Here is a 72,089-nt window from a genome sequence, read left to right as displayed (position 1 = left end):
CTCTACGGCCCGTTGCGCAAGTCCCGGAGCTTTCACCGCTTCCGCAGGTGTTGAGGCGTCTTCCACTTTGTCATGGGATTCGTTTCTAGCAACTGTGGCCTGTCTCCATCACAACCAGGTTCATGTGTCAGGATCGCAGTCACTTCGGGCTCTTACGACTGAACCTCAAAACCGCAAGAACGTGTTCTATGCCCTGAGAGAAACCCCAGAGAAAAGACACATTCTGATCAATTGACGTGAAATGTATTAGGTCACAAACCCACATGCAAGTGATGGAAGCTAGTAACACGGAGAACAGAAATTTCAGCGACAAGAGCAGCTGCCTCAAGTCGCTTCACAGAATGCAAACTGAGATCGTCTCTCGCAACAAGAGATCAAGCGAGGAGTTGCTCCATCGAAGTTCACGCCCACATTCGTTTAAAATTCAAATTCGGTTGCCACGGAGAAGACCCACCTGAGAATTTTGAACAGGTTTAAAGGTGTCTTCCTTCATGGAGTTAGCCCCGCTCGATGCCATTTCTGTTTGAAACTTCGACCTCGCCACACGTCCTAATCTCTCCGGTTCACAAAACCAAACGACTCACTCTCTGCCCGGCTTTCCTTCCTCTTCTTCCAACCCTCCTTCTCAAAATCAGTGCTGATCTTCTCCTTCAACTCATCAGTTTACACAAATTCGATATGCCGATCAACCAAGTTAAAACTACTCGATGCTGGGTGCAAAAATTCTTCCACTCCTTCACGACGGGGTGTGCTGATCCAACACTCCCTACAAGCGAAACGGTATATGACGCAGGCCACATGGCACGATCTGCAAGGGGCTCCAAGCTTCCAAGCGTTGTGCCAGGGGTGTCACACCTGGCGACCGGGTTTGGTCTTTGAAGTGAGGCGTGGGTGTCGACGCCACAACTACTGCAATGTAATGTGCTGTCGTGGATCCCAAAGGCCAAATTGGCTGCTCGCCACACAAAACACCGCATCAACAATTCGCATCCACACCCAGTCTTCTGTCTGTTATAGAGTTCTTTACATAAAATTATATCGGATAGCGTGATGTTTGTACTACTTTATTGAATGCAACAGACACATGTAAATGTGTTAGCTTTGCATACAGGCTCTTTAAACAATATAAGCCTTGTAGGTTGTACCTGGAAGAGTTTGTTGCAACAACAAGAGTTATCCAATTAGAAGGATTTGTTAAATCATGGCATTGTAGACAATCTAGAAAACTCTAAAGCATGTTTTCTAATTAATTTCTGAAACACATCGGATGATTTCAATGATTTTAAATAATGTAGAAATATGATTATATATATATATATATATATATATATATACATATACATACTTAAGAATACATAATAAAAAATAATATAAATCAAATAATGAGTAAACATTTATTGCTTGCTATGTACAAGCTGGTATATTTTGCAAAAGAGGATAAAAAATTAAAAAATAAAAAGAGTATCAATATAACTATTGATAGAAAAAAGTATGACATTAAAAGAACTTTGATATTAATCATTTGATTTTTTTTATAAAAATAAATTTATAGATATTATAAAAAATAAATAAAACTCCTTCAAGCATTCCTTAATTTTTTTAGCAAATAAAAGTTGAATACAACTTTTAATTTTCACCATTAATCTTTGGAATTAAGTTCAAATAAATGTCTAAATATAAGTCCAAACTACCAATATCAATTCTTACAACATGATGTTTTGTACACATTTTAAAACATTCAAAAAAATGATTGTAACATAATTTTTGGAAGATGAGACAAATCATGCATTACAAATAAATAAGTAAATAAATGCTAAAAATTAGAACATGCATTACAAAATTGATAGAACTTAAGAGTTTCACAATGATGAAACAACATAATAATTCACGATGAAATAAAACCAATCGTAATTTTTATTTGCAATCTAATCATTGTCGATAAGAACAAAACTAATCGTGTTTTGTTTTTGTAAAATAAACTCTTAATATATTAGATTTTCCTCTCATCTTAGCTACTAGATCTAAGTTTCTATGTAAATGTTTTTTCTAATTGAATCTGTTCAGTGTGAATACCCTACTGTGTGTACCTTCAAAAATAACAAAAATAAAAACAAATTAAAAAAAATTCAGGGGACAGAGTTTAGACGAAACTAAGATACCACAAGATTGTCGTGTATGTGATGGCCAGCTATCCGGCGGCATTAGATGCAAGCCTCAATTCGAGTCGGAGCTATTCACGGTGCTTATTCATGTCACGTTGACCCACAAGATTGCAACGATCCAAAGGACACTTTCAACACCACATGAGAGATTGTGTTTGTACAGACTCTTGCAAACTAGCAGCAGGAATCCGAGAAGAGAGAGATCCGGGTTAACCCTTGGGTCTTCCTTGTGCACATGAATGAATGTGTCCGCCTGTTGCATTCCAAAGTTTGCCGAATAGCTCAAGTTGCCGGGACCGGACACAACATGCACAGCAAACTCATCTGCTCCAACCACCGATCGTTTCATCGACAGTTTACCTGATATTAAACTGCGGCTACTTTAAACAACAGCTCAGTCCATATACCAACATGTCCACAGGAACAGCACGAAGTATAAAATGAGAGAGGATTCTGAAACCGTAAGATCTAACCCAGTTCCAAAAAAGTTACAAAACTCACAGCAGATGACCCGAAGGACGAGTTGTGTAGATGTACTTTGGAATGCTCCTCGGATGCCGTGTTAGGAAAAAGCAAGCCCCTCGGAAGCAAATGCATCATGCCTTGGATTCGCCAATCTACAGAACAAATCATTTGGGTGTGATTCCAATTTAATCTAGTCATCACCGCGCTGCGGCACCTTCTTGCTCACTGTGCCATTCCTACGATGAGTCAGAAAAGTGTCGTAATGAAGTGCTCTGACACCCACGCAGCTTGCCATGGCTCTCACCAGGAATATCTGGGTTTCATGCATTCCAATGCCGATGTCCTTTTGCGGCTTCGTTGGGAATGTAGGGGATATTCAAAGGATCTTCTTCCCGGACAGTTGATGGGATCTATATTAAGCTTCAGGCAACCACCGCGACAAAGCAGTGGACCACTAGATAATCGTATTAGTCAGAGCATCTTTTCTCCGATTAAGCTCAAAATTCATTGTTGTTGGCAGGAAAGGACCAGCACAGTAAACAGTCTCTTCGATTAGCTCATTCACCGTCATTTCCTTCAATTTTGGTTTGGTCAAGCCAGTTGGAACAACCATGACTGTACTGTATCGGTTACACTTATCTAGTCACGAATTGAAATACTATGAAAATACCATTACGTGGGAGGAGTTGGATTTTCGGAGGATGGGCGTCAGGAGAAGTCGGAGGCTGAAAGAGAATCTTGTCATCACAGAACCTTCTTCATGTTCTGGAAATATCATTGGATGGTGTCAGAGTAGAGCAACCAAGGAAATGTGTTGTCAACACTAAACGCACTCAAAGAAATTTAAAAAAAGAGTTAAAAGAAAGACGGAAAAGCATACCAACTGGAACAACATTACTTGCGGTATTAGTAACCATCTGTTTCAGTTTCATGCTGAGAAAAACTCGAACAACTCAATACTCAAAATAATACTTTCTTGTTTTAATTTATTTTGTTTTGTTGATCCTCTGCGAAAGTGGATTCCCGACCTTACACTGATCACAAAGTTTGATAGGGTGCATTACATGCGTTAAAAGTTAGATGAACAGTTAGAACGTCAAACAAGTCATACAACTATATATTTACTGCAAATCTTGACATAACGGGTCGTGTAATTTAAGCTTACTTCAAATTGTAGTTGGTTATTTTTGTTTTTTTATTTTCTGTTGTACCTGTTCCACTTCTTAGACACTATTTTTTTATGATCTTCATCAACGAATCATGCTCCCATTTCTATCCAAACCTAGAGCTCAACACATCATGGCCGAGGTTCAGTTAAGCTAACAATATTCACGAAAACCTAAGCAGAAAAAATAGAAAAAAAGGTACAACAGTGCTCCAATGCCTCCCAGGAGCATTCAATCGACACCATGGGATTCGAGTTGCATTGTTTTTTGAGGCTTTATCTGCGATGAACAAGTAGCCAAGGGGCAAATACGAAAAGTAGGAGACGGATTTGGGAGGGTGTATGACCCGGGTCTCAGGTTCAGCGAACTCTCCGCACGAACCCAGGCCGACGCCGCGGCACGCTCAGCACACGAAGCCGTGCAGGGATCGAGGAGCGTCTCCTCCAAGGCGAGCGCACTCTCCACACAGTTTCGTCACATTCGTACATGCATGTATCTCCAACGACACCACGATAGCCCTCCATATATGCTTCCTCATCCGCCTCCCAGTTCGCCTATCTTGTTTTCCCAATAGAAATTTAGCAAGCGACGATCGCGTTGGAGGCTTCGGAGTGAGGTGGGCTTCGATAGGGCTTTGTTTTCTGGATATCTGGATGGTCTCGTTTGTCGTATAGATGGGATGCAATCCTGGAGCGGGTTTCGTTATTCTATTGGTTTGCTAGGTCTTTGTTTTTTCTGTTTCGGGTATTAATGAAGTGTTTGGGAGCTCGATGTTCGGAAACTTGAAGCTTCCCGTGGATTGTCGGCAAGTTTTATGTGTGCATGCTTCGACATTGCTCTACGTCGATCTTGCTGACTAGTTAGTGTTAGTATATTCCTTTCCTCTATCTACCCGCTCGCGTTGTTAGAGAGTTGGTTGAATTGTCTACAACAGGCGAGTCAGTCCACTATCTTTCGTCATCCGAGGGGCGTACTTTGAGTACTCATTAGTTCTGAAATCGCAGATCTTATTTTCATCCCCGTTTTGTTTAGCAGTCGATTCGGCGCCTCTTTATTACTTCGTAGAGCGCAGGATTTTTTTCTTGTGACAACGGCCAATGAAATAAAGAAATCCAACCTTGACTTTGCAGCGAAAATAACAAGATCAAGCTGTGTTGTGTTGCGCAGATTTGGGAGGAACGTCTTCAGAAGCTATTAATCATGGGTGAGTTTATTAGTATTGTACACTTGCAAGACCAAGATTTTCCATTTCTTTAGGAATGACCTAGCTATATGACTTCCCCACAGAGCTCTCTTGTAGCCTGTTTGTGCCGCTTTTTTTCTGTCATTTGAGATCCATTTGTCACGAAACAAATCAGTTGCGTCTATGAACTGTGGCATACGTTTACTGAAAGAGTGGTTTTGTGGGCTCCCAACAGTGGGATCAGCGAAGATCAAGATTGGAATTAATGGTACGTCTGGACATTTTCTCAAACTTCAGTGCAGTACCTTCATCTTCGAAGACCTGAAGCATGGGTTGAACAGCGTCTTGATAGATAAGAGATGTGTTTTCTTTCAGGATTTGGTCGTATTGGCCGATTGGTGGCTCGAGTTGCCCTTGAGCGCGATGACATTGAGTTGGTAGCCATAAACGACCCATTCATTACCCCCGAATACATGGTAATCTACCTTCTGATGTCAAATCCACAAAGATTGACTATGTATACCGACACTTCAATTTTGTCGATGTTGATTCATGGTTTCCAGTTCAGCATCTGTCATGTCACAGAGCATCATTTGTAGTCTGATGTTTTATTCTGCTTACATTCTTGGGCATGTGTGTTACGCTGTATACTGACTCCGAATTCCATGATGAATTGCTTGTATCAGGCATACATGTTCAAATATGACAGCACACACGGACAGTGGAAGAAGTCTGAAGTGACTCTTCACTCTGAAGGTCACTTGACGTTTGGCGGTAATCCAGTAGCTGTCTACGCTTGCAGGTAGGATGGATTATCAAATTCTTTTTTTCCACCCGTTTATTTCTGAGCAACAGTATGTTGTCATTTAAACGATTGCAAGGAATTGCCTGCTTAATATGCTACTCTCTCTTTATTATACGGCTAGGGACCCTTCTGAAATCCCGTGGGGTAAGCATGGAGCTGAGTTTGTTGTGGAGTCTACTGGTGTCTTCACTGACAAGGAGAAGGCTGCTGCCCATTTCAAGGTAAAATGTGACGATGCTCTTCTGCAAGCAATCCGTTTTTTCTTTCGAAGTAAATGATTCACCCTATTTTTGGCATCTCACAGGATTGTTCTTTTTTTTAACACTGAGTGTGTCTTGACATCAGTTTTCAGAATTGACAAATCAGCTGGTTCTGTAGATCAAGATAATGATGGAGCAAAAATTCTCGTAGGGTATCAGACATTGCAATGGTAGGGAAGATGATTCTTCTATATTTAAGTCTCTTCGAAACAGAGAACTATGAGAACGCTGTATTCATAGTGATGGTTTGTTTAGGGTGGAGCCAAGAAGGTTGTGATTTCTGCTCCCAGCAAGGATGCTCCCATGTTCGTTATGGGCGTCAATGAGGAAAAGTATGCCAATGAGGACATTGTCTCTAACGCTAGCTGCACTACCAATTGTCTTGCGCCACTTGCAAAGGTACTGGCTATCATTTTCTTACTTATCTGCGTGTACTGCATTTTGACTGTTGGTATCTTTCGGGCAAGTTTTTGAGTGTTTCGCTTCGGTTGAGGTGGTTGCACTTTACCCTCTGTTTAAATAGTTCTGATACCTGGCCCTTTCATCTTGTTACCTAGATGAATATTAATATTGACCTCGTCAGATTTATGTTGTTTACTGTCTAGTTCGTTTTTGAAACCAGGTAATCAATGATAAGTTCGGAATTCTGGAAGGTCTTATGACCACGGTGCACGCTACCACAGGTAATTTATCGAATTCCTAATATGATGTATTTATTTTGGAAAGTTGTAGTGTTTTTTTTTAGATTCATATGTTTCTTACTGTTAGATTGTTGAATCAGCCTCTGAAAGACATTATGTAGATTCAGAATTTCAGTGCATATCTCTTTGTCTATTTTTCACTTGCAGCCACACAGAAGACTGTCGATGGTCCTTCAAACAAGGATTGGCGAGGTGGACGCAGTGCTGCAGCCAACATCATCCCTAGTGCTACTGGAGCTGCCAAGGCAGTGGGCAAGGTGTTGCCAGAGCTGAATGGAAAGCTCACAGGAATGGCCTTCCGTGTCCCTACTACAGATGTTTCTGTGGTGGATCTCACAGTTAGGCTTGAGAAGCCTGCCTCCTACGCTACTATCAAGGCAGCCGTCAAGTGAGTATATGTTCACGTTCGGATCTGTGACATGGTTTTGCTAGCGTTTCACTAAGTTTAGTGTACATTTGACGCAAGAACATCATGATACACTGGTGTCTACAGTGCAGTTTCGAATATGGTTCTCAATCTTAAACCTGGTGTTGATTTCTAGCGTATGAACGATTTTCCCTTAATCATTTGGACCTCCTACATCAGGGAAGCATCCGAAGGATCGATGAAAGGTATTTTGGGCTACACCGAAGACGATGTGGTTTCTACCGACTTTATTACCGACAGTAGGTCAAGCGTCTTCGATGCCAAGGCTGGAATTGCCCTAAGTGATACCTTTGTGAAGCTTGTCGCTTGGTACGACAACGAGTGGGGTTACAGGTAAAGTAATCTTCATTCTTCCATGTTTCGATTCTAATGATCTCAATTCGTTTTCTGTTTTCGACCTAATATTTCCGAAAGTGGTACATTTGAGAAAGGACGTATGTATACGTTGCTGCTGTATCACATAGATTTGATTCAATTGAGTGTTTCGTTCCGTTTTGTATTTCATCTTCTAATGCTTCCTGATTCTACTTTCATGATGCAGCAACCGTGTGGTGGACCTGATTTTGCACATGGCCAAACAAGGAAATACTCAGTAGTTCAATCATCAAGCGTTTGTAAGCATTGCATTTCTAGTTTTACGCTTTTAGACTGCCTTGGGATTAGTCCCAGCAGTACAAGCGGTATAGACACTCATTTCCTGTGCAGGACACTTTTGAAAATCGGTTGTAAAATTTCCGTTCCACCTTGAGAATAATTGCATAAGTCAGGCTTACGTTATCAACATTGTTTAGTTGCTATCCTGGAACATGTTTTTGAACGTCCAGAGAGATTTCATGTTTGTCAGTTTTACCTGTGAATCGTGTGACTTTATGACCGAGACGCATAATCGTTGTGACTGATGCTAATTTTCAACTTATAGTTTCACCTCGAGATTATTTTGTCGCACTTAAGTGGTCAAGTATTCCTCTTTTAGTGTGGATGCAGCAATGACATGCATTGTGGGTTGAGAAAATGGTTCAATTTTCTCACATTCAAGATATGCACCATGAAAACGACTTGGTTCAGAAATTATCTTTAGATTACTTTTGCATCTTACTGTTCATGAAAAATTTCTTTTACTAAGAAGAAACAACCTATAAAATTATTAAAAGTAGTAGCAAAAGAATAGGCTAAAATTTCTTAGTGCAGTAAAATAAACAGTTTAGATAATAATAATATTAATAATAATAGACAAATAATTCTAATAATTACTATATCAATCTCCATATTTCTTTTTTTTCAAAGTTAATTTGTAATATTGATTCTTAGTTTATTAATTTTATATTTTTTAATAAAATTAAGATATAATCTTATATAAAATAGACACTACTATAAATTAACATTATTTACTAAAAAGTTATGTATTTAAAGTACATTTTATTTACACGGTCAATATTAAAAATGTTATTTTGATATTCTTTAGAATAGAAATTAAAAAATATTTTAAATAGATACTCTTAGAATAATCAAAATGATCATAAGTGTTATACAGTATGTCAAATTCAATAACAAGTTTGTTCAAATGATAATAAAAAAATGGGGAATGTTAAATAGACCCATGCTTTTACTAAATAGATCCACCTTTGATGAAAAATATTGTAATCATGGTTGCTTTTTATAGGTTGTAGATCCAATAATAAAGAAATGAATCAAGAAATCATCATTCTTTTTCATGATGGTTTAGATGAGTGGATAAATGTAGTAAAAACTTGAATCTATTTAACATTCCATTAAAAAATTACAAATAAGCTTTTCACCGTAATTATGATAAGTTTGAAAAAAAACTATATTTTAGAAATTCTATTAATAAGGCATCTTTATATTTTTATTATAAATAAGTATAAAATAAATAAATCAATTATGGAAATAAAATAAACACATATGTAAATATAAATATATATATATATATATATATACTTACTCATTTATAATTTCAAATTCTAAAAAATAAAATATATTATATCATATATTCTATTCTTTTCTACACATGTATTATATTACATGTAAAAACTATGTACTTTTTATTTTATTTTAAATAAGAAAATTTATATAGATAGTAAAATTTTGAATTATGCTTGATAATTAAATTTATTGCAATTTTAGAATAAACGAATTTCACAATTAAGTAGCAGCAAATTTTTGTTTAAGATGTATTATTATTTATGCAATTTACTTATTTCCATTGTCTCTTTCTCATTCAACCACCATATATATATATATATATATAATTTGAAAAGACTAATAAGTTATTCTTAATTATAGAATGATTTTTACACTATTTAGTTGCATCAATACTACTTTATTTATTTTTATTATGAAACTAGAATTCCAATGTATAAATTATAACATATAAATTGTAATTTATAATAGCTATTAATCTTATTTACACAAAGTCCAAATTTTAGTAATAAAAAAATTATTTTTTGTAGATTTTATAATACTATATTTAATAAAATATTATTATACAAATTTTAATTTAATCATTTTTGTGGTTTTAGGTTCATAACTATCTTAAAATTAAAAATAATAAATATATTTACTAATGCATTTGTTTATATTTTTTCCAAAACATATTGTTGAAAAAAAAAACATTTAAAATCAAATATAAAATACTAATGAATCTATATGTTGATTTGCAAAGACTTGAATTTATTTAAAATTTGCATTATACATAGAATTGTTTTACTTATAATTAATTTTATAATTGAATATAATTTGAATTTTATAATTAGTTGATGATAATATTTTTATAAATTATTCTGTAAAATATCATACATGTTTCTTTTAAAACTTCAAAAATTTACTTGATCATAATAAATTTATTGTTACAAGTATATTTATGCAAGTTTTTTTTTAAATGATAAACTAATAAACAAAAGATGGCATTTTTTATTTATTTATTTATTTTTTATGATTTGAAACAATAGGTAGATAGAAGAAAAATAACTAGTTGAAGATTAGAAAAAATAGGTAAGAAAGATTTAAAGAATAACTTTATTAGTTGTCATGTTTTTAAATAAATGTCTAAAAAAACTTGTATTTTAAAGAGTCTCATGTGATGAACATTAAGTGCCAAGTCCTATTGGATAGATGTAATTTAATTTGTTTTAGTATTTTTTTTTATTTACTTAGCATTTTTTGTTAATTGGCCTTGTTAGTGTCAACTAAGGCTTGAAGACTTAGGTTGAAAAACCTTTTAACTTGACATCGTTGTCAAGTCAAGTCTTGTGAGTGGTTTTTGTGAAAAAAAGCTTGAATTTGTAAGATTTTACTTGACTATGGTGATTTAGCCATTTAGTAAAGCTTTAGGGTTTCTTCTACACATTTGCACTCTTGGTTTTTTCTATTATGGTGTAAGAGATAGCTTGACTAAGATGTATTTAGATTTTCTTTCTTTTCTTGAAAATATGTTGCTTGTACATTCTTATAATAGAAGTTGTTTATATAATTATAATATTTTATATTCATTCTAAAGAAAATAAATTTCCTTTTTTGTTGGTGCACTTTTTAAAAAACAAATGTAAAAGCTACAACATGATATTGATCTATTTAAGTGTGTTTATTAAATTTCTATAAAAAAATAGTGTAATATTTCTATTAATTTCTACAATTTAGTTAATAATATTGATGTTGTTGCTACTCTTTATCCTAGTTGTGAAATGTTACGTTGTTTATACAAATATATAAAAGTATTTTCTAGAATTTTCTTCATTATTTGTATAGTAATATCTTATTGCTTGTTAATTTATTCATAATATGATTCTGATTCATAAAGAGCAATAAATGTAATGATGATTAATACTACTTAAATATGTAGATGTAAATAGATGGAACCATAAGTAGGTAGAGACATATTTAATAAATAATATCTTTATTAAAAATCATCAATGAAGCTTTGTAAGTATAAATTAACTTTTGATATTCTTTTAAATATGCCACATGGCAATAGAAACTTCTCTTATAAGATTTTTATCTTTAAAATATTATTATGGAAGTATTCTACAACTTAGATGTTTGGCACATAAGACTTATTATTACTTTATCAATTGCATATTTAAAATTTGTATTATATAAATATATATATATATATATATATATATATATATACATGCATTCTAAAGAAGGTCAATAGATAAGATTTTTTTTAAAAACATTGTTTTTTGGTAGAGGTACTTATTATTTAAAATTTATACTAAAATTTCTTTGATTTTTTTTATTTTTTGATTTTTGATTTTTGATTTTTTTTATCCTTGTTTCTTGAAAAAAATAAGAAACATATTTTTTTTATTAGTGATATAAATAAATAAATAACAAATAAAAATATAAGAACATCATTCAAATAATAAAATAATTATATATTTCAATAGATAATGCCATTAGCTGCTTGCATATGAAATAAAATTATTTATTAGAAACTAATGTTATACATAACTATAAATCTTGTAATATTTTAAAGTTATACATATATATATATATATATATATATATATATATATATTCAAAAGTATAAATGAAAAAATACTTTATGGATACAAATATAGAAAATTGTGTATTTAAAAAATTTAAATAAAATCAATTATATATATATATATATATATAGATAGATAGATATTAAATATTAAAATTTCTAAAATAAAAATTTTAATTGTTATTTTTATTAACTCATGATTTGAGTAATGTTATTTTTTTATCTATTTAAGTTGGATTATGCTTAGCATAAATATATTAATAGTATTATTATTTTATTGTATAAAAAAGATCAATCTTAAATGGTAGTATGAACTATAATAATCAAATAATCTATGGATAGTTTATTTATTAGAAAATAGATGTAAGGCCTATCTGATGTAAACTTAGACATGTTATATTTGAAAAAATAGAGAAATCAAACGTAATTTTATCTTCTAATTGTTATTTTTATTAATAAAAAATTTATGATTATGGATTGCAAAGAACACGTTTTATATTTCTAACATAAAAGTCTAGGACAAGTTTTTTCATATATCAAATAATTGTGCACATAGAATATGTAAATTGTATGAACCAATAAAGTCAAACATGTAAGAAAGGTAAATAAAAATTTATATTACATGCATGTTTTATTTTTAAAGAATATTATGTAAAAATATTTTATTAAAAATATAAAATAATTGAAATAACAAAGAAATAAATAAAATATATGTTTAATTTTTTAATTTTTTTAAAAAAATTAAATACTTATAAAGACAAAAAGAAAAAAGAAAAAAGAAAAAGAAAAATAATACAAAACAAGTGAGAGAATTGCAATCAAGCAATTGTACATTAAAATACTAATCACAATCTATTCTTTAAATTTCTATCTAGTAAAAAATTAAAAGTAAAATCTAAAAAATAAATTTCTAAATAGATATTTCTATTATCTTTTCAATGATGTAAGATATGAAAATTCAAGTTATTATATGAGAGTTATGTAGGTTTAAAAATAGAAATTATATTATAAAAAATTAAATAAAGAATTTTTTTCTCAAAAATAACTTGCTTAAGAAATCAAAGGTTTAAGACTCACTATGGCTCACAAGTAGTATGTACAAATATCTAAAAGAGGCCATGAGGCCTTAGTCTTATCCTCCTACCTACATCTAAGGTTCTAAAATCCATGAGAGACTTGTGTACCTCCCTTCCTACAAGAACTATATTAGTTGCTAATACTCTTATTTTCTACTAATAAATTTTGTATTTGGATTTTTAAAATTTTTTTGTGGTACTAAAAAAACCAAGTTAATTAAAGATCCTTTGTGAGACCTTCAAATCTTATTTCATTTTCTCATAACGGTCTTCCAAAGTGGTTAAATTCATTTTTAACAAAAGTCTTGAAAATTCTTCTAAAACTTCTTAAAATACTCAAAATAAATTCATTATTAATTCATAAAAAATTTATAATAAATTTGAAAAATTTCTAATTTTTTTATATTGCTAATATAAATTTAAATTTCTTTCTCCTACATTGGTAATTTTTTTATAATAATAAAATTAATTTTTTACATAAATAATAAAAAAAACATGATGTTCATCATGATGCTTCTTTGAAATATTAATTAATATTTATAGGTGTTTTTATAAAAAATATGCATAGATAGAAGGCTAATATACAAATTGGTCTCAATGAATAAACATTAATATTTGACAATAAACAAAAGTACTAAATCAATTCAGATAATTGGCTCTAAGACTTACAAAGACTCCATTTCAAACTTTTTTTTCTAACAAGACTTTTATTACTTACAAACACTTCTAAAGTTTAATAAGTATTTAAATAATCAAATTTGCTCTTTAATCTTAATATTTTCATATTTAAATAATTTAAAACTATATATATTTAACCAATCCACTAATTAAGATCCATTGATGGGATTTACGATACTTGTTTATTAATAATATGATATGTAAGTCTAAAATGATCATGTTTATTTATTTTTTTGTTCTTCTTACATTGAGTTTTTAAAATAAATAAATCAATGGTCATTACACACACACACATATTGTCACGGACACAAAATACAGACTTGAAATCTAACAAGAAGTTCAAGAAGAAGTGGCAGAACTAGATTAAACAGATGAATACAAGAACAACACCAGAAAGGTGAGCTAGAACTCCAAGAGATGTGTTGTCGAGACTGAAGAACTCTTCAGCCTTGATCCCTATATATACTCCTACTTAGGAAGCTTCTCGAGCTACTTCTATTAACTAAGAAGCTTCTAGAAGGTTCCAGAGGCTTCCTTTCTAGAAGGTTCTAGAAACTTCTCGAGCTACTTCTATTAACTAGGAAGCTTCTAGAAAGTTCCAGGGGATTCCTTTCTAGAAGCTTCTAGAAACTTCTCTTCTAGAAGGTTCCAGAGACTTCTTTTCTAGAAGCTTCTAGAAACTTCTCTCTAAAAGGTTCCAGAGGCTTCTCTTCTAGAAGGTTCCAGAGGCTTATTTTCTAGAAGGTTCTAGAAACTTCTCTCTAAAAAGTTCTAAGGAATATGTCCCTAACATCACCCCCTCCTTTAGCTTCGAGGTCTCTGAGAAGCAATGTTGTTGAACAGTACCAACGCAAGAAAATGAAGATCTGTCGCATAACTTCTGCTATGAACTCCAACTGTTGTTCACGAGGTAAGTGGTTCATCGACCCTTGAAGCCAACGGTAGTGGCCCACGCCTTCGACTACTGACCAAGCATGAACTTCCGTGTCCTCATTGTGAAATTGTCCTGCAAACACGCCTTCTGGTTGACCATCGTAAGTAGGCTCGATCTCAAATACGATCACCAGTGATCGGTTACTCGGTATCCTCCGTCGTCATCGTGGTACATGTAGTTCTTCATCTCGGGGTCGCCTTCGTGAGCTACTCGGTTGCGATACTCTGACTGGCATAGTATCTATTTCTTGGCTATCCATATCAAAAGACCAAACTACGATCTATCTTGGAGAAAATAACTACATCAACTATGAATTTTGCTGGTGCTCTCCCCTTTTCTTATATTGTTGGGAGAACAAGCTTCAGAAAGAAGCTATCATCAAATTGATTTAGGTTTATCGGGATGTCGTTGATGAAACACCTGTACCTTTTGTGGCGCATTCGTAAGATTTTCAGTTGACTCCCACGTTCGCTCATTAATGTCATAGCCGCACCAATGAACAAGATATTCTAACTTTCCTCACCTTCGCCGTGAATCCAATACCTTTTCAACCTTGTATTCTTCGTGGTTCTCGATTTCAATACTAGGATGCGGACATTGCACTCTTCCAGGAAAAGATGACTCTCGATAAGGTTCCAACAGAGAAACATGAAAGATTGGATGTACCTTCATAGAAGCCGATAACTCCAGCCAGTATGCCATTGGATTAATTTGCTTCTGGATGATAAATGGTCCCAATCTTCGATAGTCCAACTTATCACATGGTCGCTTGGTCTTGATATTTCGTCAAAGAAGCCAGGCTTTGTCTCCAACTTTGAAAGTAGGTGCTGGATTCCGAAATCTATCTACAGACGTCTTATAGGATTCTTGAGCGGATTGTAATTGAAGCTTCAACATAGTTTGAAGCTCTGATAGTTGCTTCGCAAATCCTTCAGCTGCTGGATTGTTATTTGTTGACGGACTCAATAAATCAAGCTTCGGATGATACCCATAGTTGGAAAAGAATGGTATTTGTTGAGTCGACGCATGGAGGGTGTTGTTATATGTAAACTCGGCTAGCGGTAGATATGCAGTCCAATCGTCTTGCTGATAGTTGATGCTGCATCGTAAGTACTGCTCCAAGACTTGGTTCACCCGTTCCGTTTGGCCATTAGTTTGAGGATGAAAAGCTGAAGAAAGCTTGATATCCACCTTCAATATCTCAAAGAGAGATCTCCAAAACTTTGACACGAACTGGGTACCTCGATCTGATATGATATCATCTGGTAGTCCATGATATCGATACACATTATCGAGAAAGAGTCTTGCTGTGACTTCACTGGATGATGTCTTCTTACAAAGAACAAAGTGTGCCATCTTCGTAAGCTGATCTACCACGACAAAGATGCTGTCAAATAAGTTTGATGATGGCAAGTCCGTGATGAAGTCCATAGAAATTGAAGACCATGGTCGACGTGGAATTGGCAATGGATGTAGAAGTCCATAAGGGCGATGCCGAGGATTCTTGGATCTTGAACAGATGTCAAAAGAGAGGACAAAATCTTTCACATCCTTCCACATTTGGGGCCACCAAAAATCTCGGGAAATAAGCTCCAAAGTCTTGTTGAATTCAAAATGTCCCGCAGCTGGAAAATCATGGCGAGATTGAAGAACTCGGAGTCGTGCTAGTCCTTTTGGAATGTACAATCGCTCTTCAAAGTATAAAAGATCTCCCTCCACCTTAAACTTGTTGTCATTGGTACGTTGCTTGATATCAATGGCTACTGAATATTTAATGGTCATAGCACATACCTGGTTTAGGAAGTCAGCATCAAATGATAGAATAGTAGCACAAAGTTGAAATCTCTCTGGCTTCAATAACGTTGTACATTGTTGATCAAACGCTGCTTCTCCAACCTTTGGTGCAAGATACGATCTCCTTGATAAAGCATCGGATAGTCCTTGCTGCCTTCCAGATCGATAAGTGATAACAAAATCGAATCTAGATAGCGACATATTCCACCGAGCTTGACGTCGTTTTAAAACTCGAGCCATCATGAAATACTCCAAATTCTTGTGATCCGTATATACGGTTACTGGATGTGCAGCTCCTTCAAGAAAGTGACGCCATTCTTCGAAAGAATCCACTATAGCAAGAAGTTCCTTATTGTGGATCTCATAATTGATTTCAACAGCAGAGAACTTCCGAGAATAGAATGCAACTAGATGGAGCTTCTTATCTTCACTCATTTGTGAAAGCACAACTCCCAAAGTAAAATTTGAAGCATCAGTTTCTAAATAGAAGGCCTTTGTAAAGTCTGGATGTACCAAAATTGGAGCTGTAGTAAATGCTGTCTTCAAATCTTGAAACGCCTTCTCCGCCAAAGGTCCCCATTCCAACTTATCCTTGCATGTTAATCGAGTGAGAGGAGCAGCAACTTGAGAATAATTCTTGATGAAGATCCGATAGAAGTTAGCAAAACCAAGAAAGCATTGTACGTCTCTAACCATCTTCGGAACCTCCCAAGACATGATTGCTTCTACTTTCTTGGGGTCCATCTTCAAACCTTCTGTAGTCACAATGAATCCCAAAAATTCCATCTCCGTCTGGTGAAATAAACACTTTTCTAATTTGGCATATAGTCCTCGCTTGCGTAGTTTCTCCAAGACTAAACGAACATGCTCCTCATGCTCTTCCTCGTTTTTAGAGAATATTAGAATATCGTCCAAGTAGATGACAATAAAATCGTCGAGGTGTTCTCAAAAGATGTCATTCATCATATGTTGGAAAACTGCTGGAGCATTGGTAAGACCAAAAGGCATGACATTATATTCGAAATGACCATACCTTGTATGGAATGCTGTCTTCCACTCATCTCCTTTCTTGATTCGTACGAAATTATAAGCTCCCCTTAGATCAATTTTTGTAAAGATCTTCACACGTCCAAGTTGTTCTAAGAGACTAGAAATCAAGGGTAATGGGTAACGATTTTTCTTTGTTACCTTGTTGAGGCCTTGATAGTCCACACACATCCGTAATGATCCATCTTTCTTCTTCACAAATAAGATGGGTGCTCCAGCTGATGATTTTGAATGACGAATGAAGTTCTTGGCTAGATTTTCGTCGATGTACTTTCGTAACTCTGCCAACTCCGTTTGCGATAGATTGTAGATTTGGCCAAAAGGTGGTTGTGCTCCTTCTTGCAAGTCTATGGCACAATCATATGGTCGGTGTTCCGGTAGTATGTCGGCGTTCTTCTTTTGAAACACGTCTTCAAAATCTTTATATTGCTCTGGTATACTTGCTGTTGAGATCTTCTCCTCGGTAGTTGGAGCCGCATAAATGATAAATGGAGTGCCTTCCTTAGATGATCTTATAAACGCTCTTGCTCCAATGAATAAGGATTTCTTTTTTCGAGGTTTTTTACTAGGTTTTTTCTTGGGTGGTTTTGTGGGAAAAGTCATCTTCCGCAACCTCCAATCTATCAATGGATTATGTTTTTCCAACCAAGAAAGACCAAGAATAATAGGATTTGATGGGGTTCTAATAATATTAAAAATAATATAACTACTATGGTCTTTAAACGTTACTTCTATAGGTTTTGATTCATGGGTGATGCTACCAGACAATAAAGGTCGCCCATCTATGACCTCAACATGAACAAGTTTTGATTTTTGTACTAAAGGGATCTTATGACGCTTTGCAAATTCTTCGTCTAAAAAACAAGCAGATGTTCATGAGTCTAGTAGTGCTAAGGTTCTCAGTTTTTGAGGGCCGATAAACAGAGGGATTGTAAAACAAAGTGCAGGTTGGGCAAAAAGAAAGGAACCTGATTGTTGTTGGGATATTTCATTGTCCAGCCGCACGGTTCCTACTGTGGCTGGGCATCCTCGTTTTCCTGAACAAATACTCCCCTAGTCTTGACTATGCCTTGATTTTGCTTTTTGGGGCAGTTTCCGACTTTATGGCCTTCTCCACCGCAATACAAGCATAAATTTTCCTCCATACGTCGCTTTTTTTCTTCTATAGTAAGAGATTTGATACGTACCACATCAATTTGCCTGTCTTCCACCTCTGAATGCGAATTCACACCGCTTGCCGACATAGTTGGAGCATGGCAAATTGTATGTTGTCTTGAGCGTTGGTCTTGGCGACGTTGGAATAGGCGATTATCGCACTTCACAGCTTGGCTAATGGCTTCATTGAGCGTTCGTGGATCAGGAAGAGTTAACAGCAATTCCTTCACATCATCTCTTAAATCCCAATAGAATTGACTCATCAACGCTTCTTCATCCCAATTGATGTCGCATACTAATTGCCTGAAATCCGAAGCATATATTGATGTAGAACGCATCCCTTGTCGTAGCGACCGGATCTTTGTTGTAGCCCATCGAACCTTATCGTGTTCACCAAATGCTTCCGCAAATGCTTCCAAAAAGGTTTCGAAGTTGTTTAATATGGATGATTGTTTTTCAAACAAAGGAGCAAACCATGATAGAGCTTGTCCCGTAAGTAAGGTTCCAACAAGGCCAACATGTGACTCCTCCGTTGGATATTGTTCGGGCTGTAAAACTGTTATCAACCTGATTTGATTGACGAATCCTCGAAACTTGGAACGTGTTCCATCAAACTTATCTGGAAGGCTAACTCGAGGCTCTTTATGTTGTAGAACTAGTGGTTCTTATCGAACCTGAGGTAAAGTTGTTTCTCCAAGTGTCGAAATTTGAGGCTGGTGTAGTTTAGATTGTGCTATCCCAGATACTCCATCATTATGAAGCCTTGCCACCACTCCTTCAATCTTTGCAGTTCTTTGTGATAACGTAGCGAGGGCATTCATAATAGCATCTAACTTAGACTCCGAACTTTCTGTCATACTAATGTCTTGACCTCCGGCCATTCTAAAAGAAGGACAAAAATGACCCTATAAGAGGCAATATTGGTTTATAGGAGGGTAATCCACAACCTATAAAACGCCTTAAGAATTTCAAGAAGAGGGGTAATCCACTCTCTCCAAGAAGAATAAGACTCCAATATTGTAACAGAAGAAGTATCAGTTTAGAGGAGGGTAATCCGCAACCTCTAAAAAATGCTAGTATACCTTCAAGTAGAGGGGTAATCCACACTCTACTAAGAGAGAACTAGCTCTGATATCTCAAGTTAGTGTAGTCTCGACAAACTGTCACGGACACAAAATACAGACTTGAAATCTAACAAGAAGTTCAAGAAGAAGTGACAGAACTAGATTAAACAGATGAGTACAAGAACAACACCAGAAAGGTGAGCTAGAACTCCAAGAGATGTGTTGTCGAGACTGAAGAACTCTTCAGCCTTGATCCCTATATATACTCATACTTAGGAAGCTTCTCGAGCTACTTCTATTAATTAGGAAGCTTCTAGAAGGTTCCAGAGGCTTCCTTTCTAGAAGCTTCTAGAAACTTCTCTTCTAGAAGGTTCCAGAGACTTCCTTTCTAGAAGCTTCTAGAAACTTCTCTCTAAAAGGTTCCAGAGGCTTCTCTTCTAGAAGGTTCCAGAGGCTTGTTTTCTAGAAGGTTCTAGAAACTTCTCTCTAGAAAGTTCTAAGGAATATGTCTCTAACACATATATACATATATATATATACATATATATATATATATATATATATATATATATTTTGTCAATTTTTTTTATATGATTAGATGATATATATTTCATCTAATCATATAAAAAATATTATCTACAAAAAATATCTTTGGATGATAATAAAATACAAATGGTCCAAAAGAAATATATTTGTTCTTCTTGATTGTTCATTGTTAAGAACACCATATAATTCAAAACATATATATATATATATATATATATATATTATACTAGTAAGGACTATACATTAGTGCATGACTTCTAGATGCTTGCAACTATAATTTCTTTAGTTCAATATTAACCATGCGTCCACAATATGTGGTAGTTTCAATAAGTGATGTATGCCCTGACTAATAGTAGAATTATAATACAAGATAAGAGGATACTACCTAATGGTGTTTGATACAAAGTTTAAATAACATGAATTCAATTCAATTATATATATATATATATATATATATAAGGTATTGCTAATGTCATCACATGTTTTACTATTCTTACCACAATTTGTCATCCACTCAACATAATGTTTTGGTTTTTTATCCAAGTCAAAAACTTTATTGTTAATTTGATATATATGTATATTTCATATTCAAAAATAATCTTGATTTTTAAAAAGAATAATTAAAAACTTAGTAAGGATAAATTGCAGCAATAACAATAATTGTGGTGGCATTTGCAACACTATATATATATATATATATATATACACACACACATATAAAACTATCTGATTTTATTGAATCCTAGGAGATAGATACTTCTGCAGAGTTCAATTGTAAATGAAGTAACGATGATTTGCAGATATATGCTGAACATAGTAGATTCATGCTTCTGATATCCAGTATAGCATACTGTAAGAGGTACATGACATCTTATTACTCCATGGAGAAAGAGCTGTGCAATTTTTTGCGTTTTTTTTTGTTTGATTGTTAATCAATTTCAGATAGAAGGCTCTTCTTAAGCCCTGAAAGATAATCATAAGGGAGCATTTAGCACTCAAATCCGCCATCAATTTACAAGTCAAGAGCATACCATTTCGGTGGTTTTGCCTGCTCTTCAAGTTCCGCACTCCAGATGATTGATCTGTAGTGTTGAATCAGCCCATCTGCTAATGGTCTAGTAAGTGAAATTAATGTGAGAAGATTGAAAGCATGCTCAGAGATCTATCTCTCTAATATCTAATACTACTGAAATAAGAACGGAACTGAGCAGCATTGCATCAAAGAGAAAATTGTTCATTGCTGAAGCATCCATCGCTGGCAAAACCAAACAAGGCACCGTGGACACACTCAATGGGTGAGAAATTCAAGACGTAGTGGCCTTGCTACGCTTGCTGGAGTTTTTTTTAAGCAGAGAACTGCCATTGCGCTTGGTAGCCTGGCTTCTCGGTGTAGCTTGGCGAGCTGCCGAACCGCTTAAAACTGCCTGCACGTATCGCTGCAATCTCCAGAGGGTTGCCGGGTCCTGGGTCGAACAAAAGTAGTCAGTGTCAGATGGGTCAAAACGTGTGAATCATTATTTACCTTACAGGAAGGTTTGCAGTAAACTGATATAGAAGGAATTGTTTGATTAGTGCGCTTGAAGGGGGTGAGAAACAAATGGATAAAGTACCTGGGCGTCAATGTCAACTTCAACCTCGTCGGAGTTTATGTTAAAGGAGGGGTTTTTCTGTGCAATAATTTGAATGACGTGGCTCAAATTATCAGGTGGTAACCTCCCCAAGCTCTGCCCCAGATGCCTTTTTTCCTCTACAGACATTGCTCTGCTGCTAGTTCAAAACGATTTGTCAGCACAAGTGACAATTCTGTAGCCTTCCAGAGAATTACGAAGAGCCAGACTTCGTCAATGCATACACCATCGACAGGACCTAGAAGAACTTTTTATTTAAAACGAGGTCGTAAAAGAAGTAATATACCACCTTTGCATTATATACAAGAAGCTACAGATTGTGACTTTTAACATTATAACATGAAATCATATGTTTTGAACTAAAGCTCAATCTTCAACACGATATATGTACGTACATGAAGGGCAAATATAATCTCCTCAAACCCAACGTTTGCAAACGAAGTTCTAAGGGAAAATTAATAAATTAAGTTAGCAGCAACGTCACGTGGACGACAAAAAGCCTAAAAACTTGATGAAGAATGTGGAGAGCTAACCTAAACTTAGGAGTTGCTTGTTGCTTCAGCTCTTCTAGCTGCTTATCAAGTTCCTCCAACTGCAAATCCACGTCCAGTGCGTCAAGTAGCCACATTTTGGTAAGGAGAATTCTTCCATATCTGTTTAGTTCTCATGCAACTACTTGTGATCATGCCTATTCATGATTCTAATAAGAGTTGTGCACTCACAATAATAAATTTTTACTTAGATACTTCATTTTATCCTCACTCGCTACATAAAGATAGAGAAGTAGCAAAAGGGAAGGAATGGGCATTCCTAGTGAACTCTTAAATAATTTTGATGTGTACCCAGATTTAAACATAGCATTATATTTAGACGTGAAAATTTTAGGTTTATATTCTTCCTCTTATTCACTTGCTATTCCAAGTCTCTAACAAGTGGATGGTACCTTGTCATGATCTTCCTACACTTGGACAAAGCACAATCTTGACTACAATCTAAACTTACCTGAAGTGCATATTGCTCAATCACTTTTTCTGTATCTATCTCTTCTACTACCGGAACTCCTCCTTCGTTAGCTTGCACTTCGCTGTCATCATGTGATCTTTTCAATTCCTGTACAGGAATGGTAAATGTGTCACAAGCCGAGTAACCATGCAGTTCCGAGAATCAGATGTAGGTTGAGCATGTCGTTGAGTCAATCTCACTAGTATCAGCAGGGTTCTGCATAGTTATCCGGTTCAAAGATATCTACATGACATCGCCTAAAATACATTATTTCATTAAGCAGGCAATGGATTCCTCTAAAACTGATTTTACTAGGAGGAATGTTATCATGATCAGGGAATGAAAGTCATTGTTGGGAATCTATGAAAAGCTGTTTACCTCTTGCAATTTCGGTTCAATAAGCGTCTTCCATTTCTCCTCAAATTTGTCAGAGAGGGTTTTAGACATCACGTAGACATCAGACCCCTCTGGATTATAAGTCATAGCATTGGAAAAAACCAGCCGCACGTCATCACAGACCTCCTGAACATGCTGGTACCCCAAACCATCTTTTACATCCAATTTGTTCTTTATTGTGCCCAAGTCCATTGGCTTTTCAATAACCTGCTCCCGGAAAACTAGGTATCAAAGCTTGTATTATCTATATTTGCTAAAGACAAATTTGAGGCTTAATTGTATCTAAGATGGCGCAATACATACTTCGCAATGGCAAACGAACATCAAGAATGCATATTTGATGATAAAATAACTCATACCATGAACCTTGATTCTTATGTACAAACCCATCATACCAACAACATTCACTGTATGACTTAATATCACGTACATCGTAGTAGTCATGGAGACCCAAACCCTTGACATCCACGGGCTTCATGAAAGGCCAAGCCCATTTATGCTGAGATATCTGAATCAATTGCAAGCAACCGTTCCATCAGTAAGTTAAACACTAGCTTCTACATACTCGTAACTCTTTCCACAACCTGTCACCAAATCTTCACTTAATCTCTGTAAGTATTAAGATACGGAGTTGGAGACAACGATACTAACTCAAGTTGTGGGTGAGGCAAAGTTAAGGCTTCGTTAGGCATAATCACTACTAGTGACAAAAGTAACCAAGCTGGCTATTTTGCTTTTGAGGTTAAATCTTTCATGAAACTTCTAAGAGGAAAACGACATACCGAACAACAAATACTAGAAATACTCTATGCAGCCTGACAGTCTGCAAGCAAAGAGTTCAAGTCTAAACTACAAAGCAAGAATAAGTGAGATATGCAATAAACGCTAATTGCACCTGTTTCCAAATGCTTTGAACCTGACGCATTAGCTCCTGCATCCGCTTGCTTCGAGACGTATCCCGTCTGTTAATATCAAGCAATTGCTGCTGCTTTTTGGTAAAAGCACCGGCACCTTTATCACGGTCTTTCACAGAAGTCCCTATTTTACCCTTGCTTTTGCGTTCAGCATTCCGCTTCTGAGTTACTTCGGCGATTTTCCTCTCCATCTGCGAAGTTTCCGCAATTGTAGATTCAGTACATGCCTCAAAAAGTAAATTTTATGAGAATAAGCATAATGTTGTGGGTTAACCTTGAAGCTTGAGAATGAAATCTGCAAATTATGCAGGAGTAATATGTGCCCATTCTTTCATGAAATAGAGGGCGAGTTGGAGATAAAGTAGACCATAAAGCAGAAAAGACACGAGTTTGCAATGAATGGCAAGAAAGTGGAGCACCTCTTCAACTTCGGCTGTCAGGGCCTGAACCTGTTGTTTTAGAAGGGCTTTTGCAGCCTCTGAGGTTTCCGTTTCGTCCTCGTTAGCTCCTGGAATGCTGTCTCTAGTCTGTGCAACTGCAGCTGGCAATTGCGGTCTGTCATCCTTAGCTCTTGCACCTGCCACATGTCTCCACAACACGATTAGATGTTATTTTTAACGCGTGCTGTTTAAACTTTGCCGTAAAATCAAAACATTATTTGTATCAGTTCATTCTCTAGCCTTTCCTTTCAAACTTTACAGGGTAAAATTGGAATCCTAGAACGGATTAGCTATGGCATGCTTGAGGAAGACGAACAAACGTGATCCACTAGAATCAACGCAAATGTCTTAGTATTCATAAGTGTTCATAAGTGGATATACAGAAGAAGAATACCTCGACCTTCCTGTGCGGGTTGTGTGGCCTCGTCACTTTCGGCGCTAATTCGAGGTTTCATTTTGCTCACTCTAAATCTACAAAGCTAGTTGGTCCTGTAGCATATAGTGAAACCGTTGTTACATCTCCCACATCCCATATTTCTGAAAGCTCTAAAACATCTCTGAACGAAACATACATGAATTCACAATGTGTGCAAAATGTTACGATCCTGACTCCATAATGAGGTTCGAAATGAAACATATCAGATCACACTCGTAGAACGTGCTTGAACAACAATATTTAATAAGAGGTACGAAGTGCAACTCACCTCGTGAATGATATTCTTGCGCTAGCAAGAAACATAAGGCAAAAATAACTCACACACTAACAGTGGTTCAGAATTTGGTCCCCGAATTGCACGCCCAAAATCTGCAAGAGTGCAATGTCGCGTCACCGGATTCCATTAGGTCGCAGTACCGACGCCCAATCATGAAATTTTGCGGACTCCCTTCGCTATGGATGTGGTAGTATGGTAAAATAGGTTCCTGATACCAAAGCCCTAATTCTCGGACATGGGTTCAGATTAGTGCATGAGCGGGGTTAACTTAAGTGATACCTCGGCCACTTTGAATTCTGCGACTGCGGTGATCATGAGACTTGATGTTCAAAGAGAGCAAGGATTTGCGAGGTTATTTCAAACCAAACCTCGGCTACGATTGTAAAGCACAATGTGCAGGTTGACAAAAGCTCACTTTGACCACATCTGACTCACTCAACTAAGAGTGTGTTCCAAAATTCTGAAGGCGAGCGACTTTCGTAAACACCAAAATGTACCCGCCATCAATGTGTCCGAATCCACACTTACCCTTGGTCACAATGAAGCGAGATTTAAACATTTGTATACACCTAGGCGAGAACCAAAAATAAAAAAAAAAATAATAATAAAAAAAAACTGATCGAATCGTCCTAATTCTCGTTTGAGAATAAGAGCTTCACATAACTAGGCGGTGGAGAATGGACAAATGAACATATTGTTCGGAGAGATTCGAGAGAGGAGGTTGATATGAGAAGGCATCATGATAAAAGCTACCGTGCATATTCAAATAATGCGTTCTCTCTTACAAAGAAGACAACAAAGAGACCCTTACTCGAAAACAAAACGTTAGGAATAAATGCGCAGTCGGCAACCATCCCTCGCAGCCTAGAGCAAGGATTATAAGTCTTCGTTCAACTTAAACCATTAAATTACACCTTAACGTAATGTCCTCCGTCTAGTAGCTCGAATACCAAATTTTCGAGACTAAAGTTTGATAATAAGGAGCGACTTGCAGAAAGTCACACCCTAAGCAGTCGTCTTTCTTGGTCGGCAGTGGCAGTTCTTTCATCTCTTTAAAAGACCCATGATCCTGGATCAAATGTCCAGCTCCACAGCCCAGATAAAATTGAAGGAACACATTCACTCAAAGCTATCAAAAGCTTGAAGAAGCGCGGAAGGACCCAACAAACACCGCCTTACTAAAAGAAGGCTCCGACAAATAGTGATGCGAGCCGAAGCAAGTGATACTATCAGACAGGATTCCGAGGTGAGCTACCACACATACAGAACCTATCATTAATGCAGAATGCAAGTGAATTACCTCATTACATCAAAGCCCACCGCACGAGAAAATTCCACATGTAAACTATCTCTGATTCCCCAAAGGAGAAACAAATGATGCAGTATTGTGCATATCCACATAATTTTATGAATTTGCGTAATGTAAAGCAAGTTGGTGGATTTAACAGAGTTGAGAGTGAACATTCAAACATCTCTTACATCTTACAATTAAATTCGATTATTGGTAAGTGAAATCGGCCCTCGAACGAAATGCTTTGAGGAATCCAAAACAAACCAAACATCGGGAAGCAAGCAGACACTGTAACAGAAAGAAAGCTTCTACAAGAATAATAGGAGAAGCCAATTACCTCTAGTCGGTGCAAAACAACATCTCCACTTGGAGCCTCGCTTCTGTAATTTAGAAATCGCCACTACCTGCTTGGATTGTTCTTACGCAAGTGAGAATTCATAACGATGCGGCGAAACAGTACGGTATTCCAGAGCCAAGTTTAGTACCAGCGCAGTAAGACACACTCCCTCTGACATTGCCATTAACACCAATGTCTTTGTGATGGCAGATGTGGGAAAGGCACACAGCCATGGAGAAACCTAAAGTCTAGAATGTCTCCTTTGGTATGTGACTGCTACGAAAAGGATAAATGCAGCATGACAAAAAGGCGAATTGAACACGTTGTCGAAGATCTCTACTAACGTTACTGAAAACTGGGACTCAATTGTAACGCCCTTGCAGTAGACCAGAGCAGCTTGAGAACAAAAGGGAGACTCGGCATTGCCCACTCACTGAACATTCATTCATTCATTCTAGGTAGTGCTCCGACCCAGGATTCTGATAATGTGATTGACAGAACCCCTAATCTGAACCTATTCGAGAGTGGCCCTTGAAATTTCACAAAATTTGCGAGGGATCAATCAGGGAAGACTAAATCACCAATCCAAACATTTGAAGGAACGTCGCTTCAGAAATTTCAGCCAACATGTAGTAAGAGAAGATACCTATTTAATGGTGAACGATTGAAGAAGTAAACAATCCGGTGATCATGGTCTCACAGTCAAGGCTATAAACCCCAAAGCTCTCGAGCGACTGCAAAGCATGTTCATAAAATGTTTTAGCATAAGCTTCAACAATTTCAGGTCAGATCGAAGTAGAATCATCTCACAATAGTAGAGCAGTAAAATAATACGAGTTTTGCAGAATCTGATGCACCCACATACTTTTGTTTCCAAGTGTTAAAAATGGCAACAAACATCAATGAGTGCCCATGAAAGCCTGTGAAATAATCACATGTTAAAGAGTCTAGAGTTGGGAGATATGTATCATCAAACGGGTTCAAATCATGCTAGCGAAGCACTCAAACAGCACCTTGCTTATAACTGCATACAAATTCCTAGAAATTTCGAAAGCATCTGGCAAGTAAGTTGCTGTCAGTGCAATGAAGCAATTGGTTGCGAGAGCCAGCGAAACATGTAGCTTTCGATTGTAAGTGAACCCAGGACATGAAGAAGTATCCCTCCTGTTAGCCACACGAAGCATCGAATTCAACTAGATGAAGACCAGATTCTCCTTGAATATGCTTGGAAGTCCACGTCCAGCCAAGAATGCAAATAATCTGCTGATATAAATCTAGATACAACGCAAGCCTTAACCAGTTCACACATCGAACTTGAACTTACCTTTTTGCTTTAAACGTATTTCTGTTATTTTCTGGGACCAGTTCGGATTGCTTTCGACAATAAAGTACCACCTTCAAAACTACAAACCAGGTCACTGCTTTCAGCAGCTATTTGATGATCTACTGTGTGCTTTTGTGTAATGTGCCAGCAGATGAGTTGCTTAATCTTCAGGGGAGAAGGCTGCAGTGTACAAACCAATTCGTTACGGATCATAATTGTTTCTTATGCAATGATAGAGATTGCAATGATAGAGATTTGTTTAGGCCGATATCCTGAGTCCGTTAAGTCTTAAAATTCACTTCGATGTTATTGGTTCTACTACTGCAGACTTTTGAATCCATTGATGCAAAAAGATGCTCAAACAATCAGGTTTCTCCGAATCTCCAAAAGTGAGGAGAATATGAGCTCTGCAACTAAGAAGAAAACAAAAGCCGAACTGAAGAAAAGAAGCTCAAATACATACAATCGAAGCATAAGAGATCCATTGATCGAATGCTACAAACTTGCAGGTGTAGTAGACATTAAAATTTGTGAATGCTGCCTGCTGTCCACTGTCATTCCAATACCACTTAACAAGAAGGCCCCGTGCAAAGTATGCACACAAGGACTTAGGAACTTCGCCAATCTTGTATTATCCTTTACCCCAAGGTAAAGATAACAAGGTTGCATCTACTAACCCCTATCTACTTCATCAACACGTGTTTCAAGCTTGAAGATAGTTCACAAGAAGAGAAACTCCTAGAACGATTTATCATGTCTGAGCCAAACCGATACCATCATTCTGCTGCGTTTTCCTTCCTCGCTCAGCATGCATGTACTCCAGCTTTGCCATCTGCCTGTGCATTTGAAGTTGATTTGACATTCAATCCAACTTGATCATCTTTTCGTGAAGATAATGCCTGCATTCCGGGCAGAGCCGCTGCGATTTTCTGAAAAGAGCATGCACAAAAAAGCATTTGATGTTATCTTACTCCATGCAATAAGTTTTTTCAATTTAAATTCTTTCATCGAAGTACCTTGAAAAGTATCGATGGAAATTACAACACAAAAATTACACTTAGACGTTAAATCCCGCTTTAATTCTCGTCTCAATGAACATTATTCTAACTTCCTCTGTCGAGATTGCCCAGCACGTTTTCCATCAATCATGTTTCGAAGAGCTCTTACCCTATGAATGATTCTCCACATGGCTAACTCAAGGACAACAGATACGTTGTTTCGAATCCAGAGGGCACCAAAACATTTTCAGTCTCATTGCCAACTAGCATATAACATCAATTCTAAGCTCTGTGCGTGCTTCTTACAACCAACAAGCTGCATTAAAAAATGACTGCCGATTAGTAACACTAAACTCTTGGAAGTATTCGCCAATCTAGCATCTGTTGGGCCTTCGAATTCGCGTCTTACAGTGGGTATTTGAAAAACAGCCATTTTTACACACCTAGCCGATGCTTAAACCATTTAGTGCGTTCACCAAGTAGTTCCAAACTCGATAGAACTCTCATTGCCAAACCACAAAATCGCAAATTCCATTGCATGTAAACCAAATGAGAGTCACGTAACATTTTCTAGGGCTAGTTATTATCAACAAGAACTCTGATTGCAGTAAATAAGAATACTCAATGTTAATACTTGAAAATCATGACAATTGTGCTAGAATAAAGGCATTGTCAGAATCAATCAACACATCGAAATGATGAATCACGGATCCAGCTAGGAATTAAGCTTCGAAACCTTTCTTACCCTGCACTGTTTCTACAAAAGTACAGTCTGAAAATCAACGTCAATTGGTCTGTCGAAAAAGGAATACCCATAAGATTACATTCTCAAATCAAATCCAAGTCACATCCAACTCTGCTACTCTATGTGGTCAACTCGTCACTCGTCACTCGTCAATGACACTAATAATCTTAGAAACTGAACAGAAGATGTGCAGAAAAATTCAAAATTTGGATGTTTTGTCCCTTCAATAAGAGGATATCAGATGCACATGATTATATTGCGGCAAGAAATAGAACGAGGCAATTCTGCAGACGTCAGCCAAACCAAAAAATATATCAGGAAGAAGAAAAGGGGAAAACATATTATTACCAAAACTGAAAGAGTACAGTACAATTCCCAACATATCTAGTTTTTGAAAGGACGTCAATGCCGCTAATTGCCAATATATTTTACGTTCGGTGACATCAGAATTTCAGAAATATTCCAACTATTAAAAAAATTAGCAGCAACATTAACCATATTTCTACTTGAACTTTCCATAAATTGTTGATAGAGCTACAAGTTCCAACACCTGAAGGAGGTGCAATTGGCGAAGCACAAAGCAAGTCCAACATAACTCGATGGGAAGTGCAAGTTCAGAAAAGTGCGAGGCACAACTAATAATTCTTTCTCAGAAATAAGAGCTAGCAAAATTAGACTTGAAGTCTCCCAAAGATGCAGAAAAGAAAAGAATACTTTACTCTGGCTGACAACGACAAGACCCCATGGAATAATGAGGAAGCGACATCCAAGAAGGTTATGGGAACAAATAAGTTATTGATGAGGTTCTGATATGATTAATGAATAAATGAATAAATAAACCCTAGAGTGAATTCCACGGAAATAAGAGGCTTGATAATCACCAGAAGTAAAATGAATTTCGTATAGCAACAGGATTAAGAGGAACAGAGAACCCATATTGATCCTGGGAAAAAGACAGGGTCACACAATGTCGTAACAACACACACTGGAATAGAGAGAGAGGTGGTCAAAAAGCCTGCAATCCCAGTAATGAAAGAATATTCAATGCAAGGCGTTAAAGAAAGAGGCCATTAACTGCATTACCTGGTACGTATTGGCGAACTTATCATACATGAGGCGCGTGACGAGACTTTTATTAGCCTTGAACAATACCAAGAATCGGCACCCCACGTCAACTCATCAGACAGAGAGGCTTAACCCTCCAAAAGAAAGCCCTCAGTAAGTTGAGAGGTGGGTTCAGAAAAGGAACAGAAGCCACACCTGATCACTAAGAAACACCAGTTTAAATTCGGGCACTGTCGATACTGTGGCTGATTCCCCGCCCTCCACATGAACCCCATCTATCCCTGCTTCTTTAGGGCTCTACCCTTCATTATTCGTCTTCTGTCTTCCAATCGGTTGCTAAATCGTAACCAGCGCTCTGCATCCTACAGAGCTCTCTTGTACCCCGCCTTGCCCACATCCTCCAAACTCTAATCAGCAAACTTCCAACATTTCTCAAAATCCACCTCACCCTGACGCAAAGCGAACTCCAGTCCCCTGTCCCATTCTGACCGCAGATTCAAACTCATTCTCCACGTCGAAACACCCACAACCCTCGCACGGAAATCACAACCCAGCTCCCGAACAGAAAATTCTTATGCAATCACCTCCGACTTAGCACCTCTTGGATATTTTCGGTGGCACCTAGAAAAACGAAGAAGATTATGAGACCCTACAAAAGCCATCGGATTCTAAAATACCGACATGAAGAAACTAGGTGACTGCCGAGCCCTACTTCGTGATGATCTCGTTGTTTGCATCTATACTCCATTTCAAGCTTCATGAAGATGGGCTGGTGCAACGTGAGTTTGCAGCTGAAGCAGCAATGCGTTTGCAAAGTGGTGGAAATAAAATAGAAAGTTAGAAATTGTAATTTCCCGTTGTCAAACGAGGACATGGCACATACATTATAAGTGCATCAAGGAAGGATACAGGTAGAGATGCACGCTTCTCACTGAATCTCAGCAAACCTTCATCCAAGGAAAATTTGTCAATTTTTTTGCGGGAACATAGATTACTATCATGGTCGCGATTACGGGGAGGTGCGGTCGGTATGGTGATTATCTTGTGGTCGTTACAGCTTGTTCATTTCTGGTAGTACACAATGACTACAGGGCAGCTAAATTATCAATTAGTTCGTATAGTTGAGACTTAACCAACACCCTAAAATCTAGAGTTGGACATGTTAAGGGATAAGCGCGTCTCATATCATCGCAGCAGACTTATGGTCATTCAATCCAAGTGGCTCCTATCATCTTGGCCAGGAAGGAGTACGCGTCCGTCACTTCGTCAATCTGCACAAACAGTTATAGAATTGAAATTTGATTCCTAAATGATTTGTTGTTAGAAGGTGAAAGAGTTGAGAAGTCCGCGTCAGTTGCTTCATGGATGGCTTGAAAAGGAGTTGAACCCAGTTGAACTTTAGAACCTATTTATCTAGAAGATAAAACAGCGTTGATGAATTACAACTCACCATTTTCTGAGTAGGTCGGCCAGCTCCATGTCCAGCTTTTCTATCAATTCGTGCAATTATAGGGTTCGTTTGGTGAAGTTTCGTCGAGCTCGTGCAAAGTGTATACTGCAGAGTCTGCATGCCAGTTTTAATGATCCAGACGTCAGCTGATTTGGTACTGTGAAAGATTGAACTCATCTTTTTCTATCTGCATGTTATTACTAATTGGGGTGGCGTTAAACTTTTACAGAGCAATTCAATAAGGAGAACCAGGGGAAGCATACCGCAAGAAGCTTGAGGGAGTGGAGGGGCACCACTCTGTCGTCGTGGTCGGCAGTCAAGAGCAACGTGGGTGGATACTGCACCCCTTTTAGCTTCTCCCAAGGTCTCCAAACATTGTGAATCGGCGAGTACCTACACGTAACAATATCAGCTCAAAGCTCCAAATGCTCGTGCGGACAAGGCCATTTCGCTATGCTAAACATAATGGGCTTGGAAAACATTTATCACTCTCGGAATGAACGAGTATTACTTGATCAAGTTGGGAAATCCCCCTCTCTTTCCGAACAACCATAATCAGAAATCCAAGCATGTCCTGCAGATACGCAACACCATCAACTCATGAGAATGCTTCAGTATCCTCAAATAAAAGCCACCGAGTAAATGCTAAGTTTCTACCATTGAAGGCGATGATGAAAGAGATTACCGATAGTGAATTTGTGGAAACGGAGCATGTCCATGACACCTACGAGAGCCAAGGCACACCCAAAGAGTTCAGGCCTCTGGTTAATACAAGCAGCCACAAGGAAGCCACCGTTGCTACCATCTTCAATGCACAGTTTGTTGGACTGAGTGTAGCCCTCATTGATCAAGAACTCAGCGCAGGAAATGAAAACATCGAAGCAATTATGTTTCTTGCGAAGAGAGCCAGCCTTGTGCCATTCCTCACCATACTCGCCACCGCCGCGAATGTTGGCCACCGCTACAACAGTCCCGTAGTGACGGGCAAGGACGAGACGGGACACACTTAAGCAAGGAGTGAGACTGATGTTGAAGAAGCCATAGCCACAAAGCAGGGCGGGATGGTTACCATCTCGAACCAGCTCCCTCTGGAAGATGATGAACATGGGGACTTTGGTTCCATCTTTGCTTGTAACGAACACCTGCTTCGTCCGAAACCGGCTGCGATCGAAGATTTGGGAGCCAACCTCATGTAACACGCGCACTTGGGGATTGGGAACACATTAATCACATCGGAAGACAGTGCCTGGAATCAGAAACCTGGTGAAATTGATGAAAATTTCAGAGTCCTCGCGTCGTCCCGAGGTGTCGGAGACAGTGCCGAACTCAAGAGGAATTCCACATCGGAACGCACCCGTCTGCAGGTCGTGAACTTGAAGCACATGCCTCACATCCTGCATGTAGCTGATGAGCAGCTGATTCTTGTTAACACATTTTGCAACGGTGAGCACGTCCGACGTTGATTCGGGTATTACATCCGACCAAACTTCCGGGTTGTTGATGTCTACACGCGTCACTTTATACCGAGGTGCGCTTCTGTTTGTGAGAAACGTGAAAACTGGCCCGTCATTAGCCACGTACTGGTACTGGGCATCAAAGTTGTCGACCAATTTAATGTGAGGCAGCGTGAAATTTGAGCCTTTCAACGCGATAAGGTCTTCGGAAAGATTTGTAAGGTCGTAGTAGTACAGCCGATTCACGGGGTCGCATCCTACGCGGATGGAAAGAAGCAAATACTGCAGGCCACAAAACAACTGCGTGGTCTTGGACTTGAAGGCAGCTGGGAAAAACGAACCATGATTCAACGAGTGCGAGGTTTGTGACAGCAATTACACATTCCTACCCGGTTGTCGTCGGAAATTTTGGCTGAGGACTGCCAAGCGGGGTGCTCCGAGTCCCGCCAGCACAAAATTTCTTCCGATTGCTTTGTGCCTAGGGAATGATAACACAAGTCTTGGAACAGATTGATGTCTGTCTCGGTGCCTGCGTCCGTGCCTTCCACGTTCCCGAAATGACACAATTTTGCATAATACTCCCACAAAGTTCTATTGCGTCAAAAATTTAAATCAAGTGCACAAACTGAATAAATAGGTAAATATTTTAGAAATGAAGCGTAAGGAACTGGGCATACTTGGGTTGCGGATAGCGATTGTAAAAGATGCCTTCGTGATCGTGGGTCCAAGCTGTGGATGTAAATTTCACCCATGAGAGGGTGTCGGGTTGCACAACGCGATCCTTTACACGCATCACTCGAATAGTGATCCAGTCGCTACCGCTGGAGCTTCATCCGTAAGCCAGAAACTCCGCGTTCTCGCTTAACTTCTTGATTGAGAGCGCAACCGTGCCGTCGTCGCTCAATGCATTCGGGTCTAGCAGTACCTCCGCCTCTTCGTCCACTGAGTCCTGCGAAGCCACACACAAAACTCACGGCCTCGGGTATAAGCCGGCCACTTCATTACAGCCATCATGTAGTGGCGGCGACACGACGAACTGAGAAACTGCACCTGAATTTACAAAACGTTCTGAGACTGTAATCCCGAATTGTGGCTGAAGAAGAAATGGTCCCCGTGTCGGAAAGGGCAGCTGTAACGAGGATAATTGTACAGCGAAGTGACTTTCTTTTTCAACCTTTCCCAGTTGTCGCAGTCCGCGAGCACGGTATTTGATAGCTCCGCTTGCTTCGCAACAAACTCTTTTGTTTCTTGTGCATCAGGATCTTCCAACCTACGACTCGCAGAAGCAATTATGAAGGGCCGGCTCAGTGAGAGCTTCAAAAATGGTGGAGCTTGTGAAGGGTGCGTGAGTAGGGAATTACCAGCGGTAAGGATCGGCAACTTCGACGCCGTGATAAAAGTCCACTGACTCGTCAAGGCGAGCTTTGGGATACGGGAGCTAGTTTAATCCCAGGTCTGCGTTGGACAAGGGTGATCCAACAGACCCCATGGCAGCGGCGACGGCTAGGCCGCTTACTGCTGAACCCCCTCCTCCTTCCTTGAGGAACGGCTGGATGAGTACTTGCTGCAGTGCTTCGAACACCCTTTGCGAAGGATTCTGCTTCGTAACGGAAGCTGCGGCTCAAGATACTGCGCTCGCATCCAGAAGAGAACTGCATACGTTGTAACAGCCCACCGTTCCAAAGGATGTTAACATTGGAAACCGCACATCAATAACCGTGGATCTGTGAAACTCGTGAGCCTCATTCAAGTAATGTAGGCCGGTGGCGAACCTCACACTGGTCGTTTCTCGAGAGAGTACATACAAGTAAAGCCATTCGGCATCATTAACTCATAATTGGAAAAAATTGTTAGCCTTGTGTCCAGTGACCTTTGATGACAGACATACTCCCAATTACTGAAACACAACAGAAACCAAAAGCCCTTTCACCTTGAACTCACTGCATAGAAACAAAATGTCCTGCAGAAAAATAACAGCTGAGATCACCCAGCCAGATTCTTCACAAGCTCAGCATTGAGGAGAAGACGAGTTCACTCAGACGTGAGGTCGGGACGTTGATTACTTGAGCAATCATCTCATTGTTGTGGGTGAGGAAGGGATTGATTCATTGTCCACCACTGCATGTCCAACTCAGTCTCTCACCGAAATGTGCTACGAGTTCTATAAACAACTGTGAGAATTTAATGTAGCACGTGTGCAGCCAAAAGGAGTTAGGCCAACAAACCCCGACTCCGGATTAGCGCGATGCTACATTATTCCTAAGCCGGCTCCGGCTCATGACAAACCCATCTTGTAAAGATAAACTTTGCGCGATACGCATCTAACTTAGGGGCAACAACTGTTGATTTGCTTACTTTACAACCATCTGAGAGGAATGATTTTTACTGCCCATCATTCAATGTTTTCACTTTTTTGCTTTCTCATATCTACCAGACGTATTTCGCCATTATTCACACGACAAAGTGGTAAATTCGCAACCCGACCCACCACTTTTCGAACAGAAACGACCAAATCTCTAGACCTCCTGCGATCCCCCGGAAAACTGCTCTCTCATCACTCCACAAGACATCCAAACGCGAACGAGGCTGTAACCCATTCTGAACCTCAAACTTCGAGAAAGTCTGACTGAATGAACGTGCATGCTGCCACGATGGAATTCAAACATAATATATCGGTGGAATCATACCACTCACCGCCAGAAGCCTTGACATAGCGACTCAAAAAGCAGACAAGGAACTTGGAGGATTTTATGTACAGCTACAGCAACGTTGCGCGTTGCTGTCCCCGTCACCCGATCGACATGGGGAACACAGGCAAGGACATGCGGAAAGGCAGATTCGAAGCAGAATGGTCCAGTGTAAAAGGAATATGCTTGCATCAGCCTCACATTGTGGCTTGTGCCTCTCTCCCTGTGCACCAAGCCGCGAGAGACAATGCTGCAACCAGGCACCTAGGCTGAGGTTGGCATAGTGTGTCAACCGAGGGCGACCTTCCGGAATATTTAAAGCTTCCTGTCATTCACCCCAGTCGCCTTTGTTCACACTCACACTTAAACAAATCCCCTCTTCTGTTCACGATTCCTAATCTCCAACTGGGATTCCTCGTGCAGGTGCAGCATTCTGAGCCATGATCTGCAGCTCCTTCTGCCTGTGAGGTCCAACTGGGTGCGTGATCAACCTCCTGCAAGCAAATTTTGTCTCATCATTCTGCTCTTGTGCTGCAGTGAGTTACCTTTGTGCTTATGTACCCGACGTTCCGGAAATTCAATTCCTCGCGGCGAAATTCAGAAATATGCACTCTGTTTCATGGATTTGGAGTTGTTTGAAAATAACATTGTGTGCGAAATCAGAATGTGACACGCTTTTAGTACGATGAAATTAACGCCGACTGCTTGGTCTGTGAAGCATTAGTGGAACAAATCCTGGCGGTTTATGATTCTATCGGTACATTTGCATCATGGGCTACAGGAAGGAAAGATAAGGCAACTGGTCATGGGCATCAAATTAGTATACAGCATTGATGTAGTGGTGCATGGTGTTAATAGAAACATAATTGTTCCTGTTCGAATCCAATCGTATTGTTTTGGACTGCACATTGGCATACTATATTTGAGGCAAATTTGGAAAGAAGTGGAGAATCTTTGTATACAAGATGGCATTTTTAAATGGATATCGGTGGTGTTTTCTTGATATTGATACAACCAACAGCATAATATGTGTTGTGACAATTGTAAATCAATCAAATTTAAGAATATTAATTAGGTGGTGAGTGTAGATGTATGCGCTTATAAGTTTACATGTATATATATATGCACATGCACATGTGTAATTTATTGAATGAGTTGTTGTGATTTAATATTGTATAGTTGTCATAGGTTTTTTTATGAATTTTAAAGTTTCTTCTAAAATATTGTATGGTTGCACTTTGATTTAACTGTATCTAGTTTTTTTTTTTTTTTTTTATCTTGTTGAGCCGATGCATATGAAAAGTAGGATTTATTAAAAAAAAAAAAAAAAAAAAAAAAACCATGGTAGTATTTTAGGTAGTTGTAAAACTAATAACAATATAATAATAAAAAGATAAGTGCCTATATAGTACAAGACATATCTTGGAAACCAAATTATACTCATTGAAGATCTGTGGCCAAAATAATAGTTACACTTGGAAATAATAATAATAATAATCATAATAATTACAACAAAAAAATACAAAATAATGAATCAAGCCAAAATCTCACTAAATCTTTTGTTATTTTTTTTTGGTTACTCACTTGTTTTTAGTTTGAAGGCATCTGTGAAGAGCGGAAATCTAGGTCAAGGTTTTTTGTATCCATGTGAGCTATTCGTCGGTGGGGTGAAAACCAACAGTTTTAAGATCAAAGGGACCTCTGTAGAGATGTTTTTTTGCTGATTCAATTTTTTTACAATTCCCTTGGCTTAGAAGTTACTATGTTGATCAGCGCAAGCCTATAGTCATTTGGTGTAGACACAATGATTATAAAAGTGATGTCAAAAAGGAGACAAAATTCTAGAGTGAAAAAATCCATAAGATATTAAATCACAAAACCATCATCTTGGACTCATTCGATATTGTTCTTGGCAAGGTGCAGAGGCAGTCAGTTAGTGTTGGCAACAATAGTAACAGTAGCTAAACTTTTACGTCGAGCTGTAAAGGCTCTTCGTCTTGTACTCACGGCCCCTGATGTTGCCTATTTCCATATTTGTCTCCTCTAATACTATGCCATGAATGACTTGATCCTTCCCTTCTTGCATGTTCATAATCAAAACTCCATGTTGTTGCCTTCTATTTTAGAGTTTCTTTTTAAGCAACACTCTACGAAATGTGTCATTGGATCTCCAACCCAGCTCTTTACTATAGGAAACTAATATTACATAAGACTATCGATCCCTGAACTAGCATTAGAGATTTACTCCATTGCTTTCATTTCTCCGCTCTTATTTCAAGTTCTTCGTGCTTCCGTGATAAGACTACAATATATGCATGGGCCGCCTTAGAATAGTTGGATGCATTTGAGAGAAAGAGAGAGATGGTAGGGAAAGTGTATTGAAGAAATAGAACTTTAAAATCACAATACATATAATTAATAAGGTTGCACACAAAGAGAGTATGGAATAAGATGTCTCTCACTACCAACACCCAATACCTATAGATTGTGGTTGTTGACTTACAAAATAACTTCTACTCTTTGACTTTTATACATATGATACTAGGTTCTAGGATTCTTTGGCATCTAACGTACTTCGAAGATATCTTATAGTCCTTGGATCCTTTGGCATCACCTCCAAGCCATAATTTGAAGTTCAAAGTACCTTTTAAGTATCTCATGATCCTTATGATGGTTCTCCAATGGATTGGTCTAACCTTTGATATGTGTTGGTTCACAATACTCACTGCTGTCATATTACGTGTTGTTTTGCTTAGGAATGCACTAGGCACAGTTGTGGAAGGTGAGATTATGTTTCACAAGTAGCCAAGAAATCCTAATAGATTTCACCCATGCGAGAAGAATATAATCTGAATTTCAATTCAAAAGTGCTTAAAACACTCTTCTTAGTAGACTTAACCATACATAAATCCCAATTACCTTGTTACTTTCATATTTGAGCAATTTAGATTTTTCTTGTAAACCCCAATTCTAATCAGTGAGCTTTAATAAGCTGTAACATCCAATCTGACCATCTACTTGATGTAGAATTTTGCATGCAATTGTCAATGCAAGTCTTCTAAATTCTCAAGAATTTTTAGCCCAATCCAACTTACATATTGTGAAAAAATCTCCAAAAATTGCACCAATGTCACTTAGCCACCAACTTGAAAAGTGAAGTAGAAATTTGAGCAATGATTTCTCCTTCTCTAACTATTAACTTTGTCTCAAAATTGGTGTGTAGCTTGATCTTTAAGTCTTCCAACACCATGCCAATTTTCACCTTAATCCGACTAATAGATCTTCAGATATCATAGAAACCCTACCCAAACTCAAACTACCACCTTCTCAAATTCTCTTGTGCTAAAAACTAGATATCTCTAAACTGTGTCGTTAGGTTATCACAAAATTTTCATACACTTAACACATCCAATAATCCAAATAACATCAAAGTTTCAAACATAGATGTCATGCCAATTGTAAGAATTAACCAAAATTGCTTGTCCTAATTATATTGTATAAAATCCAAATCACCGATAAAAACCCTGACTTTGAATAACAATTGCTAAGTCCTCCAAATCCCCTTCAAAATAATTCTTATGTCTCTAGAAAGAACTTCAAGCTAGCTCTCAAATCATAATCTTCGATCTTCGAATGAAACCCTATTTTGTCCTAGGCCATCATTTTAGTGGCCAAAGGTCTGATTTCGACCCTATCTCACAAATGGTCAACCCTTGGGTATCAATCTATCTTATCCTAAGGATTTTTTAGCCCAATCCTACTCTCAACTTAATCCTTGTATCAACTATACTAATTATCTACCTTTTCTAATCTGATTTCATCAATTTATGGTCTTTCTAAGGTAGTAGAAGAGTCTCTACAACCTAGAAGGTAAAATTACTAAGTAACCTTCAACCTACTAATTATTAAGATAAGAAAATAACCTAAGAGGCTTTTATAAAAGCCATGTTTAGATACCTCAAATTACAATTAAACTAAGATAATTAGATATTAATTAGAAATTCAATTTTGATTATAATTTCACTATATAGTTGTATTATATCACGACATCTACTCCTTCTTAACCTACGCATGCTTTGGCATGCACCAAATGAACCATATATCATAATTGGCATCACACCATCTCTTCATTTTTTGCATCAAATCCTTCATTTTTATTTTCACCATCCTCTTCAAAATAATTGTCTTCTTCAAAAATGCTAATATCTTTAGCATGATCCTCTATATTGATTTCTCTATCTCGTCTTTTAAAAATCTTCACTCGCTTTCCAACAATAGGTATTTTCAACCTTGTACCATCTAACTCCTTTAATGAATATGTGGCATTATCATGAATTATTAATACTACATATGGTCCAAACCAACATTTTGAAAACTTCTGCAAAGTACTATGTTGGTTATCCAGACTGCTATCATAAACAAGTATCCAATCACCTTCTTCAATTGCTCTAGGTCTCAATCGATGTTGCTTGTCAAATCGAGTCTTATTTCCTAACCTTACCTTTTGTAACCTTTTTAATGCTAATTCCATATCTTCCGATCTTTGTTCAAGTTGTCGGATTCTAATGGCTAACAATTCCTATCTTGTCAATCCATCTTCCCATGATAGCATACTCCAAGTTGGCACATTTTCTTCAATCGGCATAATTGGTTTTTGACTTGTTATAAGTTCCACTAGCATATATCATGTCACCAAACTATGTGTTGTTCGATCAGACCATAATGCATAAGGTAGAAGTCGAGGCCATTCTCTCACTCTTCCATTGCAAGCATTATCTAAGGCTTTTACAATTGGTGGATGGCCACGTTCACTCTTTGCATTCCCCTCTGGATTATAAGCAGTAGTCAATGATAATTTGATCCCACATCTCTTAAAAAATTCACGAGCTTCATGTGCATCCAATTCTCCTCGATCTGTAGTGATCTTTCTTACACATCCATAGCGACAAATAACTTCCTCAAGTAAAAACTTGTAAATTTCCTATGTGGACTTTGTTCTTAGTGCCTTGCCTTCTACTTGGTTTGATAAATCTTTATGAGTCAAAACTAAATATCTCATTTGCCATAGTCCCATCAGCATAATAACCAAATCCACAACCGATTTAAAATGAATAGTCAAAGGATATGTCTGATGCAACCCATCTTGATGTCGTATATTTGAATATATTTGACAAGTTACACAAGAGCTCTTCAAAAAACATCTTATCTTCTTTATTAAGATTTGATACTAAATAGAATTTTGTTCCAACATCATCAATATCTTCAACCATCTCGTCTTCTCTTTCATATACTGCTCGAGATAACATATCTGCTACTAGATTGTCTTTCCTCCCAATATGCCTAAATTTTAGATTTAGTGATTTGATATAAGCAATCCATCTCAACATCGTAATATCTGGTGTTGTAAAATTAGTAATCATTTCAAGTAAAGGCAAATAATCTGTTTCAATTACCACCATAGCTCCAATCAAATAATCCTTTTCAGCTTTCACAGCTGAAATAACTCTCCATAGTTCCCTTTTCACTTGTGAATATGCATGTTGGCAAGTACCTAAAACTTTAGCTCTAAATCGTATTGTAAATTTGTATCCATTTGAGTCATTCTGACCTACAGCCCATCCAATGGCAATTGGACTAGTATCCACAGTAAGAATAACTAGTCTATTGTACTTATAATCAACCTTTCTCAACACTGGAGGCAATATCAATAATTTCTTCAACCTTTGTACTACTTTAACATACTTTTCTTCCCATTTAAATCGATAGCCCTTACATAATAGTTCATATAATGGATTTGCTATGTGAACATAATGACGAATCCAAATATGATAAAATATACATGTACCTATAAACCTGCGAAACTCTGTTAAAGAACTATAATCCTCTTTCATTCTTCCAATTGCATCAACCTTAGTCGGGTCTGGTTTTCTTCCATAAAATCCACACAAATTTCCAACAATCACAACTTCTTGTACTCCAAATGTTGATTTTTCATCCAATAATGTAAGATGAACTTCTCCAAGCCAAGTCAATATTTTTTTATAATCTTATATATGATCAGCAACATACTTGCGACACCTCCTCTTATCTAAAGTTTCATCCTTATCTTCTTCTTTGCACCCTTTTATAAGAACATCATCTAGAAAAGGCATAGCCTTCTTCAGAATAAAATCTCTCAATATCTTATTCATCCCATTCATCATATGCGCAACTGAGTTGGTCGTGCCTTGAGAAAGAGTACACATTCCAACTAATCCAAGTGGTGTCCTCATCTTTGTCATATCTCTACTTCCCTCAGCAGTTTGAAATTGGTCATAGCTTGAATACAAATCACCCATTGAATAGATTGCCCTTCTTGCAAATGCCTCATCAAATTCATCTATTGTAGGCCCAATTCTTACATTTCTCATAGTTACTACATTCAATGGTTGCATATCTTGAATAAAACATAATGACCCATTTTTCTTAGGCAGTGTAAACCATCGACTAGAATATGGTGTAAAAGAGGGCTCTCAAATCTTCATCTTCATCTTTTTTTTTAATAATTTCACCAAGCTTGGTAAATGTGCCCTTGGTACTGGAATTGGCCTTAGATTAAAAGGTACATGTGGTACAGTGAAAATAACCATAGGTATTATAATATTTGGATCCACACACCCAATTTCATAAGATTCAAAGGCAAATGATCTACCTTGTTTTGCCAATATCTTTTTGAAGCAAGTAATTTCTTTTGGTAATAAAGAACCATCAGAACCAATCTTCAATTCTTCAAAAGTCTTTTTAGTGAACTTCTGACCAATATTCTTTGAATCTCTCAAGCTCTTTTTTCTTAATGCTTCTCTCATTTGTTCTTTAGAATCTTCTAGCAAAGGTCCGACAATCGGTTTAACTTTCTTATCTATTGTCTTATATTTTGTCTCAATTATAACTTTCAGTGCTTGAAAAGATTCAATCATATCATAAACTTCTCTTGAATGAATTGGTATAACTTTATCATCATTACCTAATCCAATAGATGCAATCAATTCCAAAGGACCCTGCAATCCATTTTCTTCATAAATATCAGTAATCTTTTCATTATCATTTGATATTCCTAACCTATATAATTCTCTTTCAATATTATTTAATTTCTTTCTTTCTTTTCATTTTAAGTCATCAATGTTTTTATACATAATGCTTCTATTTTCAAAAAATACTAATAAATCTTGTATTAAAGGCACCTACATCTTACGAGAGTACCTTTCTTTCTGTACTTTTGTAATCTCATTTTATAGTGGTATTCCCAAAAAATCCTTGAATTCTTCAACAATCCTTGGCAATGGATTTTCTCTCAATTTGTCTCGATTTCGCTCATGATTTAGAGGCACAATCAAAAACTGTATTGTCCTCCTTCCATCCTCATTACAAATTCATACATAAGCTGAACCATCATCAAATATCTTTGTTTCCATCCAAGTTGCAGTAATATATGGTTGTCCCAAAATAAGAGGATAAGATGTTGCATCTTGAACAAAAAAATTCTGCTTCATTGCAACATCATCAATCCAAATTTTTACATCCGAGCAAGTACCATATAACTTCGTATGTGTATTATTGGCTGCCTGCATTATCCATCTATGCTCCATGTCAATTGGCCACCTTTGCTTTATATAAAGATCTTTAGACTTAAGATTTATCTCTGAACCATGGTCAATCAAAGCAATAACCAGTTCATCAATATCTCGAATCTTCACTAATGCCTCTGTAGTTGCTCTAATCCAATGCTTTTGAGTATAATGACTTGAAACCTCTCTATCTTTATTACCTTGATCATCAAAACATACCCTTTGATTATGACTCCTTCCTTTTTTTGTTCATTGTTTGTAACAATTATCGAATACATCTTCTTCATCTTCATATATGTGTGCATCAATAGCATGATTTAATCCAGCTTCTCCTATTAATTGTCTCTTTTATTTAATACTATCAATAATGACATCACGGAATTCTTTCTTGGTAATTCCTAAAATTTCTTTCAATGTAAACTCAATCTTAGTATTGAGCACATATTCTTCAAGTACTTCTTTTAAATCTGTTGCTGCTTCAATATCACAAAGTAGTTTATAAGTTGTCAATTTATCTTTATCATTCATCTCTTTTGCTTTTTCTTCTGATATAGTTGAAGTATCCTTTGTGGGCAATTCTTATGATGCCGATGCACGAGCCTTATCTCCTCGAGTTTGCTTTTTAGAAGAACTTCCTTCTCTTAAATCATCAAAATTTCCTCTCCTCTTTTCTTCCATTAGAGCTTCATGTTGGCTTTTAGCAATATATGCATGTACTGACAAAGCTTCTATAGGATTCTCCCAACCCGTAACACCACAAATTTTTATAGTAGTTCTCAATAAAGCTTTCCGTGGCATCTTCTCTTTTTGCATTGTAGAAATAGCAGAAGACCAAAGTCCACTTGGTTGAATATTTCCAACAAAATTTTGTCTACCATCATTATCTACTCTAGTTCCATAACTTACAGCTTCTATTGCTGCAATTCCATATGTTGCCAAATAATCTTTAACTAATGCTTTCATGCCTCCTTTATCAAAATTGGTTTGGAGAAGATCACCAGTATCTTTCAATGCAACCTTTCCATCTTTCTAATAAACAATGCCTTGTTGTACCATCTCATCAAATTCACCACAATCTTTTTGAGAATGAGAATCAAGATCACACCAAATACATCTTTATACATACCCTTGTTTAAAAGTAGCCTTTGAACTTATTGTAGAAGTCTTTTCTTCAAGCCTTTCAAGTTTAATTTGAAGATATCGTATCCCTCGTATAATCTCCTCAAGTTCCATATCTTCTTTCTTTGGTGTAGCTAATAGAGGTTGGACAGTAGGCACAGTCAATCTTGTAGTAGGCATTGGGGTCTTTGGTACTTGTTCTAGTCTTCGAGTACTAAACCTATTCTTTCTCCTTTCTTTTTTTGCAAGTAATTCAATAGCATCTTCAAAAACTCTCCATTTTATTGTCAATCCTTCCTCTTCTTCCTTATCTTCAAGATGAACTTCTAACTTCACTTGTAATTCTTTTTTAACAGCTTAAAGAAATAATTCAACATTATTTGGTCCCAATGTTAATTTTTCCATTTTTGATAATCGAGAAAATTGCCTTTTAAATTCTCTTAATATTTCTTTAGCTTGTAAATTTTTGTTAGGTCACTCAATCCATTCCAAGAATGATTTCTTCGTAACTCGATCAGTATCCTCCAAAAATTATTCATCCTTCAATGCATGTGAAAATACCTCCCATAAACTTCCAAATTATCCCATAATAGACCTTATATGCTCTCTTATCTCTGGTATTGTAGCAAGTTCACATAATTGAACCATCTCCTTTTCAAAAATACAATTCAATTCCATTTTCCACACATAACATCTTAAATATTTGAAAATATCCCTCCCATAAAATTGATCAACCTTATTAACCATCGCTTGCAATGCTTTAGTTGCCAAAGCCTCTTTGCGATCATTGCCCTATTGCTGTTGCATAAATAATGTAAATTCTTGAAACATTTTTACAATGTTTGGGTCAAGATACATATCTTGTTCACCAAAAGAAATTCCACTTAAAGTTGTGCTTGAAGATCCACTTGAAGCTCCACTCAAAGCTCCATCAAAAAGTTCAAATTCAACCTTCTTGTCTTCTTGCACCATCAAGTCCAAATAACCACAAATATAATCCAATACCTTCCACCTCAAACTTTCATGTTGGATTCACCACTCATGTCATATTACGTGTTGTTTTGCTCAGGAATGCACTGGGCACTTAGTTGTGGAAGGTGAGATTATGTTTCACAAGTAGCCAAGAAATCCTAATAGATTTCATCCATGCGAGAAGAATATAATCTGAATTTCAATTCAAAAGTGTTTAAAACACTCTTCTTAGTAGACTTAACTATACATAAATCCCAATTACCTTGTTACTTTCATATTTGAGTAATTTAGATTTTTCTTGTAAACCCCAATTCTAATCAATGAGCTTTAATAAGCTGTAACATCCAATCTGATCATCTACTTGATGTAGAATTTTGCATGCAATTGTCAATGCAAGTCTTCTAAATTCTCAAGAATTTTTAGCCCAATCCAACTTACATATTGTGAAAAAATCTCCAAAAATTGCACCAATGTCACTTAGCCACCAACTTGAAAAGTGAAGTAGAAATTTGAGCAATGATTTCTCCTTCTCTAACTATTAACTTTGTTTCAAAATTGGTGTGTAGCTTGATCTTTAAGTCTTCCAACACCATGCCAATTTTCACCTTAATCCGACTAATAGATCTTCAGATATCATAGAAACCCTACCCAAACTCAAACTACCACCTTCTCAAATTCTCTTGTGCTAAAAATTAGATATCTCTACACCGTTGTCGTATTATGTACTATCTTGCTTGAGAACGCACTGGGCGTCTGGCTGTAGGAGGTAGTATGATATTTCGCTAGTACTCAAGCAGTCTATCGGTTCTTGACTACCCAAATACAATCTATATCGAATTGTAATGTAAAAGCTTAATTCCAATATAAAACGCCTAGAGATCCTATATAACTTCAATCTCTTTTGTTATTTTTATTTTATTTTATTTATTTTATGTTTCTTATTTTATCTTTATCATTAATTACTTTAATCTTAGACCGTTGTCGTATTACGTGCTTTCCTGCTCGAGAACACGCCGGGCATCTGGCTGTAGAAGGTAGTATGGAGATTCGCTAATATTCAAGCAGTCTATCGGTTTTTGACTGTTGAAATACAAACGATTGCAAGAATATATCGTAAATCTATATGGATGTCCTTTGAGCGCTCGCCAAAATCTTTTTTGCCCTAGTCGGTAGGTCTCTAGACGTTACAGAGAACCCCAAACAACCCAAACTGCTAATCTTTGATACCGCTTTATACTCACGACCTTGTATCCACTGACTGTCTTGTTAGATTAACCCAATAAATTTCATTCACTCCGCATACTCAATCCTATAGACACCCTTTTAATTCTTCAATCATAGACGTAACTTTGATTTTACAAAACAGTCAAGAGTAATCACACCTACTTCATTAAAAATCCTGATTCACTAGTACAACACTGACTTCACCAACGATTGCCTCCATCTTTCCAAAACCCTATGAAGAAAAAAAACCCCAATCCTCTGTCTTTTTTTCCCGTCCCGAAGCATGAAGCTAGCTCTTTGACCCCTCTCCCCCCTTCATTTCTTAACCTATCTTCCTCTTTAACCCTAATTCTCCCCCCTTTCAAACCCTAGTCTTTGAATTTCTTCAATCTTCCGTCTTGGATCTGGAATTAGCTCCGCCGTCAGAGCTTTCTCCTCCGTTTTTACCTTTAAGAGATCCTTTTACCGAAAGGACGTTCCCGGAATGGCATAAAGGATAGAACAGCCTGAAACAGAACCGAAACTCCCATAATCGGGACCACATTGAGTTGCCCGACCAATTTAGGTCTCATATTGGCTAAAAGGGCCATAGTAAGACTTGGATGTTCGTGTAATTGGACCGCATTGGGTTGCCTGACCAAGTCAGGTCTCATATTGGGTAAGACCTGGATTGGATGTCTTGAAATTAGATCCAATTGGCTCTTCGAACTAGGCTCACCTGTCGTTGAATTGGTCCTTTCCCTTTCTGCTGACTCCCGTTATTGGAATCGAATGGAGCATTTCAGTATGCCCCAGCTCACTGTAACGGGGTGACTGAACCTGGCCTCTCAGCATTTACACTGGAATTGGTCATTGCTCCCAATATTCGAGGTAACTTAACATTAATAAAAGTCCCCTTTCTTCATATTTTCATGGTATACTCGTGTTACAATACGACACCATGAACTTTGGCAAGTTGTGATTCTCAATCTGTCTTTCTGACTTATTGTGAAACATCTATCGCTAGTGTCTCTGCAAGCCCTTTCGAATGCTCAAGAAGTTCCAGTTCAACCTCGCTTACAGATTGTGAGGCTATGCTACAATCCGCATCGATGTTCCTTGGCTGCTCGTCGATATTCCTCTTATTCTTGTCGATAGGTTTCTAGTTATCACAAAAATCGTAAACAACCCACAATTTGCCAACTTCCAATACCTCTTTAAACTATTGGCAGATATCCTCTATCCGTACAGTCAGATTAATACAACCACGCATGCATTCAGCATACTCAACCTTCTAGACAACTTTGAATTTCAACCACAGAAGTATCTCCCATTCTATCAATAATCAAGAGTACCAGCCTTTCCTCTCTTATGGAAATCTAGTTCACTAATATAATACTGACTTTCAGCAAAAAACCTCTCTGTTTCTCCAAAATCCTATATATAAAAAAAATCCCAATTCTCCGTCTTTTTCCAAAAGCATGAAGCTAGCTCTCCAACCTAAAAACCCCGATTCTCAAAAAATCCATTTCTTAACCTACCTTCCCCTCTTACCTTGAGAAGATCCCATTCTTTTGCCTTAGACTCCCCAAATTGGAACAACTGACCTCCTTTTCTCTCCCCCCCATTTTTGCCTTTAAGAGATCTTTTTACTGAAAGGACATCCCCGGAACGGCACAAAGAACGGAATAGCCCGAAATGGAATCGAAGCCCCAAAATTGGACCGCATTGGATTGCCCGACCAAATCAGGTCTCATATTAGATAAGAGGCCCATAATAGGACCTGGATTAGATGTCTTGAAATTGGATCCAATTGGCTCTTCGAACCAGACTCACTCGACATTGAATTGATCTTTTTCCTTCTTCCTGAGTCCCGTTACTGGAATTGAACGGAACATTTCGTTATTGGTGAGTATGCCCCGACTGATTGTAATGGGGTGACTGAACCTGGCCTCTCAATATTTGCACTGGAATTGGCCGCTGCTTCTAAAATCCAAAGTGACTAAATATTAATAAATCTTCTTCATTTATATTTTCATCATATAGACGTATTACGACACGACATCTATCCCCTTTGAACCTGTACATCCTCCGGTATGCACCAATTAACGTAGTTGCCATTTGATTCATAATATGTTCTCTAAATCTTTGTCTAGTCCATCTTCATTGTCTCTGCTATCCAATCAATTTCATCTTCCCACTGCAGAATATCTATGTCTTCATTAAGGTCTTCTATATTTATTTCTGCATATCTTTCTTTAAACAATTTCACTCTCTTCCCTGCAATTGGTATTTTGAACCTTGTGCCATCTAACTCCCGCAATGAGTAAGTCGCATTATCATGAACAGTTGTTACCACATACCGTCCAAACCAACATTTTGAAAACTTCTATAAAGTGCTATATTGGTTGTTCAGACTACTATCATAAACAAGTACCCAATCACCTTCTTCAATTGCTTTAGGTCTCAATCGATGTTGCTTATCAAATCGCGCCTTATTTTATAACCTTGTTCTTTTTAACCTTTCCAATGCTATTTGTACATCTTTTGATCTTTGCTCCAATTGTCGAATCCTAATAGCCAGAAGTTCTTCTCTTGTCAATCCATCTTCCCATGATAGCATACTCCAAGTAAGTACCTTTTCTTCAATCGGCATAATTGATTTTCGACCTGTCATAAGTTCTACTGGCATATATCCTATCACTGAATTATGTGTTGTTCGATTAGCCCATAATGTAAATGACAAAAGCCGTGGCCACTCTTTAACTTTTTCATTACAAGCTTTAACTAATGCTTTCACAATTAGTAGGTGACCTCGTTCGCTTTTTGCATTCCCTTCCGGATCATAAGCAATAGTCAGTGATAGTTTAACTCCACATCTTTCAAAGAACTTACGAGCTTCTTATGCATTTAATTCTCCATGATCTGCAGTGATTTTTCCTACGCATACGTTGTCGTATTACGTGCTTTTCTGCTCGAGAACGTGCTAGGCGTCTGACTGTAGAAGGTAGTATGGAGATTCGCCAATAGTCAAGCAGTCTATCAGTTTTTGACTACTGGAATATAAACGACTGCAAGAATATACTGTAAATCTATATGGATGCCCTTCGACTGCTTGTCGAAGTCCTTTTTGCCCCAGCCGGTAGGTCTCTAGACGTTACAAAGAACCCCGAACAACCCAATCTGCTAATCTCCGATACTGCTTTGTACTTACGATCTTGTATCCACTGACTGTCTTGTTAGATTAACCCAATAAATTTCATTCACTCCACATACTCAATCCTATAGACACCCTTTTAATCCTTCAATCACAGACGTAACTTGATTTCACAAAACAGTCAAGAGTAATCAAACCCACTTCATTAAAAAATCCCGATTCACCATTACAACACTGACTTTAACAACGATTGCCTCAGTCTTCCCAAAACTCTATGAAGAAGAAAAATCCAATTCTCCGTCTTTTCTTCCCCGACCCAAAGCATGAAGCTCCTCTCCAATCCCCTTGATCTTCAAAAACCTCCAATGAAACCGAACTAGTAACCTTGCAAAGAGCTTGAAGCTAGCTCTTCGATCCAAAACCCCCCCCCCCCCCTGATCTGAATAAAAAAACCTCTCTAAAACTTATTCTCCCCCTAACCTTATCCTCTGAATTTCTTCAATCTTTCGTCTTAGATCCGAAATTGGCTCCCACAGTCAAGCTTGGATCCGAAATTGGCTCTTGTCATCAAGGCTTAGATCCAAAATTGACTCTCGCCGTCAGAGCTTTCTCCTCCGTTTTTACCTTTAAGAAATCCATTTACCGAAAACAACATTCCCTGAAACGGCACAGAGAACAGGACAGCTTGAAACAGAATCGAAACTACGTACTCGGGTCCACATTGAGTCGCTCGACCAATTCAGGTCTCATATTGGATAAGAGTCTAGTAGTAGGACCCGGATTTTCCCGTAATCAGACTGCATTGGGTTGCCTGACCAATGCAGGTCTCATATTGGGTAAGATGCCCGTAGTAACCTCGATGTTCCCGTAATTACTTTGCATTGGGTTGCCCGACCAATACACGTCTCATATTGGATAAGAGGACCCGGAGTAAGACCTGGATTTTCCCGTAATCAGACTGCATTGGGTTGCCCGACCAATACAAGTCTCATATTGGATAAGAGGACCCGGATTGGATTCTCGAAATTGGATCAATTGGCTCTTCGAACCAGGCTCACCCGTCGCGTTGTCGTATTACGTGCTTTCTTGCTCGAGAACGCACCGGGCGTCTGGTTGTAGAAGGTAGTATAGAGATTCATCGATAGTCAAGCAGTCTATCAGTTTTGACTGCTGGAATATAAACGACTGCAACAATGTACCGTAAAACTATACGGATGCTCTTCGACTGCTTGTCGAAGTCCTTTTTGCCCCAGTCGGTAGGTCTCTAGACGTTACAGAGAACCCCGAACAACCCAAATTGTTAATCTTCAATACTGCTTTGTACTTACGATCTTGTATCCACTGACTGTCTTGTTAGATTAACCCAATAAATTTCATTCACTCCGCATACTCAATCCTATAGACGCCCTTTTAATCCTTCAATCACAGACGTAACTCGATTTTACAAAACAGTCAAGAGTATTCAAACCGACTTCATTAAAAATCTCGATTCACCATTACAATACTGACTTCAGCAGCGATTGCCTCAGCCTTTCCAAAACTCTACGAAGAAGAAAAATCCAAATTCTCTGTCTTTCCTTCCCCGACCCGAAGCATGAAGCTCCTCTCTCTAATCCCTTTGATCTTCAAAAACCTCCAACGAAAACCGAACTAGTAACCTTGCAAAAGCTTGAAAACTGGCTCCCCCTGATTCCCCAGAGAAAAAAAAAAACCCCCCTTTCAAAACTATATCCCCCCTAATCTTATCCTCTGAATTTCTTCAATCTTTCGTCTTAGATCCGGAATTGGCTCCCACCTCAAGCTTGGATCCGAAATTGGCTCTCACCGTCAAGCTTGGATCCAAAATTGGCTCTCGCCGTCAGAGCTTTCTCCTCTGTTTTTACCTTTAAGAAATCCATTTACCGAAAACAACGTTCCCTAAAACGGCACAGAGAACAGGACAGCCTGAAACAGAATCGAATCCCGTAATCGGGACCACATTGAGTTGCCCGACCAATTCAGGTCCCATATTGGAAAAGATGCCCGTAGTAACCTGGATGTTCCCGTAATTGGGTCAAATTGGTCCTCGCGTCGGATTGGCTAAGATCCGTAGTAAGACCGGGATTTCCCGTAATTAGACTGCATTGGGCTGACCGGCCAATTCAAGTCTCATATTGGATAAGAGGACCCGGATTGGATTCTCGAAATTGGATCCAATTGGCTCTTCGAACCCGTCGTGTGAATTGGTCCTTCTCTTCCTGCTGACTCCTGTTATTGGAATCGAACGGAGCATTTCAGTATGCCCCGGCTGACTGTAACGGAGTGACTGAACCTGACCACTCAGTATTTGTACTGGAGTTGGTCGATGCTCCCAATATACGAGGTAACTGAATAATAATAAAATTCCCCTTTCTTTTTATTTTCACTGTATACTCGTGTTACAACACGACATCCACCCCCTCTGAACCTGTGCATCCTCCAGTATGCACCAATTTACCCAATTGCTGTTTGATTCAGAATATATCCTCTACGTATTTGTCCAGTTCGTCTTCGTCACCTTCATTATCCAAATCACTTTCATCTTCTTGCTGCGGAATCTCTATACCTTCATTAAGGTCTTCCATATTCATCTCTGCATGTCTTCGTTTAAATATTTTTACTCGCTTCCCTGCAATTGGTATTTTCAATTTTGTACCATCTAACTCCCGTAATGAGTAAGTCGCATTACCATGAACAGTTGTTACCACATATGGTCCAAACCAACGTTTTAAGAATTTCCGCAAAGTACTATGTTGATTATCCAGACTATTGTCATAAACAAGTACCCAGTCACCTTCCTCGATTGCTTTTAGTCTCAATCGATGTTGCTTATCGAATCGCACCTTGTTTTGTAACCTTGCTCTTTTTAACCTTCCCAATGCTATCTGGACATCTTCCGTTCTTTGCTCCAATTGTCGAATCCTAATATTCAGAAGTTCTTCTCTTGTCAATCCATCTTCCCATGGTAGCATACTCCATTTAAGTACCTTTTCTTCAATCGGCATAATTGGTTTTTGACCTGTCATAAGTTCTACTGACATATATCCTATCACCGAGCTGTGTGTTGTTCGATCAGCCCATAATACAAATGACAAAAGCCGTGGCCACTCTTTAACTTTCCCATTACAAGCTTTAACTAAGGCTTTCACAATCGGTGGGTGACCGCGTTCGCTTATTGCATTCCCTTCTAGATTATAAGTAGTAGTCAGTGATAGTTTAACTCCACATCTTTCAAAGAACTTACGAGCTTCTTGTGCATTTAATTCTCCACGATCTGCAGTGATTTTTCCTGCGCATCCGTAGTGGCAAATGACATCTTCAAGCAAAAACCTACAAATCTCCTATGTAGATTTTGACCTCAATGCTCTTCCTTCTACTTGATTTGATAAATCTTCACGAGCTAAGACCAAATATCTCATCTGCCATAACCCAACTGACATAATAACCAAATCAACAATCCATTTAAAATGAATAGCTATAGGATATGTAGGATGAAGACCATCTCGATGTCGGATATTAGAATACGATTGACAGATTTCACATGACTCTACAAATGAGAGCACATCTCGATACATATTTTTCCACCAATATCGTTCCTTGAGTTTAGCAAAAGTAGTCCAGATTCCTCTATGCCCTACCCATAAACTATCATGAAACTCCTTTAATAATTTTAGTCTTTCTTCCTTTTTGCCTATCACTCGTTGTGGCATCTCAATTCCTTTCTTCGGTCTCTTCCATAAGAATCCATCTCGAAGTAAAAATCCATATGCTTTTTTTTTTATTTGTTTGAATTTTTCTGTAGACCAATTCCCTTGCTTAGTCAAGGTATTCAAGTAATGACCAATATCCAATAATTCTCCTTCATAAGATTCTTCAAGAAATAGCTTGTCTTCTCCGTTGAAATTTGATATTGAATAGAATTTCAATCCGACGTCATCAATGTCTTCAACCATTTCGTCCTCCTTCTCGTATCTTGATCGAGATAGCATGTCTGCTACTAAATTGTCCTTTCCAGTGATATGCTTAAATTCTGGATTTAGTGACTTAATATAAGCAATCCATCTCAACATTGCAATATCTAGTGTTGAACAGTTAGTAATCATTCCAAGCAATGGCAAGCAATCTGTTTCAATTACTACTACTGCCCCAATCAAATAGTCCTTTTCAGCTTTCATAGTTGAAATAACTCTCCAAAGTTCTCTTTTGACTTGCAAATATACACGCTGAAGAATACTTAAAACTTTAGCTCCAAATCGAACTACAAATCTATTCCCACTTGAATCATCTTGATCCACAGCCCATCCAATGGCAATTGGACTAGCGTCCACAGTAAGAATCACTGGTCTATTGCACTTATAATCAACCTTCCTCAATATTGGAGGTGACATCAATAATTTCTTCAATCCTTGCATTGCCTGAATATGCCTTTCTTCCCATTTAAATCGATAGCCCTTGCATATTAGTTCATATAATGGATCCGCTATGTGAGCATAATGAGGGATCCAGGTGTGATAAAATACACATGCACCTAAAAACCTGCGAACCTCTGTTCAAGAATCACAATCTTCTTTCATCCTTCCAATTGCATCAACTTTAGCCGGATCTGGTTTTCTTCTGTAAGATCCACATAAATGTCCAACAATCACAACCTCTCGTACTCCAAATATGGACATCATACCCGATAATGTAAGATGAACTTCTCCAAGCCAAGTTAAAATCTTTTCACAATCTTGTATATGATCAAGAACATATTTGCGACACCCCCTCTTATCTAAAGTTTCATCCTTGTCTCCTTCTCTGCACCCTTTTATAGGAACATCATCCAGAAAAGGCATAGTCTTTTCCAGAATAAAATCTCTCAATACCTTATTCATCCCATTCATCATATGCGCAACTGAGTTGGTCGCGCCTTGAGGAAGAGCGCACATTCTAACCAATCCAAGCGGTGTCCTCATCATTGTCATATCTCTACTTCCTTCGCTAAGTTGAAATTGATCATAACCTGAATACAAATCACCCATTGAATAGATCGCCCTTCTAGCAAACGCCTTAGTAAATTCATCCACAATAGGCCCAATTCCTGCATTCCTGACAATTACTGCATTCACCGGTTGCCTATCTTGAATAAACCGTAGTGACCCATTCTTCTTAGGTACCGTAAACCATCGACTAGAATACGGTGCAAATGAGGGTTTCAATATTTTCATCTTTATCTTTTCTTTCAATAGTTCCACCAATTTAGGTAAATGTGCCCTCGGTACTGGAATCGGTCTTAGATTCCAAGGTACATGTGGTACAGTGAAGATAACCATAGGTGTTACAATATTTGGATCCACACACCCAATTTCATGAGATTCAAAGGCAAACGATCTACCTTGTTTAGCTAACATCTTTTTGAAGCAAGTAATTTCCTCCGGTAATAAAGAACTATCAGAACCAATCTTCAATTCTTCAAAAGTCTCTTTAGTAAACTGATGTCCAATACTCATTGGATTTCTTAAACTTGCTTCTTTTGATGCTTCTCTCATTTGTTCTTTAGAATCTTCTGGTAATGGTCCGGCAACAGGCTTTACCTTCTTATCTGCCGTTTTATATCTCGTGTCTACAGTGACTTTTGGTGCTTGAAAAGATTCAAGTACGGTATAAACCTCTCTTGAATGAATCTCAACAATCTTATCATTATCTCCTAACCCAATAGATGTAATCAATTCCAATGAATCTTTCAGTTCATTTTCTTCATAAACACCTAAAATCCTCTTATCATCTTACAATGTACCTAACTTGCATAATTGTCCTTCAATATCATATAATCTTTTTCTTTCTTTTCTTTTAAAATCATCAACTTTCTTATACATAATATTTCCATTCTCCAAAATACCAATAAAACTCGCATCGAAGGCACCTTCATCTCGCAAGAGTACATCCTCTTTTATACCTCCATAATCTCGCTTTATAGTGGTACTTCCCCAAAATCCTTTAATCCTTCAACAATCTTTAACAATGGTTTCTCCCTCAACCTATTTTGATTCCGTTCATGGTTAGGAGGTATTGTTAGAAATTGTATAGCTTTCCTCCCATCTTCGCTATGTACCCTTACATAAGCAGATTCATCATCAAGTATTTTTGTTTCCATCCGTGTTGCCATAATATAAGGTTGTCCTAAAATCAACGGATAAGACATTGTATCTTGAACAAAGAAATGTTGCTCCGTCGCAACATCCTCAATCCGAATTTTGACATATAGACAAGCTCCATATAATTCGCCCCGTGTGTTATTAGCTGCTCGTAGTGTCCATCCATATTCCATATCAATCGGCCATTTTTGCTTCTTATAAAGATCTTTAGACATGAGATTTATTTCAGAACCATGGTCGACTAAAGCAACAATTAGTTCTTCTATATCTCCTACTTTCACCAATACCTCAGTAGTTGCCCTTGTCCAATGCTTTCGAGTATAATGGCTCAAAGTTTTCATTTCCTTATCACTATAATCTTCAAAACGTAATCGTTGATTATATCCATTCTTTTTATTTGTTGGTTGCTTGTAACCAATATCAACCTCTTCTTCATCTTTATATATTCTTGCATCAATAGTATGACTCATTCCTGTTTTGCCCATTAATTGCCTATTTCGCTTAATGCTGTCAATGATAACATCATGAAACTCCTTCTTTACAATTCCCAAAACTTCTTTCAATGTGAATTCCACCTTAGCATTTAATATACGTTCTTTCAACACCTCTTTCAAATTTGTTGCCGCTTCAATGTCAGAAAGTAGCTTATAAGCAATTGATTTGCCCTTATCTTTTGTCTCCCTTGTTTTTTCTTCCAATGATGCTGAGGTATCCTTTACAGGCAATTCTTTTGAAGCTGCCTCCCGAGCCTTGTCTCCTCGAGTTTGTCTCTTAGAAGAATTTCCTTCTCTCGTATCATCAAAATTTCTTCGTCTCTTTTCTTCCATCAAAGCTTCATGTTGGCTCTTAGCAATATATGCATGAACTGAAAGAGACTCAACAGGATCCTCCCAACCTGTTCTACCTCGTATTGTAGCTGCACTTCTCAATAACGCTTCTCGAGGTAATTTCCCTTTTTGCATTGTAGAAACGGCAGAAGTCCAAAACTCACTAGTTTCCGTACTTCCACCAATTTCATCATCTACTCTAGCACCATAACTTGTACTTTCTCGTGCTGCTGTTTCATGCTCTTTTAGGTAATCTTGAACCAATGCTCTCATTCTTCCCTTGCCAAAATTGGTTTGAAGAAGATCCTTCCTATCTTTTAATGCTATCTTTCTATCTTTCTAGCAAATAATTCCTTGCCGTATCATATTATTAAATTCATAGCAATCTTTTCTAGTGTGTGAAGCATCATCACACCAAATGCATCTTTGTACATATCTTTGTTTTGAAACATTCTTCGAATTGTTTATAGAAGTATTCTATTCAAATCTTACTAATTTGATTTGAAGATTTTGCATTCCTCGTATAATTTCTTCCATTCCCATATCTGCTTTCTTTGATAAGGATGTCGAAGGTTGAACTGTAGGCATTGTTGGTGGTGTTGTACGTACTGGAGCTTTGGGTGCTTGTACTGTTTTCGGAATATTACTCCTATCCTTCTTCTTTTCTCTTTTTGCAAGCAACCCCATCGCATCTTCAACGTTCTTTCACTTTGTTGTCAATCCTTCATCTTCTTCTTTGTCTTCAAGAAGAAGTTCTAATTTTCCTAGCAATTCTCCATCAGCAGCTTGAAGAAATGGATCAACTTTGTTTGGCTCCAATGTCAATTTTTCTACCTTCGATAATTGAGAGTACTGCCTCTCAAATTTCCTTAGTAGCTCTGTTGCTTGCAAATTCTTATTAGGCCGTTCAATCCATTCCAGAAACAGCTTCTTAGTAACACGATCAACATCTTCCAAGAAATATTCGTCTTTCAATGCATGTGAAAAAACCTCCCAAGAATTCCCATAACAATCCGTAATCGATGTAATGTGGTCTCTTATCTCCGGTATCGTGGCAAGTCCAAATAGTGCAACCATTTTCTTCTTAGAAACCCGATTTAATTCCATTTCACGAACATGACATTTTAAATACCTTGAAATATTCCTCCCATCAAATTGATCAATTTTATTGACCACTGCTTGCAATGCTTTGGTTGCCAAAGCTTCCTTTCGATCATTGCTTTGCTGTTGCTGCATTGATAATGAGAAGGCTTGAAACATACTAGCAATAGATGGATCCATGTGTATACCTTGTCCTTTAGAAGAATCCTCACCAGAAACTCCTCCCAAAAATCCTTCAAAAATTTTATTTTCGTTTTTCATAAAATAAAGATAAAATCAACCGAAATCCAATACCTTCCACCTCAAGCTTTCACGTCGGCTTCACCACTTTTGTCGTATTATGTGCTTTCCTGCTCGAGAACGCGTCGGGCGTCTGGCTGTAGAAGGTAGTATGGAGATTCGCCAATAGTCAAGCAGTCTATCAGTTTTTGATTGTTGGAATATAAACGACTGCAAGAATATACTGTAAATCTATATGGATGCCCTTCGACTGCTTGTCGAAGTCCTTTTTGTCCCAGCCGATAGGTCTCTAGACATTACAAAGAACCCCGAACAACCCAATCTGCTAATCTCCGATACCGCTTTGTACTTTTGATCTTGTATCCACTGACTGTCTTGTTAGATTAACCCAATAAATTTCATTCACTCTACATACTCAATCCTATAGACACCCTTTTAATCCTTCAATCACAGACGTAACTCGATTTCACAAAACAGTCAAGAGTAATCAAACCCACTTCATTAAAAAATCCCGATTCACCATTACAACATTGACTTCAACAACGATTGCCTCAGTCTTTCCAAAACTCTATGAAGAAGAAAAATCTAATTCTCCGTCTTTTCTTCCCCGACCCGAAGTATGAAGCTCCTCTCCAATCCCCTTGATCTTCAAAAATCTCCAATAAAACCGAACTAGTTATCTTGCAAAGAGCTTGAAGCTAGCTCTTCGATCCAAAAAACCCTCCCTCCTTGATCTGAAAAAAAAACCTCTCTAAAACTTATTCTCCCCCTAACCTTATCCTCTGAATTTCTTCAATCTTTCGTCTTAGATCCGGAATTGGCTCCCACTGTCAAGCTTGGATCCGAAATTGGCTCTCACCGTCAAGGCTTAGATCCAAAATTGGCTCTCGCCGTCAGAGCTTTCTCCTCTGTTTTTACCTTTAAGAAATCCATTAATCGAAAACAACGTTCCCTGAAACGGCACAGAGAACAGGACAGCCTGAAACAGAATCGAAACCCCGTACTCGGGTCCACATTGAGTCGCTCGACCAATTCAGGTCTCATATTGGATAAGAGTCTAGTAGTAGGACCCAGATTTTCCCGTAATCAGACTGCATTGGGTTGCCCGACCAATGCAGGTCTCATATTGGGTAAGATGCCCGTAGTAACCTCGATGTTCTCGTAATTACTTTGCATTAAGTTGCCCGACCAATACAGGTCTCATATTAGGTAAGTGGACCCGGATTGGATTCTCGAAGTTGGATCCAATTAGCTCTTTGAACCAGGCTCACCCGTCGCGTGAATTGGTCCTTTTCCTTCCTGCTGACTCCCATTATTGGAATCGAACGGAGCATTTCAATATGCCCCGGCTGACTGTAACGGGGTAACTGAATCTGGCCACTCGGTATTTGCACTGGAGTTGGTCATTGCTCTCAATATTCGAGGTTACTAAACATTAATAAAATTCTCCTTTCTTTTTATTTTCACGGTATACTCGTGTTACAACTCGACAACGTAGTGGCAAATGACATCTTCAAGCAAAAACCTACAAATCTCCTATGTAGATTTTGACCTCAATGCTCTTCCTTCTACTTGATTTGATAAATCTTCACGAGCTAAGACCAAATATCTCATCTGCCATAACCCAACTGACATAATAACCAAATCAACAATCCATTTAAAATGAATAGCTATAGGATATGTAGGATGAAGACCATCTCAATGTCGGATATTAGAATACGATTGACAGATTTCACATGACTCTACAAATGAGAGCACATCTCGATACATATTTTTCCACCAATATCGTTCCTTGAGTTTAGCAAAAGTAGTCCAGATTCCTCTATGCCCTACCCATAAACTATCATGAAACTCCTTTAATAATTTTAGTCTTTCTTCCTTTTTGCCTATCACTCGTTGTGGCATCTCAATTCCTTTCTTCGGTCTCTTCCATAAGAATCCATCTCGAAGTAAAAATCCATATGCTTTTTTTTTTATTTGTTTGAATTTTTCTGTAGACCAATTCCCTTGCTTAGTCAAGGTATTCAAGTAATGACCAATATCCAATAATTCTCCTTCATAAGATTCTTCAAGAAATAGCTTGTCTTCTCCGTTGAAATTTGATATTGAATAGAATTTCAATCCGACGTCATCAATGTCTTCAACCATTTCGTCCTCCTTCTCGTATCTTGATCGAGATAGCATGTCTGCTACTAAATTGTCCTTTCCAGTGATATGCTTAAATTCTGGATTTAGTGACTTAATATAAGCAATCCATCTCAACATTGCAATATCTAGTGTTGAACAGTTAGTAATCATTCCAAGCAATGGCAAGCAATCTGTTTCAATTACTACTACTGCCCCAATCAAATAGTCCTTTTCAGCTTTCATAGTTGAAATAACTCTCCAAAGTTCTCTTTTGACTTGCAAATATACACGCTGAAGAATACTTAAAACTTTAGCTCCAAATCGAACTACAAATCTATTCCCACTTGAATCATCTTGATCCACAGCCCATCCAATGGCAATTGGACTAGCGTCCATAGTAAGAATCACTGGTCTATTGCACTTATAATCAACCTTCCTCAATATTGGAGGTGACATCAATAATTTCTTCAATCCTTGCATTGCCTGAATATGCCTTTCTTCCCATTTAAATCGATAGCCCTTGCATATTAGTTCATATAATGGATCCGCTATGTGAGCATAATGAGGGATCCAGGTGTGATAAAATACACATGCACCTAAAAACCTGCGAACCTCTGTTCAAGAATCACAATCTTCTTTCATCCTTCCAATTGCATCAACTTTAGCCGGATCTGGTTTTCTTCTGTAAGATCCACATAAATGTCCAACAATCACAACCTCTCGTACTCCAAATATGGACATCATACCCGATAATGTAAGATGAACTTCTCCAAGCCAAGTTAAAATCTTTTCACAATCTTGTATATGATCAAGAACATATTTGCGACACCCCCTCTTATCTAAAGTTTCATCCTTGTCTCCTTCTCTGCACCCTTTTATAGGAACATCATCCAGAAAAGGCATAGTCTTTTCCAGAATAAAATCTCTCAATACCTTATTCATCCCATTCATCATATGCGCAACTGAGTTGGTCGCGCCTTGAGGAAGAGCGCACATTCTAACCAATCCAAGCGGTGTCCTCATCATTGTCATATCTCTACTTCCTTCGCTAAGTTGAAATTGATCATAACCTGAATACAAATCACCCATTGAATAGATCGCCCTTCCAGCAAACGCCTCAGTAAATTCATCCACAATAGGCCCAATTCCTGCATTCCTGACAATTACTGCATTCACCGGTTGCCTATCTTGAATAAACCGTAGTGACCCATTCTTCTTAGGTACCGTAAACCATCGACTAGAATACGGTGCAAATGAGGGTTTCAATATTTTCATCTTTATCTTTTCTTTCAATAGTTCCACCAATTTAGGTAAATGTGCCCTCGGTACTGGAATCGGTCTTAGATTCCAAGGTACATGTGGTACAGTGAAGATAACCATAGGTGTTACAATATTTGGATCCACACACCCAATTTCATGAGATTCAAAGGCAAACGATCTACCTTGTTTAGCTAACATCTTTTTGAAGCAAGTAATTTCCTCCGGTAATAAAGAACCATCAGAACCAATCTTCAATTCTTCAAAAGTCTCTTTAGTAAACTGATGTCCAATACTCATTGGATTTCTTAAACTTGCTTCTTTTGATGCTTCTCTCATTTGTTCTTTAGAATCTTCTGGTAATGGTCCGGCAACAGGCTTTACCTTCTTATCTGCCGTTTTATATCTCGTGTCTACAGTGACTTTTGGTGCTTGAAAAGATTCAAGTACGGTATAAACCTCTCTTGAATGAATCTCAACAATCTTATCATTATCTCCTAACCCAATAGATGTAATCAATTCCAATGAATCTTTCAGTTCATTTTCTTCATAAACACCTAAAATCCTCTTATCATCTTACAATGTACCTAACTTGCATAATTGTCCTTCAATATCATATAATCTTTTTCTTTCTTTTCTTTTAAAATCATCAACTTTCTTATACATAATATTTCCATTCTCCAAAATACCAATAAAACTCGCATCGAAGGCACCTTCATCTCGCAAGAGTACATCCTCTTTTATACCTCCATAATCTCGCTTTATAGTGGTACTTTCCCAAAATCCTTTAATCCTTCAACAATCTTTAACAATGATTTCTCCCTCAACCTATTTTGATTCCGTTCATGGTTAGGAGGTATTGTTAGAAATTGTATAGCTTTCCTCCCATCTTCGCTATGTACCCTTACATAAGCAGATTCATCATCAAGTATTTTTGTTTCCATCCGTGTTGCCATAATATAAGGTTGTCCTAAAATCAACGGATAAGACATTGTATCTTGAACAAAGAAATGTTGCTCCGTCGCAACATCCCCAATCCGAATTTTGACATATAGACAAGCTCCATATAATTCGCCCCGTGTGTTATTAGCTGCTCGTAGTGTCCATCCATATTCCATATCAATCGGCCATTTTTGCTTCTTATAAAGATCTTTAGACATGAGATTTATTTCAGAACCATGGTCGACTAAAGCAACAATTAGTTCTTCTATATCTCCTACTTTCACCAATACCTCAGTAGTTGCCCTTGTCCAATGCTTTCGAGTATAATGGCTCAAAGTTTTCATTTCCTTATCACTATAATCTTCAAAACGTAATCGTTGATTATATCCATTCTTTTTATTTGTTGGTTGCTTGTAACCAATATCAACCTCTTCTTCATCTTTATATATTCTTGCATCAATAGTATGACTCATTCCTGTTTTGCCCATTAATTGCCTATTTCGCTTAATGCTGTCAATGATAACATCATGAAACTCCTTCTTTACAATTCCCAAAACTTCTTTCAATGTGAATTCCACCTTAGCATTTAATATACGTTCTTTCAACACCTCTTTCAAATTTGTTGCCGCTTCAATGTCAGAAAGTAGCTTATAAGCAATTGATTTGCCCTTATCTTTTGTCTCCCTTGTTTTTTCTTCCAATGATGCTGAGGTATCCTTTACAGGCAATTCTTTTGAAGCTGCCTCCCGAGCCTTGTCTCCTCGAGTTTGTCTCTTAGAAGAATTTCCTTCTCTCGTATCATCAAAATTTCTTCGTCTCTTTTCTTCCATCAAAGCTTCATGTTGGCTCTTAGCAATATATGCATGAACTGAAAGAGACTCAACAGGATCCTCCCAACCTGTTCTACCTCGTATTGTAGCTGCACTTCTCAATAACGCTTCTCGAGGTAATTTCCCTTTTTGCATTGTAGAAACGGCAGAAGTCCAAAACTCACTAGTTTCCGTACTTCCACCAATTTCATCATCTACTCTAGCACCATAACTTGTACTTTCTCGTGCTGCTGTTTCATGCTCTTTTAGGTAATCTTGAACCAATGCTCTCATTCTTCCCTTGCCAAAATTGGTTTGAAGAAGATCCTTCCTATCTTTTAATGCTATCTTTCTATCTTTCTAGCAAATAATTCCTTGCCGTATCATATTATTAAATTCATAGCAATCTTTTCTAGTGTGTGAAGCATCATCACACCAAATGCATCTTTGTACATATCTTTGTTTTGAAACATTCTTCGAATTATTTATAGAAGTATTCTCTTCAAGTCTTACCAATTTGATTTGAAGATTTTGAATTCCTCGTATAATTTCTTCCATCCCCATATCTGCTTTCTTTGATAAGGATGTCAAAGGTTGAACTGTAGGCATTGTTGGTGGTGTTGTACGTACTGGAGCTTTGGGTGCTTGTACTGTTTTCGGAATATTACTCCTATCCTTCTTCTTTTCTCTTTTTGCAAGCAACCCCATCGCATCTTCAACGTTCTTCCACTTTGTTGTCAATCCTTCATCTTCTTCTTTGTTTTCAAGAAGGAGTTCCAATTTCTCTTGCAATTCTCTATGAGCAGCTTGAAGAAATAGATCAACTTTGTTAGGCTCCAATGTCAATTTTTCTACCTTCGATAATTGAGAGTACTGCCTCTCAAATTTCCTTAGTAGCTCTGTTGCTTGCAAATTCTTATTAGGCTGTTCAATCCATTCCAGAAACAGCTTCTTGGTAACGCGATCAATATCTTCCAAGAAATATTCGTCTTTCAATGCATGTGAAAAACCCTCCCATGAATTCCTATATCGATCCGTAATCGATGTAATATGGTCTCTTATTTCCGATATCATGGCAAGTCCAAATAATTCAACCATTTTCTTCTAAGAAACTTGATTTAATTCCATTTCACGAACATAACATCTTAAATACCTTGAAATATTCCTTCCATCAAATTGATCAATTTTATTGACCACTGCTTGCAATGCTTTGGTTGCCAAAGCTTCTTTTCAATCATTGCTTTGTTGTTGCTATATTGATAATGAGAAGGCTTGAAACATACTAGCAATAGATGGATCCATGTGCATACCTTGTCCTTTAGAAGAATCCCCACCAAAAACTCCTCCCAAAGCTCCTTCAAATGTTTTTATTTTCGTTCTCCATAAAAATAAAAATATAATCAAACAAAATCCAATACCTTCTACCTCTAGTTTTCACATCAAGTTCACCACTTATGTCGTATTACGTGCTATCTTGCTTGAGAACGCGTCGGGCATCTGACTATAGGAGGTAGTATGGTGTTTCGCTAGTACTCAAGCAGTCTATCGGTTCTTGACTACCCAAATACAATCTATATCGGATTACAATGTAAAAGCTTAATTCCAATATAAAACACCTAGAGATCCTATATAACTTCAATCTCTTTTGTTATTTTTATTTTTATTTTATTTATTTTATATTTTTATTTTATCTTTATGGTTAATTACCTTAATCCTAGACCGTGAACTTCGGCAAGCTTTGATCCTCAATCTATCCTTGCAACTTGTTATGAAACATCTATTGTTAGTATCTCTAAAAGTCCTTTCAAATGCTCAAGAAGTTCTAGTTCAATCCCACTTACAGATTGTGAGGCTATGCTGCAATCCACACCGATGTCCTTTGGCCGCTCGCTGATATTCCTCTTATTTCTGTCGGGAGGTCCCCAGTTATCATAGAAATCCTAAACAAACCCCAATTTGCCAATTCCCAATACCTCTTTAAACTATTGGCAGATATCCTCTATCCGTACAATGAGATTAACACAACCACGCATGCATTCAGCATACTCAACCTTCTAGCCAACTTTGAATTTCAACCACAGAAGTATCTCCCATTCCATCAATAATCAAGAGTACCAACCTTTCCTCTCTTATGGAAATCTAGTTTACTAATATAATACTGTCTTTCAGCAAAAAACCTCTCTGTTTCTCCAAAATCCTATATATAAAAAAAATCCCAATTCTCCATCTTTTTCCAAAAGCATGAAGCTAGTTCTCCAACCTAAAAACCCCGATTCTCAAAAAATCCATTTCTTAACCTACCTTCCCCTCTTACCTTGAGAAGATCCCATTTTTTTGCCTTAGACTCCCCGAATTGGAACAACTGACCTCCTTTTCTCTCCCCCCCATTTTTGCCTTTAAGAGATCTTTTTACTGAAAGGACATCCCCGGAACGGTCTCATATTGGATAAGAGGACCCGGATTGGATTCTCGAAATTGGATCAATTGGCTCTTCGAACCAGGCTCACCCGTCGCGTTGTCGTATTACGTGCTTTCTTGCTCGAGAACGCACCGGGCGTCTGGTTGTAGAAGGTAGTATAGAGATTCATCGATAGTCAAGCAGTCTATCAGTTTTGACTGCTGGAATATAAACGACTGCAACAATGTACCGTAAAACTATACGGATGCTCTTCGACTGCTTGTCGAAGTCCTTTTTGCCCCAGTCGGTAGGTCTCTAGACGTTACAGAGAACCCCGAACAACCCAAATTGTTAATCTTCAATACTGCTTTGTACTTACGATCTTGTATCCACTGACTGTCTTGTTAGATTAACCCAATAAATTTCATTCACTCCGCATACTCAATCCTATAGACGCCCTTTTAATCCTTCAATCACAGACGTAACTCGATTTTACAAAACAGTCAAGAGTATTCAAACCGACTTCATTAAAAATCTCGATTCACCATTACAATACTGACTTCAGCAGCGATTGCCTCAGCCTTTCCAAAACTCTACGAAGAAGAAAAATCCAAATTCTCTGTCTTTCCTTCCCCGACCCGAAGCATGAAGCTCCTCTCTCTAATCCCTTTGATCTTCAAAAACCTCCAACGAAAACCGAACTAGTAACCTTGCAAAAGCTTGAAAACTGGCTCCCCCTGATTCCCCAGAGAAAAAAAAAAACCCCCCTTTCAAAACTATATCCCCCCTAATCTTATCCTCTGAATTTCTTCAATCTTTCGTCTTAGATCCGGAATTGGCTCCCACCTCAAGCTTGGATCCGAAATTGGCTCTCACCGTCAAGCTTGGATCCAAAATTGGCTCTCGCCGTCAGAGCTTTCTCCTCTGTTTTTACCTTTAAGAAATCCATTTACCGAAAACAACGTTCCCTAAAACGGCACAGAGAACAGGACAGCCTGAAACAGAATCGAATCCCGTAATCGGGACCACATTGAGTTGCCCGACCAATTCAGGTCCCATATTGGAAAAGATGCCCGTAGTAACCTGGATGTTCCCGTAATTGGGTCAAATTGGTCCTCGCGTCGGATTGGCTAAGATCCGTAGTAAGACCGGGATTTCCCGTAATTAGACTGCATTGGGCTGACCGGCCAATTCAAGTCTCATATTGGATAAGAGGACCCGGATTGGATTCTCGAAATTGGATCCAATTGGCTCTTCGAACCCGTCGTGTGAATTGGTCCTTCTCTTCCTGCTGACTCCTGTTATTGGAATCGAACGGAGCATTTCAGTATGCCCCGGCTGACTGTAACGGAGTGACTGAACCTGACCACTCAGTATTTGTACTGGAGTTGGTCGATGCTCCCAATATACGAGGTAACTGAATAATAATAAAATTCCCCTTTCTTTTTATTTTCACTGTATACTCGTGTTACAACACGACATCCACCCCCTCTGAACCTGTGCATCCTCCAGTATGCACCAATTTACCCAATTGCTGTTTGATTCAGAATATATCCTCTACGTATTTGTCCAGTTCGTCTTCGTCACCTTCATTATCCAAATCACTTTCATCTTCTTGCTGCGGAATCTCTATACCTTCATTAAGGTCTTCCATATTCATCTCTGCATGTCTTCGTTTAAATATTTTTACTCGCTTCCCTGCAATTGGTATTTTCAATTTTATACCATCTAACTCCCGTAATGAGTAAGTCGCATTACCATGAACAGTTGTTACCACATATGGTCCAAACCAACGTTTTAAGAATTTCCGCAAAGTACTATGTTGATTATCCAGACTATTGTCATAAACAAGTACCCAGTCACCTTCCTCGATTGCTTTTAGACTCAATCGATGTTGCTTATCGAATCGCACCTTGTTTTGTAACCTTGCTCTTTATAACCTTCCCAATGCTATCTAGACATCTTCCGTTCTTTGCTCCAATTGTCGAATCCTAATATTCAGAAGTTCTTCTCTTGTCAATCCATCTTCCCATGGTAGCATACTCCATTTAAGTACCTTTTCTTCAATCGGCATAATTGGTTTTTGACCTGTCATAAGTTCTACTGACATATATCCTATCACCGAGCTGTGTGTTGTTCGATCAGCCCATAATACAAATGACAAAAGCCGTGGCCACTCTTTAACTTTCCCATTACAAGCTTTAACTAAGGCTTTCACAATCGGTGGGTGACCGCGTTCGCTTATTGCATTCCCTTCTAGATTATAAGTAGTAGTCAGTGATAGTTTAACTCCACATCTTTCAAAGAACTTACGAGCTTCTTGTGCATTTAATTCTCCACGATCTGCAATGATTTTTCCTGCGCATCCGTAGTGGCAAATGACATCTTCAAGCAAAAACCTACAAATCTCCTATGTAGATTTTGACCTCAATGCTCTTCCTTCTACTTGATTTGATAAATCTTCACGAGCTAAGACCAAATATCTCATCTGCCATAACCCAACTGACATAATAACCAAATCAACAATCCATTTAAAATGAATAGCTATAGGATATGTAGGATGAAGACCATCTCGATGTTGGATATTAGAATACGATTGACAGATTTCACATGACTCTACAAATGAGAGCACATCTCGATACATATTTTTCCACCAATATCGTTCCTTGAGTTTAGCAAAAGTAGTCCAGATTCCTCTATGCCCTACCCATAAACTATCATGAAACTCCTTTAATAATTTTAGTCTTTCTTCCTTTTTGCCTATCACTCGTTGTGGCATCTCAATTCCTTTCTTCGGTCTCTTCCATAAGAATCCATCTCGAAGTAAAAATCCATATGCTTTTTTTTTTATTTGTTTGAATTTTTCTGTAGACCAATTCCCTTGCTTAGTCAAGGTATTCAAGTAATGACCAATATCCAATAATTCTCCTTCATAAGATTCTTCAAGAAATAGCTTGTCTTCTCCATTGAAATTTGATATTGAATAGAATTTCAATCCAACGTCATCAATGTCTTCAACCATTTCGTCCTCCTTCTCGTATCTTGATCGAGATAGCATGTCTGCTACTAAATTGTCCTTTCCAGTGATATGCTTAAATTCTGGATTTAGTGACTTAATATAAGCAATCCATCTCAACATTGCAATATCTAGTGTTGAACAGTTAGTAATCATTCCAAGCAATGGCAAGCAATCTGTTTCAATTACTACTACTGCCCCAATCAAATAGTCCTTTTCAGCTTTCATAGTTGAAATAACTCTCCAAAGTTCTCTTTTGACTTGCAAATATACACGCTGAAGAATACTTAAAACTTTAGCTCCAAATCGAACTACAAATCTATTCCCACTTGAATCATCTTGATCCACAGCCCATCCAATGGCAATTGGACTAGCGTCCATAGTAAGAATCACTGGTCTATTGCACTTATAATCAACCTTCCTCAATATTGGAGGTGACATCAATAATTTCTTCAATCCTTGCATTGCCTGAATATGCCTTTCTTCCCATTTAAATCGATAGCCCTTGCATATTAGTTCATATAATGGATCCGCTATGTGAGCATAATGAGGGATCCAGGTGTGATAAAATACACATGCACCTAAAAACCTGCGAACCTCTGTTCAAGAATCACAATCTTCTTTCATCCTTCCAATTGCATCAACTTTAGCCGGATCTGGTTTTCTTCTGTAAGATCCACATAAATGTCCAACAATCACAACCTCTCGTACTCCAAATATGGACATCATACCCGATAATGTAAGATGAACTTCTCCAAGCCAAGTTAAAATCTTTTCACAATCTTGTATATGATCAAGAACATATTTGCGACACCCCCTCTTATCTAAAGTTTCATCCTTGTCTCCTTCTCTGCACCCTTTTATAGGAACATCATCCAGAAAAGGCATAGTCTTTTCCAGAATAAAATCTCTCAATACCTTATTCATCCCATTCATCATATGCGCAACTGAGTTGGTCGCGCCTTGAGGAAGAGCGCACATTCTAACCAATCCAAGCGGTGTCCTCATCATTGTCATATCTCTACTTCCTTCGCTAAGTTGAAATTGATCATAACCTGAATACAAATCACCCATTGAATAGATCGCCCTTCCAGCAAACGCCTCAGTAAATTCATCCACAATAGGCCCAATTCCTGCATTCCTGACAATTACTGCATTCACCGGTTGCCTATCTTGAATAAACCGTAGTGACCCATTCTTCTTAGGTACCGTAAACCATCGACTAGAATACGGTGCAAATGAGGGTTTCAATATTTTCATCTTTATCTTTTCTTTCAATAGTTCCACCAATTTAGGTAAATGTGCCCTCGGTACTGGAATCGGTCTTAGATTCCAAGGTACATGTGGTACAGTGAAGATAACCATAGGTGTTACAATATTTGGATCCACACACCCAATTTCATGAGATTCAAAGGCAAACGATCTACCTTGTTTAGCTAACATCTTTTTGAAGCAAGTAATTTCCTCCGGTAATAAAGAACTATCAGAACCAATCTTCAATTCTTCAAAAGTCTCTTTAGTAAACTGATGTCCAATACTCATTGGATTTCTTAAACTTGCTTCTTTTGATGCTTCTCTCATTTGTTCTTTAGAATCTTCTGGTAATGGTCCGGCAACAGGCTTTACCTTCTTATCTGCCGTTTTATATCTCGTGTCTACAGTGACTTTTGGTGCTTGAAAAGATTCAAGTACGGTATAAACCTCTCTTGAATGAATCTCAACAATCTTATCATTATCTCCTAACCCAATAGATGTAATCAATTCCAATGAATCTTTCAGTTCATTTTCTTCATAAACACCTAAAATCCTCTTATCATCTTACAATGTACCTAACTTGCATAATTGTCCTTCAATATCATATAATCTTTTTCTTTCTTTTCTTTTAAAATCATCAACTTTCTTATACATAATATTTCCATTCTCCAAAATACCAATAAAACTCGCATCGAAGGCACCTTCATCTCGCAAGAGTACATCCTCTTTTATACCTCCATAATCTCGCTTTATAGTGGTACTTCCCCAAAATCCTTTAATCCTTCAACAATCTTTAACAATGGTTTCTCCCTCAACCTATTTTGATTCCGTTCATGGTTAGGAGGTATTGTTAGAAATTGTATAGCTTTCCTCCCATCTTCGCTATGTACCCTTACATAAGCAGATTCATCATCAAGTATTTTTGTTTCCATCCGTGTTGCCATAATATAAGGTTGTCCTAAAATCAACGGATAAGACATTGTATCTTGAACAAAGAAATGTTGCTCCGTCGCAACATCCCCAATCCGAATTTTGACATATAGACAAGCTCCATATAATTCGCCCCGTGTGTTATTAGCTGCTCGTAGTGTCCATCCATATTCCATATCAATCGGCCATTTTTGCTTCTTATAAAGATCTTTAGACATGAGATTTATTTCAGAACCATGGTCGACTAAAGCAACAATTAGTTCTTCTATATCTCCTACTTTCACCAATACCTCAGTAGTTGCCCTTGTCCAATGCTTTCGAGTATAATGGCTCAAAGTTTTCATTTCCTTATCACTATAATCTTCAAAACGTAATCGTTGATTATATCCATTCTTTTTATTTGTTGGTTGCTTGTAACCAATATCAACCTCTTCTTCATCTTTATATATTCTTGCATCAATAGTATGACTCATTCCTGTTTTGCCCATTAATTGCCTATTTCGCTTAATGCTGTCAATGATAACATCATGAAACTCCTTCTTTACAATTCCCAAAACTTCTTTCAAT

General features: G+C 37.7%; 2 protein-coding genes, 3 long non-coding RNA genes and 1 pseudogene across 15 annotated transcripts in view; 1 reads left to right on the top strand and 5 right to left on the bottom strand.

The window, feature by feature from the left end:
• The window catches only part of LOC112295073 (uncharacterized), a 1,453-nt gene extending 459 nt beyond the window's left edge, over positions 1-994 (bottom strand). The window contains exons 1-2 of the long non-coding RNA XR_002973532.3: positions 455-994; positions 1-99 (exon numbers count right to left, since the gene is read on the bottom strand). The exon at positions 1-99 is cut by the window's left edge and continues 459 nt beyond it. This is a non-coding gene — a long non-coding RNA (uncharacterized LOC112295073). The remainder of the gene's footprint in view (positions 100-454) is intronic.
• Positions 995-1,884: 890 nt separating this feature from the next.
• Positions 1,885-2,946, bottom strand: LOC112295488 (uncharacterized). 2 transcript variants are annotated; one of them, XR_012219558.2, is made up of 2 exons: positions 2,664-2,946; positions 1,885-2,533 (listed from the first exon to the last, which is right to left on the bottom strand). It is a non-coding gene; the product is annotated as an uncharacterized LOC112295488 (long non-coding RNA). The 2 variants fall into 2 exon arrangements; XR_016498373.1 differs by having other exon boundaries at positions 2,700-2,946.
• A 1,233-nt stretch (positions 2,947-4,179) lies between these two features.
• LOC112295454 (glyceraldehyde-3-phosphate dehydrogenase, cytosolic) lies at positions 4,180-7,950 on the top strand. 4 transcript variants are annotated; one of them, XM_024547089.3, is made up of 11 exons: positions 4,180-4,241; positions 4,961-4,997; positions 5,212-5,244; positions 5,352-5,452; positions 5,663-5,778; positions 5,903-6,002; positions 6,297-6,440; positions 6,664-6,724; positions 6,890-7,130; positions 7,329-7,502; positions 7,711-7,950. In XM_024547089.3, the coding sequence occupies exons 2-11, from the start codon at positions 4,994-4,996 to the stop codon at positions 7,763-7,765; spliced, it is 1,029 nt and encodes a 342-aa protein (XP_024402857.1). In that variant the 5' UTR covers positions 4,180-4,241; positions 4,961-4,993; the 3' UTR covers positions 7,766-7,950. The 4 variants fall into 4 exon arrangements, with proteins under 4 accessions (XP_024402857.1, XP_024402853.1, XP_024402855.1 ...); XM_024547085.3 differs by lacking the exon at positions 4,180-4,241 and adding an exon at positions 4,358-4,409; XM_024547087.3 differs by lacking the exon at positions 4,180-4,241 and adding an exon at positions 4,358-4,409 and having other exon boundaries at positions 4,924-4,997.
• Positions 7,951-20,862: 12,912 nt separating this feature from the next.
• Positions 20,863-28,137, bottom strand: LOC112295019 (transcription factor GTE6). Of its 6 annotated transcripts, none has more exons than XM_073540909.2 (13): positions 28,016-28,137; positions 27,338-27,425; positions 26,692-26,758; positions 25,055-25,155; positions 24,745-24,839; positions 24,330-24,487; positions 23,892-24,101; positions 23,427-23,504; positions 22,979-23,203; positions 22,601-22,708; positions 22,132-22,190; positions 21,581-21,734; positions 20,863-21,433 (listed from the first exon to the last, which is right to left on the bottom strand). In XM_073540909.2, the coding sequence occupies exons 5-13, from the start codon at positions 24,803-24,805 to the stop codon at positions 21,275-21,277; spliced, it is 1,212 nt and encodes a 403-aa protein (XP_073397010.1). In that variant the 5' UTR covers positions 24,806-24,839; positions 25,055-25,155; positions 26,692-26,758; positions 27,338-27,425; positions 28,016-28,137; the 3' UTR covers positions 20,863-21,274. The 6 variants fall into 6 exon arrangements, with proteins under 6 accessions (XP_073397010.1, XP_024401882.1, XP_090100353.1 ...); XM_024546114.3 differs by lacking the exon at positions 28,016-28,137 and adding an exon at positions 27,705-27,945; XM_090244227.1 differs by lacking the exon at positions 28,016-28,137 and adding an exon at positions 27,705-27,844 and having other exon boundaries at positions 25,055-25,285.
• A 404-nt stretch (positions 28,138-28,541) lies between these two features.
• LOC112295218 (uncharacterized) lies at positions 28,542-35,216 on the bottom strand (annotated as a pseudogene). The gene is made up of 10 exons (XR_016498228.1): positions 35,208-35,216; positions 35,089-35,165; positions 34,778-34,997; positions 34,399-34,676; positions 34,117-34,282; positions 32,959-34,009; positions 32,790-32,847; positions 32,537-32,672; positions 32,274-32,387; positions 28,542-32,094 (listed from the first exon to the last, which is right to left on the bottom strand). The product of XR_016498228.1 is annotated as an uncharacterized LOC112295218 (transcript).
• On the bottom strand, positions 34,507-36,975 carry LOC149987470 (uncharacterized). The gene is made up of 2 exons (XR_016498242.1): positions 36,415-36,975; positions 34,507-35,379 (listed from the first exon to the last, which is right to left on the bottom strand). It is a non-coding gene; the product is annotated as an uncharacterized LOC149987470 (long non-coding RNA).
• Positions 36,976-72,089: the final 35,114 nt, after the last annotated feature.

The sequence above is a fragment of the Physcomitrium patens genome, chromosome 18 (genome assembly GCF_059467195.1).
Source record: "Physcomitrium patens ecotype Gransden chromosome 18, ASM5946719v1, whole genome shotgun sequence".
Classification (NCBI taxonomy): domain Eukaryota; kingdom Viridiplantae; phylum Streptophyta; class Bryopsida; order Funariales; family Funariaceae; genus Physcomitrium; species Physcomitrium patens.
This window is presented reverse-complemented; position numbering and strand designations above follow the sequence as displayed.

What these genes read in the sequence shown, in the direction of transcription:
- LOC112295454 (XM_024547089.3), top strand. An exon ending in GATCAAGATTGGAATTAATG is followed by an intron (nt 5,245 to 5,351) that starts GTACGTCTGGAC and finishes GTTTTCTTTCAG; the next exon opens with GATTTGGTCGTATTGGCCGA. An exon ending in ACTATCAAGGCAGCCGTCAA is followed by an intron (nt 7,131 to 7,328) that starts GTGAGTATATGT and finishes CTCCTACATCAG; the next exon opens with GGAAGCATCCGAAGGATCGA.
- LOC112295019 (XM_073540909.2), bottom strand. Translation starts at nt 24,805, where the DNA reads ATGAAACCTCGAATTAGCGCCGAAAGTGACGAGGCCACACAACCCGCA. An exon ending in GTCTCCATGACTACTACGAT is followed by an intron (nt 23,204 to 23,426) that starts GTACGTGATATT and finishes TTCCGGGAGCAG; the next exon opens with GTTATTGAAAAGCCAATGGA. An exon ending in TTGAGCAATATGCACTTCAG is followed by an intron (nt 22,191 to 22,600) that starts GTAAGTTTAGAT and finishes GTGGATTTGCAG; the next exon opens with TTGGAGGAACTTGATAAGCA.